Consider the following 72,089-nt stretch of genomic DNA (forward strand, 5'->3'; position numbering starts at 1 on the left):
GCCTAGACTGAGCTGTGCGAAGTCGATCCTGCATAATTTTGACCTTATCCAAGGCATCATGTACCAAATAGGTACCCAACAATCGAGCCTCTCCCGGTTCAAACTAGCCAACTGGCGAACGATATCGCCTTCCGTATAATTCCTCATATGGAGCCATCTGAATGCTCTACTTGTAGCTATTATTATAAGCAAACTTTGCAAGTGGCAAGAAATGATCCCAAGAACCTCCAAAGTCTATAACACAAGCGCGAAGCATATCTTCCAATATCTAAATGGTGCGCTCTGACTGTCCGTCTGTCTGTGGGTGAAATGTTGTACTCAACTCAACCCGTGTGCCTAACTCATGCTGTACAGCCCTCCAGAAGTGTGAGGTAAATTGCGTACCTCGATCTGAAATAATAGACACGGGCACACCGTGAAGGCGGACAATCTCACGAATGTAAATTTCAGCTAACCTCTCTGAAGAATAGGTAACTGCCACTGAAATGAAATGTGCTAACTTGGTCAACCTGTCCACAATGACCCAAACTGCGTCAAATGTTCTCTGAGTCCGTGGGAGTCCAATAACAAAATCCATAGTGATACGCTCCCATTTCCACTCAGGAATTTCTAACTTCTGAAGCAAACCACCAGATCTCTGATGCTCGTACTTAACTTGCTCACAATTCAGACACCGACCTACATATGCAACTATATCCTTTCATTCTCCTCCACCAATAATGTTGCCGCAAATCGTGATACATTTTAGCTGTACATGGATGAATAGAATACCTGGAAATGTGTGCCTCTTCAAGAATTAATTCACGAAGCCCATCCACATTAGGCACACAAATACGACCCTGGATTCGCAGAACTCCATATTCCCCCACAGTAACCTGTTTGGCATCACCGTGTCACATCGTGTCCATAAGAACAAGTAAATGAGGATCATCATACTGCCTCTCTCTGATGCGCCCATATAAATAAGATCGAGCGACTGTGCAAGCTAGAACCCAACTGGGTTCTGAAACATCTAACCTCACGAACTGATTAGCCAAAGTCTGAACATCTGCAGCTAATGGCTTCTCACCAATCGGAATATACACAAGACTGTCCATACTCACAGCCTTTCTATTCAAAGCATCGGCCACCACATTGGCCTTTCCGGGGTGATACAAAATGGTGGTATCATAGTCTTTCAACAATTCCAACCATCTTCTCTGCCTCAAATTAAGATCTTTTTGGTTGAACATATATTGAAGGCTACGAGGTTCAGTAAATACCTCACACGAGACACCGTAGAGATAATGCCTCCAAATCTTCAGCGCATGGACAATGGCTGCCAATTCTAAGTCATGAACATGATAATTCTTCTCATGAGTTTTCAACTGCTGCGACACATATGCAATCACCATGCGATCTTGCATTAATACTACACCAAGCCCAATGTGAGATGCATCACAATATACTGTATACGATCCTGAACCTGTGGGTAATACTAACACTGGCGTCATAGTCAAAGCGGTCTTGAGCTTATAAAAGCTCAACTCACACTCGTCTGACCATCTGAATGGAACACCTTTCTGGGTCAGTCTGGTCAATGGGCTTGCTATAGATGAAAACCCTTCCATGAACCGACGATAATAACCTTCCAAACCCAGGAAACTCTGAATCTCTGTAACTGAAGTAGGTCTAGGCCAGTACTGAACATCCTCAACCTTCTTAGGATCCACTTTTATGCCTTCCGCCGATGCAATATGCCCCAAAAAGGCAACTGAGTCTAACCAAAATTCATATTTTGAAGATTTGGCATATAACTGATTATTCTTCAAAGTCTGAAGCACCCTCCAAAGATGTTGCTCATGCTCCTCTCGACTGTTGGAGTAAATCAAGATATCATCAATGAATATAACCACAAAAGAATCCAAATAAGGCTTGAACACCCGATTCATCAAATCCATAAATGATGCTAGCGCATTTGTCAGCCCAAATGACATCACTAGGAATTCATAATGCCCATACCGAGTCCGAAAAGCTGTCTTAGGGATATCAGATGCCCTAATCTTCAACTTATGATAACCAAACCTCAAATGTATCTTCGAAAATACCTTGGCACCCTGCAGTTGATCAAATAAGTCATCAATTCTTGGCAGCGGATATTGTTTTTTGATAGTGGCTTTGTTCAACTGCCGATAATCTATACACATCCGCATAGAGCCATCTTTCTTCTTTATAAATAGTACTTGTGCACGCACGGCGAGACATTGGGTCTGATGAATCCCTGATCAAGCAAGTCTTGTAACTGCTCCTTCAATTCTATCAACTCTGGCGGGGCCAAACGGTATAGTGGGATATAAATGGGCTGAGTGCCCGGAGCCAAATCAATACATAAGTCAATATCTTTGTCGGGTAGCATCCCCGGCAAATCTGCTGGAAATACTTCTGACAATTCACGAACAACTGGTACTGAGTCCATAGAAGGAACATATGCACTAGGATTGCGAATATAAGCCAAATAGGCTAGACACCCTTTCTCGACCATACGCCGAGCTTTCATATAATAAATATCCATGTTGGCAGAATGACCAGGGGTTCCTTTCCACTCTAACCGAGGTAACCCCGGCATGGATAAGGTCATTTTTTTAGCATGGCAATCCAATATAGCATGATAAGGTGACAACCAATCCATACTCAAGATGACATCAAAATCTACCATATCAAGAAGTAGAAAATCTACACTAGTCTCAAGATTACCAATAGTAACCACACACGAACGATAGACATGATCTACTATAACAGAGTCTCCCACCGGTGTAGATACACACACAGAAGCAATCAGAGAATCACAAGGCACAACCAAATATGAAGCAAAATAGGAGGACACATAGGAATAAGTAGGTCCTGGATAAAATAGAACTTAAGCATCTCTATGGAAAACTGGAATAATACATGTGATCACAGCATCAGATGACTCGGCCTCAGGCCTAGCTTGAAAAACATAAAATTGGGGCTGGGCCCTACCACTCTAAACTGCATCCCTAGGACGGCCTCTAACTGGCTGGCCTCCACCTCTAACAGTTTGACCTCCACCCCTAATGGCCTGACCTCCACCTCTAGCTGTATGACCCCTACCTCTAGCTGGCTGAGAAGGTGATGAAGCAACCGCTGCCGGTATGATGGCACGAGAATCCTGTCAGGATCTGTTACTCACCAACCTAGGACAATACCTCCTGATGTAACCAATGTTCCCATACTCATAACACCCATCCTGATGCCGTGGTTGCTGAAGCTGAAGTTGACCCAAACGGGCTGGATAACCGTTGTAGTAACTCTAGAGTGGTGGTGCACTGATAGGAGTTGAATGTGCACTAAATGCTGGATGCCCAGAGTAAGGCATAATAGGACCGTGACTCCCTGAAGCACTGTGAGATACCTAAAGTGCCAAATGAAATGGTCTGGGAGGATGACCCCTACCAAAATTACCCATGCCTCCATGAGAGGCACCACTAAAATCACCGAACTGACGAGGCCTCTTATCATACCTCTGCCCACTTTCCTGTGCAAGAACCATCTCGACCCTTCTCGCGACATTAGCAGCTGCCTGAAAAGAAATCTCACTTCCGATCTCCTTGGCCATTTTAAGCATGATAGGGTGAGTGAGTCCCTCAAAAAATCTCCTCACTCTCTCTCTCCCTCAGTAAGTAGTATAAGGAGAGCATGACGGGCCAAATCCATAAAACAGGATTCATACTAAGTAACAGTCATACTGCCCTGCTGTAGACGCTCAAATTGCCTGCGAAAATCCTCTCTCAGTGTGATAGGAAGGAATTTCTCCAGGAATAGCTGAGAGAACTGCTCCCAGGTAAGTGCAGGCGATCCAACCGATCTGGTCAATGTATAATATCTCCACCACCTCTTGGAGGAACCCGTCATCTGAAATACAGCAAAATCAACCCCATTGGTTTCAACTATACCCATGTTCCACAGCACCTCAAGGCAGCAGTCAAGATAATTCTGTGGGTCGTCAGAAGTTGTACCACTGAAGTGAATTGGAAAGAGCTTAGTAAACTTATCCAGCCTCAATAAGGCCTCAAAAGATATAGCGGGCCTATCACCGGTCTGAGCCGCAATAACTGCTGAACTACCCCAACTGGTGGGGCTGCTGGAGCCTGATTCTGAGGAGCCATCTGCTCCGGAGCGGGAGTAGTGAAAGTTTGTGCTCCTCCCCAGCCTGTAAGACGGCTGGTGCCACTGGAAATGTACCATTCTGGTCCACGCCCTCCATAAGACTCACCAGACGGACTAGAGCATCTTGTAGTACTAGAGTGGCTATGAATCCTTCCGGAATCTGAACTGGTCCGACTGGTACATTCTGAACTGGAACCTCGTCCTAAAGATCCACCTGAGGCTCTACAACAAGTGCAGCTTCTCGAGCTCTAAACTGAGTTCTACCTCGGCCTCGGCCTCTAGCACGACCTCGGTCTCGACCTCTACCCTTGACCATAGTTGCCACCGGGGGCTCTGGTCCCTATCCATCGGTTCTCACCATCTGCGAGAGAAAATAAGAGTAGAATAGTTCAATCATCGAGGATAGAATAAAATCGCACGACAGAATAAGAAAGAAGTGATATTGTTCCTAAACTGCATAGCCTCTGAGAGATAAGTACATACGTCTCTGTACCGATCCTTCAGACTCTACTAAACTTGCTCATGACTCGTGAGACCTATGTAACCTAGTGCTCTGATACCAACTGTCACGACCCAAAATTTCCACCTTCGGACCGTGATGGCGCCTAACATTTCACTTGCTAGGCAAGCCAATATTAGAATAATATTATCCATTTTAAAACATTGTTTTTAAAATTTATTAATAATAAAGGAATAGATGCAGAAGTAAGGTCTGAAATATAGTGAATAATCCATAAAAATAACGGTGTCTAAATACCATCCTAGTATTGGTGTCACAAGTGCACGAGCTTCTAGAATAATACAAATAAGGGCCTGAATAAAATAAAGTTGTTTGAAAATAAACACACAGCTAAAATACAGTAGACGGGGACTTCAGAACTGCGGACGTCGTGCAGTTATACCTCAAGTCTCCTCTGAGTAGCTGAAATCCGAGCAAGTCTATGGTACGCCGCTGGGACCAACTCCAAAATCTGCACAAGAAGTGCAGAGTGTAGTATCAGTACAACCGATCCCATGTACTGGTAAGTGCTGAGCCTAACCTCGATGAAGTAGTGACGAGGCTAAGGCGGGTCACTTACATTACCTGTACGCAATATTAGTAACAACAACAATAATAGAAATAAATCAGGTAACTCATTTATAATAATTTAAGCCAATTCAGCAGTCATAACCAATTATCATTTCAATTAATCTTGTTGCAGCGTGCAACCTGCTCTCACAATATATTCACATTCAATTTTGTTGCAGCGTGCAACCCGCTCTCACAATATATTCATTTTCAATCCTCTCATATAATTATTTATAATCAAGTATATATATTGACTTTTAATAAGTCTATTGCAGCGTGCAATCCGATCCCCCAATATAGACTTTTTAATAAGTTTGTTGCGGCGTGCAACCCGATCCCCCAATATAGATATATTTACTTTCATTTCCGTTATGGCGTGCAACCCGTTCCCCCAATATATATAACTTTAAGCAGCTCATAATGTAATAAAAATTACTCCAATAAATACCACGTCCAATGAGAAACTATTAAGCATCAAGGCACACAATAATTATAATTTATTTATGAACAAACAATGGCAATAACAATATATTTTGGAAATCGGGGAGAAAATAGACAGTTTAATATTTAATATGCTAAATGTCAAGTAGCAATTAGTACACATAATTCAAATAAGCATGTAGCAATTATTACAGGAATTCAAGAATTAATATTTGGCAAAGAATAGGAGAGAAACAATTATTATAACAATTAATTCATGTATTAAAACAAATTTAGGATTTTCAAATAATTATGCAAACAATTAATTTTACGACGTATAGGCACACGTCACCTCGCCTATACATCGTTCCCATGCATTTCACATAACAAATAATTTAAGGGTTCTATTCCCTCAAGTCAAGGTTAACCGCGATACTTACCTCGCTTTGAAATTTCAATCAATTACTCGACCACGGATTTTTAAATCTGTCTCCAAAAGCTTCAAATCTATTCACAAACAATTCGATATACTCAATATAAATCGTAGAAATTAATTCCATATGAATTTACTAATTTTTCGGATAAAAATTCAAAATTTATTTAAATATTCGATAGTGGGACCCACGTCTCAAATCCCAGAAAGACTTACAAAATCTGAACACATGTTCCCCTACGAGTTCAACCATACAAAAAATATCCAATTCCGATATCAAATGGACTTTCAAATCTTAAATTTTCGTGTTTGGAAGATTTTATAAAAATCTGATTTTTCTTCCATAAATTCACAGATTCATGATATAAACGAGTATGGAATCATGAAATATAATCAATATAGGATAAAGAACACTTATCCCAATATTTTCCTGTGAAAATCGCCCAAGAATCGCCTTACCGGAGCTCAAAAATTGGAAATGATTGAAAATGGGTCGAACCCCATTTCCAAAACTTAAGTTTTGTTTTTCAGATTTTTATTCATCGCGATCGCGTAGAACAACTTTTCCCAGGCTCATTTTACTCTTCGCGATCGTGGGAATGGCTTCGCGATCGCGAAGCACAATTTGGCACAATTTGGCTGGCCATACTTTTAACTCTACGCGATCGCGTAAATGGTCATGCAATCGCGGAGTGCCTTTTTCCAGCTTTACGCAATCGCGTACTTACTTGTGCGATCGCATAGCACAATTGACGTGTCTAGCTTCTGCCTTCCTTCCCTCTACGCGATCGCAGCTTGTCCCTTGCGTTCGCAGTGCACTGGAAGTTTACCTTCCGCGATCGCATGCCTATATTTGCGAACGCGAAGGGTAAAACTCACTACTTACAATTTCCTCTTCGCAATCGCAGGAATGGCTTCGCGATCGGGAAGCACAATGCACCAAATGACAACAGAAGCTCAAAAAACCAGATTTTCTAAGTTCAAAATCATCTCGAAGCCTATCTGAAACTCACCCAAGCCCTCGGGGCTCCAAACCAAACATGCACACAAGTCCTAAAACATCATACGAACTTGTTCGCGTGATCAAATCGCCAAAATAATACCTAGAACTACGAATCAGACACCAAATCAAAGGAAATTTTCAAGAAAACTTTAAAACTTATATTTTCACAACCGGACGTCCGAATCACGTCAAATCAACTCTGATTCTCACTAAATTTGGCAGACAAGTCATAAATATTATAGTGGACCTATACTGGGTTTCGAAACCAAAATATGGAGCCGGTGCCAATAAATATGACATCAGTAAATTCTTAAAAATCATTCAGCTTTCAAACTTTCATGTTTCATCAAAATTTCATATCTCGGGATAGGGACCTCGGAATTTGATTATGGGCATACGCCCAAGTCCCAAATCATGTTACGGACCTACCGAAACTATCAAAACACTGATCTGAGTCCGTTTGATCAAAATATTGACTAAAGTCAACTCAGTTGAGTTTTAAAGCTCTAATTCACATTTTAATCCATTTTCCACATAAAAACTTTCCGAAAAATTTCACAGACTGCGCACGCTAGTCTAAATAGTACTTTTCGAGGACTTAGAACACAAAATTACTTATTAAATTTAAATATGACATTTTTGGTCATCACACATATGCATGATGTTAATAGTAAAGTGATTGTGGAGAATAATAAACTTGATGAGGTAGTTACTGAGAAGGCCAAGTCGTGGACAAACCTATTTTAGAGGAACATAGCGGTTGAGAATGGTATGTCGCTATCTTACATACCTCCACAAATTATTGATGGCCAAATTATTGTGCAATCAAACAAAGCTAAAATAGATCTAGAAATGGAGAAGTGGAAGAGTGATGTGATAGCTTATATCATTGGGGAAGTACCAGGGTATAACACTATGGAGAGATACGCTGGGTTGAATTGGGCAAATATTGTTGAACCAGAATTGTACCTACATGAGGAGGGCTACTACATCATTAAGTTTCAAAATGAAGCAAATATGAATGAAATCTATTATTCTGGACCATGCACGATAAACAATAGACCTATCATCCTAAAGCCTTGGACACCAGATTTTGATTTCAATGAGGAGTTTCCTACAGAAATTCCCTTGTGGGTTCAATTCCCTAAGCTGCCTATGAATTGTTGGGGTCATGATTCTTTAAGTACAATGGCTAGTGCAATTAGGACTCTTATATATGCAGATGAGTGTACTGCAAATAAAACTAGAGTGTCTTTTGCGAGGATGCTAATAGAAGTAAACATCACTAAAGAGTTGCCTCTAGAGTTAATGGTTATGGATTCAAATAGCAGGAAATTCACCCAGCAAGGCGGGTATGACTGCAAACATGAGTACTGTCAGAAATGTCTAGTAGTGAGGCACAAATGTGGCATAGAGCAACGACCAAAAAATCACCAAGAGAAATAACCTACAAAGAGAAGAGAGCCTAAGAAGGCCACAATGGAATGGAGATGTAAAGGTCCAGTGAATGGAGGATATAATCAGATTAACCAACAAGGAATTCAAGCTCAGCAGCAGGCACAAGTCATTCCCCTTTAGCAGAGCAATAAAGGTTCACAGAGCAAAGGAAATGTGCAACAAACTGTTGGCAATATGGAACAAATACAGCGGGACCATTTTCAAACACCTATACAACAGCACAAGGACAATTTGGAGGCAATAGTATATAAGGGCAAAGCTGCAGAAACTATGTTTGAATTGAATCTGGTAAACTTCCTAGCATTATCAGCTGTAGCAGTGAAAAATACCTTTGATCCATTACAAAGGGGAAATTGGAATGCTAACACCTTACCACCTGATAAGGGTAGGGGTCACATGACTTGTTAATGAAGTGGCTCTTCTGGAACATTAGATATACTAGTAGTCAGAAAATAAATCCGGCAGCTATAGTTGAAACTAGAGTCAAAGAACACAATGCAAGCAAGGTAATGCTAAAAGTAATCCCAGGGTGGAACTATTTTACAAACTACCAACATGCTTCAAATGGAAGAGTGTGGCTTACATTGGATCCCCAATGGTACATTGTTACATTGCTAAGAGTTGAAGCTCAACTTATACATTATTTGGTACAAGATAGACTGGGTGTGGTGGATTATGAAGTTATATCTATCTATAGATATAATACTCTAGAACAAAGGAAATAATTGTGGGAAGCTATAAAGGAGCTAGCAGTAAGAATTACCAAACCATGGCTCCTATGTGGTGATTTCAATGTTGTGTTGTACTCAGATGACAGATTTATGGGTAATCCTATCACCTATACAGAAGTTCAGGATTTTGCTGATTGCATGACTTCACTATCCTTGAATGAACTGTCGTGGACAAGGGAATATTACTCATGATCAAACAAACAATATAGTGCAGATAGGGTGTGCAACAGGCTTGACAGAGCACTTGGTAACTTTGAATGGATGATGCAGTGAGGTCATGTGACTATTGAATATGGCCTACCATTTATATCTGATCATAACCCCATGATTCTCACCCTACACTCTGCTCCAAAACATGGCAAAATACAATTTAGATTCTTTAATGTTTGGGCTGAGCATGATAGTTTTATTGATATTGTGGAAAGGATTTGGGGACAATCATATGCTACCTGCAAAATGAAGAATGTTTGGTTGAAGCTGAAGGCTCTAAGACCAATGTTCAGAGCCCTAAATAATGAGCAATTTAGAACTATTAGCCTGAAGATTGAACGGGCTAGAATGGAATTAGAAAACATACAAGGGAGGATCAATACAACATGTAATGACTCACTGCTTGAAGAAGAAAGGATCCTACTACAGAATTTAGAAAAATGGTCTCTCATAGAAAAAAGTGTATTGAAGCAGAAGTAATTAGCAAAATAGATTAGACTTGGTAATTCAAACACCAAATATTTTTGCAGCAATCATGAAGGAAAGAAGTCAAAAGAAACAGCTAAATGAAATTATGACCCTCACAGGTGATAAGCTTACCCACCCTAACAGCATTAAGCAGAAGGTCATTGAATTTTACAAGTCATTAATGGGATCAACATCCCATTCTCTCCCTGCTATAAATAGACTGGTGATGAGTAATGGACCAGTACTGTCACAACAACAAAAGATTGCCTTTTGTGCCGAGGTTACTGACAAAGAAATCTATGCTGGACTATGTGCTATTGATGGTGATAAAGCACCAGGTATAGATGGATACAATGCCTACTTCTTTAAGAAGGCATGGATGATCATTAAGGGTGAAGTTACTCAAGCTGTCAAAGATTTCTTTAATACTGGGAAATTGTATAAAGTTGTTAATTGTACTACTCTCGCGCTGGTGCCTAAAATACCCAGTCCTAATACAATCAAAGATTATCGACCAATTGACTGCTGCACCATGCTATATAAATTGATATCAAAAGTGCTAGCAGCCAAGATACAACAAGTCATTGCCTCTATCATATGTGAGGCACATGCTGGCTTCATTCCTGGCAAGGCGATAGCTAATAACATCATACTAGCACATGAACTAGAAAAGGCATACACAAGGAAAAACATCTCTGACAGATGTATGATCAAAATTGATCTTCAAAAAGTATATGACTCAGTTAAGTGGAGTTTTCTGGAGCAAGTTTTGATAGAGCTGGAATTTCTTATGAGATTTGTAGCATGGATAATGGAGTGTGTTATCACCATTAACTATACTACCATGATAAATGGTGAATCCACCTCACCTTTTGATGCTGCTAAAGGTTTGAGGAAAGGAGATCATATCTCTCCTTTCTTGTTTGCCATAATTATGGAGTATCTCAGTAGAAGCCTCAACAGTCTCAAATAAGTGAAGAGTTTCAGATTTCATCCAAGATGTGCAAAGCTAGGAATCACACACCTAAGCTATGCAAATGACCTACTGTTATTTGCTAGAGGTGACCTTCCCTCAATCTCTGCTATTCATAGATGTTTCAGTCAATTCTCCCAAGTATCTGGACTGCAAGCAAATCTGAGGAAAAGCTCAGTGTACTTTGGCGAGTCCCTCAGAATGTAAGAGTGGAGATCCTACAGCAATTAGGCTTCACAGTAAGAGAACTGCCTTTCAAATACCTTGGTATCCCACTTGCTACCAAGAAGCTCTCGTTGATACAATGGCACCCTTTGGTAGAGAATATAGTTGCAAAGATTTCTTCCTGGACATCAAAGAAATTATCATATGATGGGCGAGTACAGCTTGTTCAAACTATGATTTTTGGTATTCAATCTTATTGGTCGCAACTGTTCACCCTGCCTTCAAAGGTCTGGAAGATGATTGACTCATTCTGCAGAAGCTACATTTGGTCTGGGGGTAAATGTAATCACAAAAAAGGCTTTGGTAGCCTGGGACAGAATGTGTACACCTAAATCAAGTGGGGGACTAAACTTGATTAATTTGCATCTATGAAAAAATTCTGCTCTAGCAAAAATATGTTGGGATGTAGCACACAAGCAAGATCGACTATGGATAATATGGATACATGCTTTCTACATCAAAGACAAACTATTTGAAAAAGTGGCAATTCCCCAACAAGCAAGCTGGATGGTGAGACAAATACTAAATGCTAGAACAACTCTTCAACAGGTGCAACATAGCCAACATCAAAGAAAGAGTATGATCAACAATTTCTACTTGCAGTTACTGGGAGATAGACCAAAAGTTAACTAGAAATGCTTGATGTTACAAAACAATGCCAGGCCAAAAGCTATATTCACCATGTGGTTGCAACTACATGGGAGATTGATGACTACAGATAGGCTGATACAATGGGTTTTAGTTGTTGATCCAAAATGCTCCTTATGCCAAGCTCATGATGAGAACAAGGAACACTTGTTTGTTAATTACCAATTTACAAAGGAATTGTGGCAGAGAATCCTACACAGAGAATCCTACATTGGATACAAAGACAGGATGTTAGGAGAGATAACCGGGAACAACATATGCAATGGGTGATACAATGTGCTAAGGGTAGATCACAACGAGCTCAACTCTACGGAATGGTGTATGCTGAGATAACTCATTTCATTTGGATTGAGAGAAACCTGCGACTATTTGAAAATAGAACCAGAGTAGTTGATAGTATTGCATGCGAGTTAGCCTACATATGTAATGTGAGAGCCACCACTGGGATTAGTAGCATGGTGTAACATTTTATGTTTTAATAGAGACAATTAGTGTAGGTTTTTGAATTTTGTAAAGATTATAGCTGTTGAGGTTTAAGCAGGCTATAGATATGTAAAGTTATTGGTGATTAATAAAATTGTTAGTTACCAAAAAAAACATATACATGCTTAAATACTTTTTTTTATTTATAAATATAATTTATTTATTCTAAGGTAAGTCCATAATATAAATTAAAAAGAGAAAAAAATTATAATATTAAAAAGATAAAAAAATAAAAAGGAAGATAAAACTGACAATTTAAAGGGTAAAATAGGTATATATCGATCAAAATTTAAAAAATCTAGTTGAGTGACCTTCTGAGTGCTATAAGCATAGTTAAATGACTTTTCTGTTACAAACAAAAGAAATATGACTTTGTTAGATAATTTTGTATAGTTAAGTGATCATTTGAGTAATGAACTCCTTTTCTAAGATGTTTATAATTTTTAAATTAACGTAAAATTGTTTATATTAAGTTTTAATTTTGTGAATTGAACTTTTTCCATATTGTCTTTATTCTAACGTTGGCTTGCCTAGCAAGTGAAATGTTAGGCGCCATCACGGTCCGAAGGTGGAAATTTCGGGTCGTGACAGTTGGTATCAGAGCACTAGGTTACATAGGTCTCACGAGTCACGAGCAAGCTTAGTAGAGTCTGAAGAATCGGTACGGAGACGCCTGTACTTATCTCTCAGAGGCTATGAAGTTTAGGAACAATATCACTTCTTTCTTATTCTGTCGTGCGATTTTATTCTATCATTGATGATTGAATAATTCCACTCTTATTTTCTCTCGCAGATGGTGAGAACACGTAATACATCTACCGATAGACAGGGACCAGAGCCCCCGGTGGCAACTATGGCCAGGGGTAGAGGTCGAGGTCGAGGTCGTGCTAGAGGCCGAGGCAGAGGCAGAGGTAGAGCTCAGTCTGGAGCTCGAGCAGTTGCACCTATTGTAGAACCTCAGGTGGATCTTCAGGAGGAGGTTCCAGTTCAGAATGTATCAGACAGACCAATTCATGTCTCGGAAGGATTCATAGCTACTCCAGTGCTACAGGACGCTCTAGTCCGTCTGGTGAGTCTTATGGAGGGCGTGTCACAGAATGGTATATTTCCAGTTGCACCAGCCGTCTCACAGGCTGGGGGAGGAACACAAACTCCCACTACTCCCGCTCCGGAACAGATGGCTCCCTAGAATCAGGCTCCAGCAGCCCCGCCAGTTGGGGTAGTTCAGCCAGGTGTTGTGGCCCAGACCAGTGATAGGCCCGCCATGTCTTTTGAGGCCTTATTGAAGCTAGATAAGTTTACTAAGCTCTTTCCAGTTCACTTCAGTGGTACACCTTCTGAGGACCTACAAGATTATCTAGACCATTGCCATGAAGTGTTGCGGAACATGGGTATAGTTGAGACCAATGGGGTTGATTTTGCTGTATTTCAGATGACGGGTTCCGCCAAGAGGTGGTGGAGAGATTACACATTGACCAGACCAATTGGATCGCATGCACTTACCTGGGAGCAGTTCTCTCAGCTATTTCTGGAGAAGTTCCTTCCTACCACACTGAGAGAGGATTTCCGTAGGCAATTTGAGTGTCTACAGCAGGACAGTATGACTGTTACTCAGTATGAATCTCGTTTTGTGGATTTGGCATGTCATGCTCTCCTTATACAACCTATTGAGGGAGAGAGAGTGAGGAGGTTTATTGAGGGACACACTCACCCTATCAGAATTTAGATGGCCAAGGAGACCGGAAGTGAGATTTCTTTTCAGGCAGCTGCTAATGTCGCGAGAAGGGTCGAGATGGTTCTTGCACAGGAGAGTAGGCAGAGGTCTGATAAGAGGCCTCGTCAGTTCAGTGGTTTTAGTGGTGCCTCGCATGGACGCAGGGGTAATTTTGGTAGGGGCCATCCTCCCAGACCATTTCATTCGACACTTCATGCATCTCACGGTGCTTCAGGGAGTCATGGTCCTATTATGCGTTACTCTAGGCATCCTGCTTTTAGTGCACATTCAGCACCTATTAGTGCACCACCACTCCAGAGTTACTACAGCGGTCATCCGGCCCATTCGGGTTAACTTCAGCTTCAGCAGCCACGACATCAGGATGGGTGTTATAAGTGTGGGAACATTGGCCACATCAGGAGGTATTGCCCTAGGTTGGCGAGTAACAGATCCCGGCAGGATTCTCGTGCCATCATACCGGCACCGATTGCTTCACCACCTTCTCAGCCAGCTAGAGGTGGGGGTCAGGCAGTTAGAGGTGGAGGTCAGACCATTAGAGGTGAAGGTCAGGCCATTAGAGGTGGAGGTCAGGCTCTTAGAGGTGGATGCCATCCAGTTAGAGGTCATCCCAGGGACGCAGTCAGAGTGGTCCCCGATTTTATGCTTTTCCAACTAGGCCTGAGGCCGAGTCATCTGATGTTGTGATCACAGGTATTATTCCAGTTTGCCATAGAGATGCTTCAGTTCTATTTGATCCAGGATCTACTTATTCCTATGTGTCCTCCTATTTTGCTTCATATTTGGTTGTGCCTTGTGATTCTCTGAGTGCTTCTGTGTGTGTATCTACACCGGTGGGAGACTCTGTTGTAGTAGATCATATCTATCATTCATGTGTGGTTACTATTGGTAATCTTGAGACTAGTGTGGATCTTCTACTTCTTGATATGGTAGATTTTGATGTCATCTTGGGTATGGATTGGTTGTCACCCTATCATGCTATATTGGATTGTCATGCCAAGACAGTGACCCTAGCTATGCCGGGGTTACCTCGGTTAGAGTGGAAAGGAACTCTTGTTCATTCTTCCAGCAGGGTTATTTCTTATATGAAAGCTCGACGTATGGTCGAGAAAGGGTGTCTAGCCTATTTGGCTTATATTCGTGATCTCAGTGCGGATGTTCCTTCTATGGACTCAGTACCAGTTGTTCATGAATTTCCAAAAGTATTTTCTGCAGATTTGTTGGGGATGCCACCCGACAGAGATATTGGCTTCTGTATTGATTTGGCTCCGGGCACTCAGCATATTTCTATTCCACCATATCGTATGGCTCCGCCGGAGTTGAAGGAATTGAAGGAGTAGTTACAAAACTTGCTTGATCAGGGATTCATTAGACCCAGTGTCTCGCCCTGGGGTGCACCAGTACTATTTGTAAAGAAGAAAGATGGCTCTATGCGTATGTGTATAGATTATCGACAGTTGAATATGGCCACTATCAAGAACAAATATCCTTTGCCAAGAATTGATGACTTATTCGATCAACTTCAGTGTGCCAAGGTATTTTTGAAGATTGATTTGAGGTCTGGTTACCATCAGTTGAAAATTAGGGTATCTGATATCCCTAAGACAGCTTTTCGGACTCGGTATGGGCATTATGAATTCTTAGTGATGTCATTTGGGTTGACAAATGCCCCAGCAACATTTATGGATTTGATGAATCGGGTTTTCAAGCCTTATTTGGATTCTTTTGTGGTTGTATTCATTGATGATATCTTGATTTACTCTAGCAGTCGAGAGGAGCATGAGCAACATCTTCGGAGGGTGCTTCAGACTTTGAAGAATAATCAGTTATATGCTAAATTTTCAAAATGTGAATTCTGGTTAGGCTCAGTTGCCTTTTTTGGGGCATGTTGTATCGGCGGAAGGCATAAAGGTGGATCCTAGGAAGATTGAGGTTGTTCAGAATTGGCCTAGACCTAATTCAGTTACAGAGATTCAGAGTTTCATGGGTTTCGCAGGTTATTATCGTCGGTTCGTGGAAGGGTTTTCATCTATAGCAAACCTATTGACCAGACTAACCCAGAAAGGTGTTCCATTCAGATGGTCAAACGAGTGTGAGTTGAGCTTTCAGAAGCTTAAGACCGCTTTGACTACGGAGCCCGTGTTGGTATTACCCACAGGTTCAGGATCGTATACAGTATATTATGATGCATCTCACATTGGTCTTGGTGCAGTATTAATGCAAGATAGTAGGGTGATTGCATATGTGTCGCGGCAGTTGAAAGTTCACGAGAAGAATTATCATGTTCATGACTTAGAATTGGCAACCATTGTTCATGCACTGGAGATTTGGAGGCATTACCTCTACAATGTCTCGTGTGAGGTATTTACTGATCATCGTATCCTTCAGTACCTGTTCAAACAAAAAGATCTTAATTTGAGGCAGAGGAAATGGTTGGAATTATTGAAAGACTATTATATCACCATTTTGTATCACCCCGGAAAGGCCAATGTGGTGGCCGATGCTTTGAGTAGAAAGGCTGTGAGTATGGGCAGTCTTGCGTATATTCCGGTTGGTGAGAGGCCGTTAGCTGCAGATGTTCAGACTTTGGCTAATCAGTTTGTGAGGTTAGATATTTCAGAACCCAGTCGGGTTCTAGCTTGCACAGTCACTCGGTCTTCTTTATATGAACGCATCAGAGAGCGGCAGTATGATGATCCTCATTTACTTGTCATTAAGGACATGATGCGACACAGTGATGCCAAACAGGTTATTGTGGGGGAAGATAGAGTTCTGCGAATGCAGGGTCGTATCTGTGTGCCTAATGTGGATGGGCTTCGTGAATTAATTCTTGAAGAGGCACACAGTTCCAGGTATTCTATTCATCCATGTACCGCTAAAATGTATCAAGATTTGCGGCAACATTATTGGTGGAGGAGAATGAAAAAGGATATAGGTGCATATGTAGCTCAGTGTCTGAATTGTCAGCAAGTTAAGTACAAGCATCAGAGACCTGGTGGTTTGCTTCAGAATTTAGAAATTCCTGAATGGAAATGGGAGAGTATCACTATGGATTTTGTTATTGGACTCCCACAGACTCAGAGAAAATTTGATGCAGTTTGGGTCATTGTGGACAGGTTGACCAAGTCAACACATTTCATTCCAGTGGCAGTTACCTATTCTTTAGAGGGGTTAGCTGAAATTTACTTTCGTGAGATTGTCCGCCTTCACGCAGTGCCCGTGTCCATTATTTCAGATCAAGGTACGCAGTTTACCTCACACTTCTGGAGGGCTATACAGCGTGAGTTAGGCACGCGGGTTGAGTTGAGTACAATATTTCAGCCAAAGACATACGGACAGTCAGAGCGCACCATTCAGGTATTGGAAGATATGCTTCGTGCTTGTGTTATAGACTTTGGAGGTTCTTGGGATAAGTTCTTTCCACTTGGGGAGTTTGCTTATAATAATTGCTACCAGTCGAGAATTCAGATGGATCCATATGAGGCATTACACGGAAGGCGATGTCATTCGCCAGTTGGCTGGTTTGAACCGGGAGAGGCTCGGTTATTGGGTACCGATTTGGTACAGGATGCCTTGGATAAGGTCAAGATTATTCAGGATTGACTTCGCACAGCTCAGTCTAGGCAAAAGAGTTATGCCAACCGTAAAGTTTATGATATTGCATTCATGGTTGGAGAAAGAATATTACTCCAGGTTTCACCTATGAAATGTGTAATGAGGTTCGGAATGAAGGGCAAGTTGAGCCCTAGGTATATTGGATCCTTTGAAATTCTTGAAAGGGTGGGTGAAGTAGCCTACAGACTTGCATTACCACCTAGTTTATCAGAGGTTCATCCGGTGTTCCATGTGTCTATGCTCCGAAAATATCATGGTGATCCGTCCCATGTGTTAGATTTCAGCTCAGTCCAATTGGACAAAGATTTGACTTATGAGGAGGAGCCGGTGGCTATTCTAGTCCGGCAGGTCCGACAGTTGAGGTCTAAGAGTTATCCATCAGTTCGAGTACAATGGAGAGGTCAGCCGGTAAAGGCATCTACCTGTGAGTCTGAGTCGGACATGCTGAGTAAATATCCACACCTTTTCTCCAGCTCACGTACTTTTTCTAACTCCGTTCGAGAACGAACGTTTGTTTTAAAGGTGAAGAATGTGATGACCCAAAATGTCATCTTTACATTTAATAAGTAATTCTATGTTCTAAGACCTCGAAAAGTACTATTTATCATTCCTCGAATTACGTGCGCAGTTCGTAAAATTTTTCGGAAAGTTTTTATGTGAAAAATGGATTAAAATATGAAATAGAGCCTTAAAACTCAATTGAGTTGACTTTGGTCAACATTTTGAGAAAACGGACTCGGATAAGTGTTTTGACAGTTTCGGTAGCTCCGTATCGTAATTTGGGACTTGGGCGTATGCCCAGAATTTAATTTAGAGGTCCCTAACTCAAGTTATGACCATTTAACAAAAACTAGTAATTTAAAGGCTAAAGATTTTCAAGTTTGACCACGGGGTTGACTTTTTGATATCGGAGCCAGAATTCAATTCTGGAAATTTGAATAGCTCTGTTATGTCATTTATGACTTGTGTGCCAAATTTGAAGTCATTCTGGATTCATTTAATATGTTTTGGCACGAGTTTTGCAAATTGAAAAGTTTAAAACTTAAAAGTTTGAATAGAGGTGTGAATTATAGTTTCATTGTTATTTGACGTGATTTTAGACCCCGAGTAAGTCCAGATTATGTTACGGGAATATTGGTATATTCGGACTGGGTCCCAAGTACCCCGAGTGTGATTCGAATCGAAATCGGAACAAGAATTGGACTTAAGCAAAATCTGAAATTTGGCCTTCTCTTGTAATCACACCTGCGGATTTTTGACCGCAAAAACGAGCCTTCCATCGCAGAAGCGGCCTGGGCAGGCTGGGCAAAGGTCCGCAGTTGCGGAAACTTGTACGCACCCGCGCGTCTGTAGAAGCGGACTCAACAATCGCAGAAGCGGAAGGCAACGCAGGTGCGAAAATACCTGGGCAGTGTATAAATCGAAGAGTCCGAGATTTTTACTCATTTTGGTCATTTTGAGTTCGGTTAAGGCGAATTTTTGGGCGATTTTCACGGGAAAAAATTGGGATAAGTATTTCTTATCCTATGTTGATTATATTTCATGATTTCATACTCATTTACATCACGAACCCATGAATTTATGGAAGAAAAATTATATTTTTATAAAATCTTTTAAAAACAAAAATTTAAGATTTGAAGATCCATTTGACATCGGAATTGAATAATATTTATATGGTTGAACTCGTAGCGGAACGAGTATTCGAATTTCGTAAGTTTTCTGAGATTTGAGACGTGGATCCCACTGGCAAATATTGAAATGAATTTCGGATTTTTATTCAAAAAATTAGTAATGAAATTAATTCCTATAATTCGTATTGAGTATATCGAATTGTTTGTGAATAGATTTGAAGCTTTTGGAGACAAATTTAAAAGGAAAAGCTTTGGTCGAGTAATTGATTGGAATTTGCAAAGCGAGGTAAGTGTCGTGGTTAACCTTGACTTGAGGGAATAGAACCCTTAAATTATTTGTTATGTGAAATGCATGTGAACGACGTATAGGCAAGGTGACGATTGTCTATACGTCGTCAAATTAATTGTTTGCATAATTATTTGAAAATTCTAAATTTGTTTTAATACATGAATTAATTGTTATAATAATTGTTTCTCTCATATTCCTTGCCAAATATTAATTCTTGAATTACTGTAATAATTGTTACATGCTTATTTAATTTATGTGCATTAATTGCTACTTGACATTTAGCATATTAAATATTATAATGCCTATTTTCTTGTTGATTTTCACAATTATTTGCTACTTGTCATTGCTTGTTTCATAAATAAATTATAATTATTGTTTGCATTGATGCTTAATAGTTTCTCATTGAACGTGGTATTTATTGGAGTATTTTTATTACATTTAAGAGTTGGTAAAATATATTTGAGGAACGGGTTGCACGCCGCAACAGAATTAATTGAAATGAATATATTGGAGGAACGGATTGCACGCCGCGACAAAATTAATTGAAATGAATATATTGGAGAAACGTGTTGCACGCCGCAACATAATTGATTGAATTGAATATATTGGAGGAACGAGTTGCACGCCGCAACAGACTTATTAAAAGTCAATATTTGGGGGATCGGATTGCACGCCGCAATAGACTTATTTAAAAGTCAATATATACTTAATTAAAAATAACTATATTAGAGGGTTGAAAATGAATATATTGTGGAAGCGGTTTACACGCTATAACGGAAATTGGTTGAAATAATAATGGATTATGACTGCTGATTTGACTTCAATTATTATAAATGAGTTACCTGATGTATTTCTATTATTTGTTGTTGTTACTAATATTGCGTATAGGTTAATGTAAGTGAATCGCCTTAGCCTCATCACTACTTCGTCGAGGTTAGACTCAGCATTTACCAGTACATGGGGTCGGTTGTACTGATACTACACTCTGCACTTCCTGTACAGATTTTGGAGTTGGTCCCAGCGGTGTACCGTAGATTTGCTCGGATTTCAGCTACTCAGAGGAGACTTGAGGTATAACTGCACGGCGTTTGCAGTTTTGAAGTCCCGTTTACTTTACTTTAGATGTGTGTTTGTTTCCAGACAGTTTTATGTTATTCAGACCCTTATTTGTATTATTCTAGAAGCTTGTGCACTTGTGACACCAATTCTGGGATGGTATTAGACACCGCTATTTTATGAATTATTCACTACATTTCAGACTTTACTTCCGCATTTATTTCTTTGTTATTAATAAATTTTAAAAAATTGTTTAAAATGGCTAATATTATTCTAACGTTGGCTTGTCTAGCAAGTAAAATGTTAGGCGCCATCACGGTCCGAAGGTGAAAATTTCGGGTCGTGACAATTCCAAAGCTAGAAATAAAAATGATAATGTAATAAAAGTTAAAAATTTAAAAACTAAATAGTCAGAATATGTTTTGGTTGTAACTCTATGGATACCAGTTTTACCAAGGTGTTTGGTTGACATGAATTGATTTGATATTTGAAAAAACAATAATAATGCATTTAAAATGTATGCATTGGTAACTTCCGCACAATATTAGATATCAACATATAATTGAATTTTAAATTGAAGAATTAACCTAAATAGATGTTCACTCAATCTTAAATTAAATTAGTTGTGGATGTATTACATATATATAATTTATGTATAATATTGTGTGTAATCATGTATAATCAGTATATAATTTATGTGCACCGATTAAGAAAAGTAAATAATAAATTCTATCAGCTACTTGAATTCCCGAAATTGAAATTAACGTAGTACATATATAATACATCACTTATCACATAAGTCTTTCTTATCACTTTTTTCTTCTTTCATATAAGTAACTAATTAAACAGTATAGTGATACTAAAACATACATGAACATTACATGGAATCAACGTACTTTTATGGATTCATATCAGTCAAATCACGCTAAATAATGTACGTAGTATTTTTCTATTTCTCTTCCCTTTCTTTTTGGGATTTTTACACAAATAGCCGGTCATATTAATAGTTTACTTTTTCTAACCATATACATAGGTTATACACAATTATACACATATAATACGTAAATTATGCGTATATTATATATTCACCAGCCATTTTTAGTTTAAGTAGTAGGGTGGGCGGCTATTTTTTGCTCTTTTCTTTTGCTCTTAATGGTAACCCAAAAATGAGTATATACGAAAATGCCCCTTGCCATATGGATGTGCCCTGGCCCATTTCATTGGACGGTCTTTCTTCCATTGTAAAAATTACACGGGACGCCCTATTTGATCGCCCCCATTTAACTATTACCCACTTTTAAAAAAGTTTTAACTTGTACCCACTTTTTAAACAACTTCAGGCTTCTTTCTCCTCCTTCTTCTCCTCCTTTGTTTTCTTCTTCTTCTCCTCCTTCTTCTTCTTCTTCTTCGGGTGATATTATTCTTTCCTCTGGATGATATTATTATTCATATGGTACAAGGTGAGTCCCAAAATGGTTACGTGGGTTGCCAACAGAGGCTACCCAATTCCTTTTTATCAACTGAACTTTTCGTTATCGCTATTGATGATGGTAATCTCAAAGTGTTGGACTCGACAAGTAGGCGCAAATGCATCTTCTTTACATAAAGCGAAACTCTTGGATTCAAGAAACTTGGTTTAATTGATGATTTGTCAGGAAAGCCACTATGGCAAAGTTTTGATGAACCCAATTGATGAATTGTCGGGGAAGCCACTATGGCAAAGTTTTGATGAACCTACTGATACCTTCCTTCCTGGTATGAGGATGGACGACGGGAAGTTCAAGTTGACTGCTTGGAATATTACCCAAAAGGACCCAAGTACTGAAGTGCATCCTTCAGGAGCTGAAGTTCAACAAATATTAAGCAAACTTCGGCTCCTGAAATGTTGAAATTCAGCAAATACTAAACACACTTCAACTCCTTGAATGTTGAAGTTCAGCAATTACAAAACAAAAATTTAAGCCAAAATTGCTGAAGTTCGGCAATTATTGAACTGAAGTGCATCCTCTAGGAGTTGAAGTTCAGCAAATACTAAACAAACTTCAGCTCCTAAAATGCTGAAGTTCAGCAGATACTAAACAAATTTCAGCTCCTAGAATGCTGAAGTTCAGCAATTAAAAAACAAAAAGTTCAGCCAAAATTGCTGAAGTTCAACAATTATTGAACTGAAGTGCATCCTCTAGGAGCTGAAGTTCAGTAAATACTAAACAAACTTCAGCTCCTAAAATGCTGAAATTCAACAGATACTAAACAAATTTCAGCTCCTAGAATGTTGAAGTTCAGCAATTACAAAACAAAAATTTCAGCCAAAATTGCTGAAGTTCAGCAATTATTGAACTGAAGTTTTTCATTGCACTATGAATTGAAATTATTGCCTTTGCAAATCAGGCCAAACTTCAGAAGTTTTGCTTTGATAAGGCTACACTTCAGGCAAAACATTCTGAAGTTCAAACTTCAGACATAAATCTTTGCTTAGGTTAAAAAGTAACCCAAAAATCGGGTATAGATGCAAATCCCTCAAGAAATTCACATCTCACACAAAAACTGGGTATAGATGCAAATCCCCCTCTTCCATTTCAGTAAGCAAGTCAGAAAATATTATCTTTGGGCTTTGGCCCACTTTATATGATGACCAAGTCTTGAGCAAGGCAGAGCTTATTCGCAAAATGACATTATATAACCGTTTTTAAAATAATAGTTAAAAAATATATTTTATATTATATATATATATATATATATATATTATGTATGTTATATACAAAAATTATACAAATTTTTATATAAATTTTATATATTTTTTTGATTACTAAATATTAATAGTTTCTGCCGTAGATTAAAAGTGAAACAAAACCGGAGCTTATTATCTTTGGGCTCTGGCCAACATTTTTCGGGTGATTTGACAAATATGTCAGCTTTGCGCAGGTATTTAAATGTTGTCCCCCATTTTGACAAACATGCAAAATTTATCCTTTTTCGTTTAATAAAATAAATATGAACGAGAATATGAATATTATTGATCATATTGACTATTGTAGGGGGAGGTAAAAGGATATATTCTCAAGACTCCGGGTGCTACTCTCTATTGTATTTTGGACTTTTATGTCACTTTCATGGAGTTTAAAGGGGCCTAGAATAAGATTCCGAATATATTATTAGGTGCGTGTCTAAGGAAAATGTACGGTTGATGGCACTTCCATAATTAATTTTCCACTGGAGTCACCACCTTAACTTTTCGTGTGGCTATCTTGTTGGATAACTTACAAACTCAAACTGATTGTCACGAGTTTGTGTTAGTTCAATTGTCCACAAGTTCAACCGGTTTGACATTACTTAATTTGTGCTATATTCCACATAACTATCTTGTTAGATAACTCACAAATTCTACATGATTGATAGACTTTATGCTTGTTTAATTATTCACCAAACTCTACAATATTGATATGACTTTATGTTAATTGCATTCGTTCTCTCTATTAAATTATGCACAAATTACATCCGATTGACAAATCCTATTTGTGCTGTTCAACAAATTATTCTTTCGAATCTGCAATTTTATTTTCGATAAAACAACCCAACTCTGCTCCAAATGATTTTAAATATGAAATAAAGCCTCCAAACTCCAATATAAAGAATTCTTAATTACCAATTTAGTCAAATAACACCAAATCAAAAAAGATCACTTTGTCTTTTCAACACTTTCTAAAGACCAAAAATAATTTTTTTAAGATTCTCAAAGCAAATCACTAAATTGGTGTTTGGACTAAAAATTTAAACATAAATATTCACCACTCAAACGATTTTAATTTTAGACAACGGTTAATTTCGAATTTCAATCACTAAACAAGAATTTAAAGCCTCCAAAATTGAAGAACTTTCATTTTCTTGGTGAAAAAAATGAGTTGGAAAATGAAACATAAGAAGAATGAAAGGGTAAAAATATCAACTGCAATGTACAGAAAATCAAATAAGTTTATTTTCGTAACAAAGGAAAAAAATGGGCACAAAAAATATATACCACTCTGTTATGGGGATAATCTGCACGGTATTATGATTTTTAGCTCGCGTCAGAAACTATTTATATTCGGTAGCCGAAAAAGTATATAAAATTTGTATAATTTTTGTATATAACATACAGAATATATATATATCCGGTAGCCAAAAAAGTATATAAAATTTGTATAATTTTTATATATAACATACAGAATATATATATACAAAATATATATCTTTTCGACTATTATGTTGAGAGCGGCTATACAATGTCATTTTCCCAATTTTAATCACCGGGTTTGAATACATAGTGCTCCACATAGTATTTAATAAATGTCCAAACATAAGGGACTAATGTCGGACCATTTTCTCCAAAATTTTACAAAGCTGTATATATATATATATATTTATTTTTTATTTTTTATTTTTAGCTAAGCAGATGAAAGCTACGGCTCAGATATCTCCTTTGAGATCTACGGCTACCATTCTATTCTACGTAATGTAAAAACTAAAAAGAACCCTTTCGCTTCAGAAATATTTGCTGCAAAAAATGGCTCCAAAAGTTCTCATGGTAAGTTTATTTGTACCCTTAAATTCATCATTACTATTAAATTTTTTAATTCCATTTATTTAAGATTCTTGACTGAGTATTTGGGGAATTTTACATTTACAGGTAGCAGAGAAGCCTAGTATTGCTTTATCGATTGCCTCAGTTTTATCTGGTGCTCAAGTATATGTTCCTGTCTCTTTTTCTGGGTCTGATTTTTATTTTTGTTCTTTTTTTTCTTTTTGAAATCTTATGTTAGTCTTGGATCAATTTTCTGCTTCTCAGAAGTAGCAAATTCCGTTCTTTTTTTTTCCCCTTGAAAAACTGATGTGATTTTTTTTTTTCCATAAAGAAATGTTTTTTACACTTCTCCTATTGCTTGCTTGTTAGTTGTTGGATAGTCATAGTTGTTTTTATGCTGAATGTGGTATGGTTAGTTATTGTTTTGTTTTCAATCCAAGATTGAATGCAAAATTATAAAATATTTTGGTTGATTGAAGTGAAAGAAAACATTTTAAAGAAGAAGTTACTGCTATATTATTGCCATTCTTTTCCTCAGGCATTTTGACCCTTTACTCTATAAGCAACGCTTTAATATATCAACTGGTAGGAATGTGATTATCTCAAATTTCAGACTGCAAAAAAAGGTTTTTTTTTGGGGGGGGGGGGGGGGATTTGTTGCAAGTGGAATAGTCACTATTCTTGTTTTCTAAGGGACGAAGAAGACTAAGGGAAAGTGCTTGTAAGGAAAAGAAAAAAGAACAAGGAAAGAGGACGTTTGCAACATTGGGTTAAAAGTATCAAATGAATGATTTGAAAATGGATTTTAACGGTTTTCTCAGGCATCAACTACAATGTTTTTATTAGAGAAAAGAATTGGTAATGGTACTCGGCTCACGGTCTACTTTAACAACAAGAACTACTGCATTGGTGGAGTTGTGGCATCTTTCATGTTGTTTACAAGTCCGAAGTGCATGCTACCTTTTTCAGGAACTGACCCCCTCACTTTTATCAATCTTAAAAGAATTTGCAAGAGTCATGCTGAGTTTCTAATAATATATTATAGTTTTCTAACATGTTTTATTCTCTTATGAAAGCACCAATTTGGTGGATATGCTGCTTCAGATTCTTGTACTTCATGTAAATGTGTTGAGATAGAAGTATGCTTTTACCCTGCTGGTTGGTTTTCCTCATTGCCTTTGGTTGGCTGCTAACATTCTTGAAATAGAAGTATGCTCTTACCAAATTAAGTCTGGTTCCTTTCACTGTTTCTTCTCTGAAAATCTGTTATATTTACACCAGCGACTAATTTGTCTTCTTTCATTAATTCATGAACTTCGGGTGTTCGTGCGATTCTGTTATACATTTTGTCGCAGATATCAACACGAAGGGCAAGTACAGAAGTCCATGAGTTTGATGGGATGTTTCTTGGATCACGTGCACATTATAGAGTAACTTCAGTAATTGGTCATGTTTTCAGGTTTCCTGTTATCCCAAAACATAAGGATCATTCGTTTTGATGTGTTATTTGGTTCAATTAGTTGCTGCTTATAAATATGTTTGTTCAATCGATGCCCCCATATTGTTATGTTCCCCGTTGATATTTGGTGACTTTGTTTCAATTTTTCCAGTTTGATGTTTGCTCACTTCATTTCCCTTGAGCTCCTGCCCCAACTAAAAAAGGTGTCTGAGCCTGCTTTTTGGTGAGGCAAAATTGGTCAAGTTAGTCGCAACGAGAGCCTCTTCTGGAAATACCCTCTTTTGGGGTAGTTGAGAGCCTCTTGAGGTAGTTGAATGTAAAATTGATGAATCATTTGCAAATAGAATTCATTAGGATGTGCTATCCTATGCATGAGCTACACGACAGATGAAATGGGCCCAAATAGAGCAAAATGGATATAGAGGATTCATATAGATAGTTTGGAATTGAGGCATAGTTTATTGATTGATTCAAAATGAATATTTAAAGTTCAAATCTGCCTCTGTCTACGACTGACTGCTACTCATTGGTCTCTGTGAAGCATTACCTTTTGAAAAATGAGACACTCTGTCAAATATAAAATACTAGTATGCATTGACGAAGGGGCACCTTCTGTTTCAGTGAATGGTAATATAGATAGAAGCAATTCAAGTCAATGTTGAGGTAACCACAAAAATGATACTCTTGGAAATTTCTGATGTTCAAGGAAAGAAAATGCTTAGTTATTCCTTTTCGTGATGCCACCCCTTTTGGCTCCTCAATTAGGAGTCAGATGTAGATGTAGAACCATGGAGAATAGAGTGCTAACAATGTGTCCTTGTGGCTTTGTATTGCCTAACCTCGTAGATATTATGTAGCCTGTTCGCTTGCCCTCTTAGTTGCTTTATAGATTTAGCCTTTAATTTACTCTAATGAATAACCAGAATAACTGTCTACTAAGTAAAATACACGGTTATAAAAAAGTAATAATATTCCATGTGTAACATGTTCATCTTTCTTCTTGTCGATAAGACCTCTATGAAGCATTCGGAATTACAGCAAAAGAGGAAGTCCACTTCCGGACAAACTTCCCAAAAATTCAACTTTCGCCATTTCAACCCTAATTCAGCTACAGACCTCCAAAACACAATCTGAACACGCTCCTTAATCTAAAATCACCCAACGGAGCTAACCGAACCGACGAAACTCCATTCCGGAGTCGTCTTGACACAGTTCCAACTACGGTCAAAATCCTAGAACTTAAGCTTCCATTTTAGGTATTAAGTGTCCCAAACCACTTCGAAACCACAAACAAAACCACTCGGCAAGTCACATAAGTAGTAAACGATACGGTGGAAGCAGTAAACAGGGTATCCGGGCTATTACTCTCAAAACGACTGGCTCGGCCGTTACATCCTCCCCCTCTTAAAATAATCGTTCGTCCTCGAACAGGTATACAGACATACCTGAAGTGATGAAAGGATGAGGATAACGGCTGTGCATATCGCTCGGTCTCCCAAGTCATCTCCTCGACCGGCTGACCCCTCCACTGAACCTTCAAGGATGCAATGTTCTTCGACCTTAGCTTTCGAACCTGCCTGTCCAAAATAGCCACCGGCTCCTCAACATAAGATAAATCCTTATCCAACTGGACTGAGCTGAAATCCAACACATGAGATGGATCGCCATGATACTTTCGAAGCATAGAAACATGGAATACTGGATGAACCCCTCCAAGACTGGGAGGCAAGGCAAGCTCATAAGCAACATCTCCAACATGCCGCAACACCTCGAATGGGCCGATAAACCTCGGGCTCATCTTGCCCTTCTTTTCGAACCTCATAACACCTTTCATGGGTGACACCCGGAGCAGGACCCGCTCTCCAACCATGAATGCGGCATCACGAACCTTCCGATCAGCATAACTCTTCTATCTGGACTGGGCTGTGCGAAGTCGATCCTGAATCACATTAACCTTCTCCTGAGAATCCTGAACCAAGTTTGTACCCAATAACCTAGCCTCGCTCGGCTCGAACCAACCCACTGGAGACCAACACCGCCTACCATGTAGAGCCTCATACGGTGCCATCTGGATGCTCGACGGATAACTGTTGTTGTAGGCAAACTCCGCAAGTAAAAAGAATTGATCCTATGAACCTCCAAACTCCATCACACACACGCGTAGCATATCCTCTAATATCTGAGTAGTGCACTCGGACTGTCCGTCCGTCTGAGGGTGAAATGCTGCGCTCAACTCTACTCGAGTACCCAATTCATGATGTGCGGCCCTCCAGAACCGTGATGTAAACTGCGTACTCCACCAAAGAAAAGGGATCATTTAGAGCGTTATCCTAGGATTTTCAAGTGGGATATTTTTGTCATTTGGCTTTATCTTAGCAGGGAGCAAAAGTACTTCATTATCTCTGCATACTGTAAGATTTTCATAAATCAGTAAGATTTTCTTCGTGGTATATGTTTGAAAACTTTTCTTTGTCCTGTATGTTATGTTATAGTTTCAAACAAGTGGTATAGTGAGTCCGTTGCTTGATCTGCCAGCAATTCTTTACTTTATATTTAAAGCCACAATTACTTGATTAGTTCAGTATTCAATCTGAATGTTCTGTTTCTGATAATCTAGTGTAGATTTTCCAGCCGCTTTTCAAGATTGGGCAAATACAAATCCTTCAGATCTTTTCCAGGCACCGATACTTAAGAAGGAATCAAACCCAAAGGTGGTACTAATCCTTGTTCCTATATATTAAAGTTACAGAGATTTTTCCTTTTGAATGGCTTTTATCATATTTCTGGCTATCTCTATACAACCTCACTACCTTCGTTTCAAGTATTATAAATCGCTCCGTGTTAGGGAAAATTTGTCTTTCTTTTTCACTTCCAGAATTGCTGGGATCATAAAAATAAAAGTGGATACAAAAGTATCTTTTTCCCCCAATTATCCTGTAACAAAATTGGGTCATTGATACGTCTTGACATATTTGTATGAACTTAAAACTTGTGCTAATTTCTCAACTAAAAATTCCCTTACAACTTTTATGAGGATTATGTGGTGTTCTTACTCATGGCTTTTTCTTAATTGGGGCAATAGAACTGGGAAGAAATTTGATACCTTAACAAAATCATTGTCAAACTACTTACGCAGAATGAAGAGGTTGATCAACGTGCCCGTGACTGAAACTCAGATCGCTTTCATTAGAAGTAGACAATCGTTAATGTAGTCTTAATAGCCGCTGAAATTCTTGACACAAGGGAGAGACAATGTAGGATTCGTCTCTTTATCGACCAGAAGTTTATCTGGTTCGAGAAATACTGTATGTAGTATCTGTCAAACATAAAGTCAGTTAATTTTATTATGTAAGTTTCTCTTGCATCTTGTTTTGTTGATCTGGATTTTTATTTGTTTTCATGTTTAAATAGCAAGTGCTGACTGACCCTCCGGATACAAGGCTCATATTTGTAGGCATCTAAGCCAGGAAGCTCGTGGTTGTTCACATCTGGTACTATGGTTGGATTGTGATCGTGAAGGAGAAAATATATGCTTTGAAGGTAATGTTTGATCGTGACATTATTATTAACTGCAGCTAGGGATAAACGTACTACAATGGAGATAGATTGACTGGGCTAGGGATAAACGTGTCAAGCTCATGGCCATTCCTCAGAGGAATGAGAATATAGAGACTTAAACATAGTTTGCTTAACTGATATGGTAGATATTTAGTGGGAAAGAGTGGGAAGAGGGGAGAAGTAGAAAAATGTGAGAGAAAAAAGTACAGATAGAGAGACTAGGTGGAATGTGCTGCTGGAACAGAGTTGAATTGTAGCAGTTAATAAGTGGTATTTAGAGATAGTGAGAGGAAGCGGAATAGGCAATCACACTCTACTTTGAATCATTCTTATTCAAAATGCCAAATAAAACCGCCAAATATTCTACGATATGAGTATATATGTCTATTTGTACAAAAACTGATGAACTTCACTCTGCACCAATATCACTTGATAGAACTTCCAATAATCCACCTTTTGAATCTTTGTGAGGTTGCTTTAGTTCTTTAAGTTTTAAATTTTCTTTATCATAATCTTTCTTCTTGCTTTTATACTTATTGGTTTAGTCATAGAGTGCACTGGATTTCACACAAATGATGGTAGAAGAATATACCGGGCTCGATTCTCATCTGTTACTGAAAAAGATATTCTGAAGGCAATGAGCAGCCTTGTTGAACCCAACAGAGATGAGGCATTGGCAGTAGATGCACGTCAAGAGATTGATTTGAAAGTTGGAGTTGCATTTACACGTTTCCAGACTAGCTATTTCAATGGGAAATATGGAAATCTTGATGCAAGGGTTATCTCGTTGGTTCTCTCGCCACCTTCTTCCTACTGTTTGCCTATCACATTGTACCTTTATTCTTTTAACTGAACTTTTCATGTATGATTTAGAGAAATTGCTTAGCATAATCGTAAATGCTTTGCCTATCGTCATAGCTATTGATTTGCTTATCGTCATGTCTGTTGAAAATTCTTTGCTTGTTGTCATAGCTGCTGTAGCTTCTGCTCTATGCTGATTGTGGGGTCTTGAACATGTTATGTCCTTTCAAATGACAAGCTTTCTGCCATGTGTCACAGAAGAGCTCCCACATTGTATTCTTCAGGTTTATGTGTTGATTGTTTAGATAGCATGATAATCTGGCTTTAACCTTTTTCCCCTTTTCGTTTGGGTTAATAACACGGATGGTCATTTTTGGCTAATTACATGGATGGTCATTTTGGGTTAATTACAGGGATGGTCATTCAACTTCACTTTATTGCACCAAAATCACTAAATTATTTTTTGTAATGAAAAAATTACTCAACTTTACCTAAGTATCACTGAAGTCATTAAACTATTTTCTCGTAACATTCTCTCAATTTTGCTTAATATCAGTCACTAGTGGTTGCACCTCCTTGTGTGATTATAATTAGTGACCATATATGATACTTTGGCAAAGTAAAATAATTTTTTATTACAAAAATTAGGCTACTGACTTCCTACGTGATGCTAGGCAAAGTTGAATGACTTTTTCCTTACAAAAAATAGTTTAGTAACTTTAGTGTGATAAAATGAAAGTTGAGTGATCATTTATGAAATTAATCCCTTATCTTTCCTATGGTTATTAGCACTATCTGTCTAGTCTTCAATTGTACTTAAATCATACATACTGGTGGATAACTTCTATTAAACACAACCTTGTTCTTTACGAGTTATGACTTGCTATTATATACCCATTCTTCAACTTTCTTATGCTGCTCCACAAGTCTCTGTCAGTTTCATAGTTCGTACTAATGTGAACCATCATGAGGAATTGCTTTTACAAGTCAATTTTCTTTTCTTGCTCCTTTCCTCTTTTTTACTACAAATTACTCTTTAGCAGTATATTATCAAAATTATCTCCTTTCAAATGGAACACACATCTTCTTTATAATTTCAGCTATGGTCCATGTCAAACTCCTACTCTTGGATTTTGTGTGGATCGTTACCTGCAAATTGCTATGTTCAAGCCCGAAAAGTTTTGGATGCTGCATCCATACATAATGTACAAGGGGTATGAACTCAAATTAGAATGGGAACGTGGCAGGTTGTTTGATGCTGATGTAAGTTCCTCATGTTTGGCCTTTTGAGAGGTTTTGTCCCAAGATGTCAAGTCCATGCCTCTGTTGCTAATACCTTTTCAATTGATAGGTTGCTGCAATGTTTCGGAATAGACTAATGGAGGACGGGACTATGAGAGTTGTTCGTGTATCAGAAAAGCTGGAATCTAAAGGTCGTCCTTCGGGTCTAAACACAGTAAATCTTCTAAAGGTTGGTAATTTAGGCTTTCTACCAATTTTATACTTGGGCTTCCAATTTATTGAGAGATACTTAGATTTCTGGCTTTGTTTTTGGTATACCAAAAGAAAACAAATTGTCTTGGATAGATTTCCTCATTGATGTATTTTATTCATTAAAGCACGCTACATGCTTAAAAATTGTCAGGAGAGAATTCAACCAAGATTTTTTCGGACTTCTGAACCAAATATATGAAACTAAGTTTGCCAAAATAGTCTTTGGTGCTCAAAAAATTCACCAGTTACACACCTTCAGATGTGGTGCTAGCAATCTTGGCTGTTCTGAAAGTGAAATGCATAACTTTTATTTGTTGCTCCTTCCACGCTCCTTCCACTTTTGGCACCAACAACTTGTTATCTTGCCCACTATCATTAGCTACAAGGTAGCCTAAGATTCAGACCTCATTTGTTAAAATACTGTGGCCTCCATTCCTCATTTGTTAATCTGAATCCATTAAGATTCAGACCTCCATTACTGTGGCCTAAGAGATTCTTTTATAGAGTTTTGGGGTTTCATATTTGTTAAAATACTGGATAATTTGCACAAAGAAGCCAACTTGTCAAGGGTGTGGATTGCAAGCAAGCCTTTTTAAATGTGTGCCTATGCATGTTTTTATGAGTGTTGACCTGTCAAAATTCGTATCTTAAGTAGCATCCCAATCACTTCATGCTAATTAATCTTCTATGCGTTTGAAGTGGTCTACAATCTACATCTGCACCTTATTAACATTGTAACTCCCAGGTGAATGTAGAAATGTTTCCTTTTATTGCAATTATGGAGAATGTGTAATCTAAAACTGTTTCTACCTGGAGTCATTGTTCGTGATGTTGCCTATGTTGCCATCTTCTCTGCTCTAGACTTTCAAGTAATTAGATGCCCTTTATGTGTTCAAGCAACGAAGTTCCATCTTTTGGATTTTCATGTATAGGGGTCAATATTTTGTAATCTGTCTAGAACATCGTACTTAAGTCAATAAAACTATGAACCCTTGAGACTTATGATTTACATGATTCTTTTTATGATTTAAATGTATTTTCCTTACACTTACTTTGGATTTAAATCTTCTGGTTCTGATTTTTACCAATTCCAGGTAGCTTCAAGTGCACTGGGCTTTGGTCCCCAGCTAACTATGCAATTGGCTGAGCGCCTGTACACTCAAGGTTTTGTCAGGTTTTACTGTCTGTTCTCTGACTGTTGTGTTCTCTCACATCTCTGAACTTTTGTGTTTAATATTTTCACTCAATTTTCTTGGTTGAGGATGTCTTAATAAACTGTCCTTTCTCTTCTGAATACAAGAACATGTACGTATGGGATTACTTGCTCATTGAACTTCGCTTATGTTGTATTAATACTGAGTGATTGAGTTCCGTAATGCACTAATGTTAGTTTAAAGTTTAATACTGCACTAGAAGTATCTAATAACTTTGCTGTAGCACAAGTGTACCTATGGAACTGATGAAAGTGGCTAAGTTCTAATTTTACTTTTCATAAAATGGTGGGTTTTGGTGTATTTCAGAACATCGATATGGTTCATTTGTCTGCATTCTTGTCTTGCTCTCTTGCAATCTTGCAGTCTTCACATATTATACTTTCCTAATTGGACTAATGAAGAGAGCGTGCTTAAGTCTATGTTTTTGTCTTCTTTTTGCTGTATTTTGCACTAGCTTGGTGCATGTTTCCTTCTGTTCTTTTCATTAGCAAAACCTCAGCTTTGACTGATAAAAGAAAATTTTGATGATGTTAAAATGATTTTTAATTGGTAAGAGAAAATTCAGAAGAACTTACTGAGGGGTGCAATCCTTTATAGAGAGAATTAAAAATTAACAATCAGAGAAGGTACAAAGAAGTGCTCATTTACCCTTTGTTGATGAATTAAATAGTGCGCATTTACAGTTCGTTTTATTTTTATACCAAACCTGTTCAATTCCTCAATTGGAAATTCAAATTTCCAGTTTCCTTTCAGTGAACTCTTGTCTGACTTTGCATGTAATACTAAGCTCATATATGAGTTTGGCATTAAAAAACATTGTACTTCTTGAACTTCCAGTGCAGTTTACAAAATCATCCTTTTTCTTTTTGGCTTATTTCTTCTTTTCATTACTTCAGCTATCCACGTACAGAGAGCACAGCATATCCTTCTTCCTTTGACTTCAAAGGAACACTGGTAGCATTGGTGCATAATCCTGCATTTGGGGGTTATGCGCAAAAGCTTTTAACTGAAAGTTATAATAAGCCGCGGGCAGGAACTGATGCAGGTGATCATCCTCCAATAACTCCAATGCGTTCAGCTAGTGAGGATAGTTTGGGGAATGATGCATGGAAACTGTACCAGTACATCTGCCAGCATTTTCTGGGAACTCTCTCTCCCGATTGCAAATATAGAAGGTTGAATTTTTATTTCTTGATGGACGTCTTCGTAACTCCTCTTGCTTTGGGCTTATCTTACATATCCTTTAACTAATCCACGACTTTGGGTAACTCTAATCCTGGTTTCTTCCTAGATCATGTCAAGCAGCTCTTTTATGTCTTCATATTATAGATTTCAGATTCAAATATAGCTTTTAGGCGATTTTCTCTTGTTACTAGCACAATACGTGCAAAGGGCAGAGGACTGTTACTGACAATTCGAATCTTGGCACTATTAATCTAGTTGTCTTTCAAGATACTTAATTTCTGGCTGAGAAGTTAAGTCATATGTACAATTTGATATCTTCTCAGGATAAACGTTGAATTTGAAAGTGGCGGAGAGCAATTTCAGTGCATAGGGCAGCTTGTCACAGTCAAAGGATTCACCTCTATTATGCCATGGCTGGCTGTTAGTGAGAAGAATCTTCCTGATTTTGCTGAAGGAGAGAAAATAGAGATTTCTAAAGTTGATCTAGATGAGGTATCACATAATCTGTCAAATTGAACTTCTCATTTGTTGTTCAGTTCTGGAGTAAAGTGACAGTCTTTGTACTTCAGTAGTACACTAGTACTAATTGTCCCATTATTGATTGTTTTGGTTCAAGACAACAAAGGCAACAACTATGCCTCAATCCCAGGCTAGTTGGTGTTTGTTATCTGAATTCTCAGTATCCATTCTGCTCCATTTTACCGGCCACTTTATTTTTTCTTCTGCTAGAATTTGACTGAACATGCTGTATTAACTAATAGAAATAATTGACTAAACACGTTGTATTAGCAAACAGAAATAGTCTTAAGTGTTTTTTGCCGAAAGCTTATTTGCGAAGCTTGTCGTCCATAATGAATGCGCCTGTAGGTTCAGTATTTAAATTCAGAATGTACAGTGTGCTATATTTTAAGACGATTACGTGCATATGGCGAGGGGTTTCCCATTTTAGCTTCGTTTTACTTTGGTTGTTTTTGCTTTGAAACTTTTAGGGGAATACTTCACCTCCAGATTACCTCAACGAAAGTGAGCTGATCTCTTTGATGGAGAAACATGGTATTGGAACAGACGCGTCAATCTCTGTGCATATTAACAACATATGCGAACGCAACTATGTCCAGGTTTTGCTATATGCATTGTTTTCCGTTTCTGCCTGCTGTAGAAATTAGGCGTCTGAGTTTGGCCAGTTCAAATTGCAGGTACAAGCTGGGCGAAGATTGGTTCCAACTCCTCTGGGCATCAGCTTGATAAGAGGGTACCAATGCATAGATTCTGATCTCTGTTTGCCTGACATACGAAGTTTCATTGAGCATCAGATCACTTTGGTAGCTAAAGGTCAAGCAGATCATTCCATGGTTGTGCAGCATGTACTAGATCAATTCCGAAGGAAGTTCAGTTATTTTGTTAAGCAGGTATAAGATATTAAGCTATATTCCCTCTGCTGCCATGGAAAATGGTTTTACATGATCTCTCTTAAATGATGGCTGATGCTGCTTTCTTTATTCCCAAACTCGTAACAAGCTGATGTTCACAAATAGCTAATGATGCTTTCTTTCTTCCCTGACTTTGTAACAAGCTGATGTTCACTGATAAACAACTTAATCATACTTACAAGAAAGAAAAAAACTTAATCATGAGCTCCCAAGTACCTCTTTTAAAAACTAGTGATGCAAATATCACCTCACAGTTGTGGATATTCCCTGCTGGTTCCTGATGCTGCTTATCCTGAAAGTTACTGGACATGAAGTAATATCACATAGATGCGTAGAAATGAGTGCTTTGGGTATAAGGGAAAAAAAAAAAAGGGCAGCCTGGTCCACTAAGCTCCCGCTATGTGCGGGGTCCGGGGAAGGGCTGAACCACAAGGGTCTATTGTATGCACCCTTACCCTGCATTTCTGCAAGAGGCTGTTTCCACGGGTTGAACCCGTGACCTCCTGATCACACGGCAGCACCCTTACCAGTTACACCAAGGTTCCCCTTCACTTTGGGTATAAGAAAGTTCTTCAAAAATTAAGTTAAAGTAACACTTAACAGTCTAAATCAAAATTCTGGATAAATTACTGCTACTGGCACTAGAATCTAGCTTAGAAGAGGGTAAAAAAGTTCTGAAGCATGTTCTGCACTTTATCCCATTTTTCACTCATGTTCAGCCCATAAATTCTTTAATTGCTATTTATCCACTGAGCCTCGAGTCTGGCTATGTGTAGATTGAAAATATGGATGCATTATTTGAAGCACAATTTTCTCCACTCTCTGACTCTGGACGCCTCCTTAGCAAATGTGGCAAATGCTTGCGGTATATGAAATACATATCTACTCAGCCACCTCGACTGTACTGTGGTACATGTGAGGAAGTTTATTACGTACCTCAGAAGGGAACAGTCAAGGTAAATATTTATTGTTATAAAGTTACTTCTGACCCTAGTAAAATTAGAAAGGAGAAACTAAGTATTAATTATGCCCTTTTATGGTGAAATTCGAGAAGTTGGCAGTATCTCAATCAGTGAATTTATATCGTATGGTTATCACGCTTATTCATCTCAATAATAGAACTTAACGATTTTACGGTTTTTCTTTTTAGTTTTGGTAAGTCGATGAATTAGTTTTCTTGTGTGCATGCATATATATATAGAGAGAGATATTCTTGCGATAATAGACTGTCTTGGCCCCAACGCTTATTGCGGAAAGAAAATGCATTGAGTAAATAACTTCAGCTTATTTGACGTGTCGTGCCAAACCCCAGTGAGCTATAACTTTTGTCTGTGTTTCCCTTTGTTCTCGAGAATTACCCTTGTAGCATTCTTTTACAGAAAGAGTTTTCTTTCAATTAGCGCTTATTGTATGGCTTAAAATCAAATTTTACGACTAAATATAAAACTTCTTTTACTTTGTTTCAGCTGTACAAGGAGCTTACTTGCCCTCTGGATAATTTCGAGCTGTTATTATGTATCATGCCAGGTCCAGAAGGCAAGTCATTCCCTCTGTGTCCTTATTGCTACAACTGTCCCCCATTTGAAGGCATCGATACATTTTTTGGTGCTCCTAAAACTGGTGATTCTTCCAAGTTGGGGAAGGGAGTTGGAATGCCTTGCTTCCTCTGTCCACATCCCACATGTCCGCATTCTGTGATTGCGCAAGGCGTTTGTGCTTGCCCAGAATGCAGCGGTACACTTGTTCTTGATCCCGTCAGTGCACCAAAATGGAGGCTTTACTGCAACATGTGCAATTGCCTTGTGTCCTTGCCTGAAGGTGCTCATCGGATTTCTACAACTCAAGATAAGTGTCCTGAATGCGACTCAACTATCATAGAAGTCGATTTCAACAAGAAAACAACTCCCTTAAAAGATGGAGCGACGCTCCACAAGGGATGTATTCTCTGCGACGAGCTGCTGCATTCACTCGTGGAAATGAAACACGGAAGATCATTTTCTAGGCATGGAAGGAGAGGACGAGGTAGAGGAAAAGGAAGGGGAGGTTATCGAGGAAGAGGACGGGGCAACAACAAACAACAAGATCCTAAAATGAGTTTCCGAGATTTCTAAAGCGATGTTCTATAATCCTAGTAGAATTCTTGTATTATGATTTTGATTTTCCTCATATATTTGTTTTCATTTTGTAGAAGTAGGAACATATGCTGTTTTTCAAAGCATTGTACCAACTCGAATGATGCTTGATTTTGGTCCGGTTTTATTGTTTCTGTGTCAGCTTGAGTGAGCCTTAAATTAATATCAAGCCTCCTTTCTGTTTGTTCAAAATTCTTTAGTGTAACGCGACTGAATTAGAACCATCCATTTCAAGTTTAGGAGATGAGTATACAGGAAATGATAGGCTAAAAATGTCAGAATACATAGTTTACCCATCAAACTTGCATCAAATCCTTGCTACACACTTTTTTTCACGGGTAATCTTTTACACACCCGATTTTTTAAAAGTGCGTCGAAAACACACCTTTTTGATTACGTGTCACTCACTCACATATTTTTCACTCATAAGAGGCGAGCGGACAATTAAAATTCTGTGTCTAAGGCACATTTTGACGGCACTTGTCCACCCTTTTCATATTTTCATTTTTCTAAATCCTTTTCTTCATTTTTTAGAAAGAAAAAAAATCCACCATTCTTTTCCATCTTTTTCCATTACTGCACCATCGCCTTCTTCTACCACCATACAACTAAATATTTTTGCCAAGATTTAAAGGAGGATAAAAAAAAAATCAGAGTTTCATATTCAACGTAGGAATCGCTGAATGATGGTGTCACAGTTGAGCTACCTGGTGGCCAAATGCTAAAGGGAAAGTTCGTGAAGTTCTTCATATGTGTTTCATGAGAATTTGTGGGTTCTAATTGGGTCTGTGGAGTTTCTTCTATTTCAGCCATTGATGGGTTGGGAATTTTGGGTTCTTGGTTCTTTTTTGTTCTTACTGTTGTTATTTTGGTAACCAAACTATATAATCAGTTGGTCAATTTAAAAGAGGGAAGATACAAATACAAGGAATTTTAGGGAAAATATTTAACTTGTAGTGTTGGCAGAAATTCAATGTTATCCTAATAATTCGAAAATTAAAATTAAAAATAAAGGTTCATGGTTGCCGGTACAAAATTACTCACTTTGTGTGGTGGGGGAGGGGGCAGCCTTGGTGGTACAGCTTGGGGAAGATGAAGAAGATGGATATAATTGTAAATTCAAGTTTTTTGAAGTCAATAACACATGTCACGTTATTATTGGTGCGTGAATACACTTGAGAGAAAAAAATGGTCTAAGTAATGAAGAGGTGTATTTTATACACTCTTAAAAGGTTGAGTATATAAGAAGTTTCCCGGGTAAGCGCTCCTCCCTATTAGAATTTTTTCCATACTTTTGGTAAAGGACGGAATGATATTATCCATCCTGCCACAACTCTTCTTCTCGGTCAATATCCTACATATGTAGTAAGAATGAAACAATAGATTAAAGTTTATGTTGCTTTTATAGAAAATAGATTTACCCAAAATTTCTTCTAAATAATTAATTACTCAAAGGGGAAAAAAGATATGTAGGAGCATATTAATTTGTTTGTTACCCTGTAACTTACGTGCATCACAATTGCACTTTCAAATTTCCATAGTAATCTAAATAATAATCTTTTTTCAGCTTATTAATAAGCTATTCAAGGTTAACATTACTATTTGAGTCGTAAAGTTTCCTAATATTTTATTTGAAAAGGAATCAACAGATGAATACAGGGTTAAACTTCATATTAATTTTTAGTAATTTTTATATTTTGCGTGTAAAAACTTTAGAATTGGAAATTAAAATGAAAGACCTTGTATTTCATTGCCTTTTATATAGTCAACACCTTTCTCCACTCAAAACACAGCCTAAAACTTCATTTTTCTTTCATCTTTTATTTTGAAAATATGCAAAAGGATTAGAGAGTTTGTCATTTCTTTTGGAAATAGACAAAAAAAAAATATTGTTACATATAATGGAACAGAGCGAGTATTACTTAATTATATTCTTCAAAGTTCTCCAATTTTAGTATGCCAAAACTTAGTCATTTGATCCAACAAAACTGGCTTTATTAACATAGGCGGAGCTAATATTTGAAACTTATGAGTTCCGAATTTTAGGACTTTTAAGTTACTGAGTTCTAAATTAATAATTTGTACATATTAAATAAATTTTTTAAAATAAATACAGAGTTTATACCAAAGTTACTGGGTTCGACCGAACCCGCACCTCGTTCTCTAGTTCCGCCCTGTTTATTAATCATATATATTATCATAATCATCATTTGATGCCCTTTGTAATTATAATAATCTATTTGACAAGAAGATGAAAAGATGTGCAATTTAATAAAAAACAATTGCGTAGATCGTTTGCATGGGCCTTAGAATTTGTCAAGAGCATTAATAGAGAGAATCCAAAGTAGCGAAGTGCCCAAAATATATAAAAAATAACTTTATCTTTTTGAATGTAGTAAAAAAAATAAGAACTTGTGACAGATTTTCTCTTTACACTTTTTTTTCTTTATGAACTCAATGATTAGTCGAATTTAATTATGTTTTATTTATTCAGAATTAGTCAAATTTAATTATGTAACTAGTCGAGTTGGTATTGGACTAAATAAAAGTTTTCTCTTATTTTACAAGTCAACATGTATTTATCAGCCATCAAAAAAAATTTACTCAACCAGACGACATGGCATGTATTCATTTGTTTGATATATATAAATGTCGGAGAATGAATAAAATTACGACCGTTAACAATCTTGCCATGTGATAACCAGTACTTAACACTATTTTAATGAAATGTTTAATTCAATCAACAATGGGATAAATGTTACGCTAAAAATTCCAAAAAACTAAATTTGCATATCTTATTTCAAACTCTATTTATGCCACAACAAGCAACTTGACTCTTTTATTTCTTTTTTTCAGCTCCATTTTATTTGGATGGATGTTGAGGAGTCTTGTGGTCCAATTTTGAGACAAGAAATGATGGTAACATTACATAGCATGGGAATCTTATAATTATGTCAACAATTTGGAAAAAGAAAGTATTGGGTGAAGAGAAATTATAATATTAAATACTTAAATAGATTAAAAAATCAAAAGAAAGGATAATGTGCTTCACAATATCTGCAAACTCCTTTCCTTTTTATGGAAACTTGAGAGAGAAAAAGGAGAAACAAAAATAAGAATATGATCCCCAACCAATAATCACAACTTTCGAGTTCGAATTCTCTAAAATGAAAAAAAAAATCTTAATGGGAAGCATTTCCTTTTTAGTGGGTCTTATACTGTGCGAATCCGAATTAATAGAAACTCTAATACAATATCGGATACCAGATGAAAAAAAAATTGAAAAAATTTCCCTCTCTGTTTGGTTATGTTCAGAAAAAGTAAAGGAAATGAAAGATGAATTCTCTGTATCTTGGCCTACATGTCTAGTTGAATGAAGAAAAAATTAAATTCCTTTTATCTTAAATCGAATGCTCTTATTAAGAGTCAATTTGAAAAATTTATATACAAGTTAAGAGGTTAACTTATATACATTGATTTTATATTATACTGTAAATTTGCCTAGTGTAATAGATTATATACCTTATGTTTCAGGTTATTAATTTCACAAATTATGAACAATTATTTGTAATTATTTTTATGTCCAATTTTAAAACCACTACACTTCCTTTCATATATAAAGCAGGAAAAAAGACAAAAAGGAAAAAGAATCCAATCATGTCACCTTATACAAAAGGACCCTACTCTGCCTTAGGAATAAATTGGAAAAATGATACTGTATCGCCGCTGTAAAAATAATAGCCGAAAAATGTATAAAATTTATATATTTTTTGTATATATATACATTATGTATGTTATATACAAATTTTATACTCTTTTCGGCTACTAAATGTAATAGTTTCTGGCACGGGTTAAAAGTGATAATACCCCAAAATTTCTCCAAGACAATATTTAAAGTATGAGATTTCTCAAGGGATTGAAGTCATCTCTCGTTGCAAATTAGGAATCCACTCTGCACATGTAATTGAAAATTGAAATTCACCAACTATACTATTAACCTCCACCCCCCCCCTACTCCACCCCCCCTACCCAAACAAAAAAGAAGAAAAAGAGAAGATTGTTATTCCCAGAATTTCAAGAACATTAGACATGGGATTGTATCAATCATGTTGTATTGTTATCCTATATTTTATGTTCTTGATTTTGAAACCTGAATTGTCATATTCCATGTCATGTACATCACAAAAGTTTACAAAGAACAGATTATATGAACATTGCAACGACTTACCACATTTGAATAGTTACATCCATTGGAATTACAATTCCAAGGATTTTACCTTAAATTTAGCCTTTGTAGCTACTCCTACTAAACCTGATGGTTGGATTGCTTGGGGAATTAATCCAAATGCAACAGGAATGGTTGGTACACAAGCGTTAATCGCGTTTAAACAATCCAATGGTTCTATAGTCGCGAAAACGGTCAAGTTGAATTCGTATAAATCAATCGTGCCAGGGGAGCTAGTGTATCGCGTTACTAATATGGAGGCTATGTATAGTAATGGAATGATGGTAATTTTTGCTAGTGTAAAATTACCAGAAGGAATGACAGAATTGAATCAGGTTTGGCAAGTAGGAAGTTCAGTCTTGAATGGGACATTCCCTGGAATTCATGATTTTCAGACTGAGAATTTGAATTCCAAGGGAAAACTTGATTTGATGAAAGGGAAGAGTATTAGCAATGGTTCTGAGGATTCTAGACTCAAGAATAGAAATGTAAGTTCTTCAACAAGTACAAATTTCATTTCATTTTTTTTCTAACGACAGTGTCCAGATCAGTTTTTCTACAACTCCATTGTTTTATCGAATATGTGTTATCTCCCACCAGCACAAGTATCAGTGATTTCCTCGTCAAAGTTCAATCTACTGGGATTTGAACTTTGGTCGCCTGTAACTTTTATCCCACTTAACAACCACTAGAGTGCCAAGAAATACCAATTTCATTTGGTTTGTTAGTTCAATCTTTTTTCTTTTTTCTTTTTTTTATATTTTTTTACATCACATCTCCGTTGAAGCATAGGAGGACCCAGAATTTTAACGCGACGTAGGAACAATATTTTGTTCAATCAATGGCCTCTAAAGGCTTTTAGCATTCAGGCTGCCAAATGATTTAATGTAAAAATAAGTCCGGTGACGCAACTTTTTCCCTGACCCTTTATGAATGCGGGACGTTTCGTGCACCGGGCTACTCTTTTTATTTTATTTTATATATTTTTGTTTCTGACATTTGAATTTATGTTGAACAGATTCATGGAATTCTGAATGTTGTGAGTTGGGGAATACTATTTCCAATTGGAATTATGATTGCAAGGTACCTAAGAACATTTGCAGATCCATTGTGGTTTTATGTTCATGTGGCTTGCCAATTATCATCTTATACTATTGGAGTTGCTGGTTGGGCAACTGGTCTGAAACTTGGAAGCCAATCTAAAGGAATTGAATATACTTCCCATAGAGATTTTGGTATTGCCTTATTCTCTCTTGCAACTCTTCAGGTATACTTTCACATTAAAATTCTTTAACTTCTTTATCTTTAGTTTCTTTAATTTAAAGGAGACTATCAACTTTTGGACTTAAAAAAAAAGGGGGCAAGTGCACGTATAGCCATTTTCAGGTATGCTATTTAGAGATTAGTCGGTACTTATTTTGTCCGAAAATTTTAAACTAAAAATCTTAACTTCAGAACAATTTAGGATACTTTTGTACCGAAAAATTGAACTGAAAAACTTTAATTTAGGACGCACTGACTAATTCCTAAATAGTAGTCATTTAAAGTGGCTACATGGTGTCATTTCGACAAAAAAATATGGCAAACCCCTACTTATAAATTGAATCATGAAGATCAATTTAGATTAAAGGGAGTATTTTTATTTACTTATAATGGTAGTATTCGAGTCAGATTATGCACATTTCAACTATTCCACCAGGTATCTGCTTCCTTCCATTAGCATAGATAGGTAATGCGTAACTCTACTAGCTAAGAGTTACGCAGATAAGAATAAATTACTTAGCATTTTTTGTTTATATTGAAATTTGAATCCTGATCGCATAATTTCGACATAAAATTGTAGGTGTTCGCGCTATTTCTAAGGCCAAAGAAGGATCATAAGTACAGATTTTACTGGAATATGTATCACCATGGAGTTGGATATGGTGTACTTGTTCTAGGAATCATCAATGTGTTTAAAGGTCTTGAGATTTTGCAGCCACAAAGCAAATGGAAATTGGCTTATATTGTTTTCCTTTCAATTCTTGGAGGAATTGCTCTTATTTTAGAAGCCATTACTTGGACAATTGTACTTAAAAAGAAGCCTGGAAAATCAAATAACAAGCTTTATGATGGCCAAAATGGTTCAAATATAGGAAGACAACAACCTCTCACTTCTTGAACTAGTTCTCCTCGCACGAATCCGGATTTAATCAGATTCCAATGCGGATATCGGATATCGGATGGAAAATCAAAAAACAAAGAAGTAGCTCTCTCCTCCACAAATCTATATATAGTACAAGTCTGAAATTAATTTTCTGGATGCGGTCCTTCTTCACACGCTGTGTGAACGTGAGTTGTTTCGTGCATCGAACTGCCTTTTCCTTATATACTGTATTTGTTTTCATGTGGTTAGCTGAATACTAATTTATTTATTTAATTTGGTTGGGACTGTAATTTATTTTTATATTTCCTTATTGTGTAGAAGCCATGTATGAGAGTATCTTTTGTTGTTTTTTGCTTCTTTTTAATATTTATTAATATGAAATGATTGGTGTTTAGTTGCAAATATAGCAATCTTTAATTTCCCAAAATATAATAGTCACTTTTCTCAGCGATCTTTGGTACAAAATCAAAAGCACAGTAAAATTTTTACTAATACGTTCCAAATTTTAACATCAGACAACATTGTACATACAATTTTTAAACTTCACACATCCTTAAAGGGAAGCTGCAAAATGTTTATGTAATGCAAAAATTGTAGGAAAAATAATATTCCAATCTTGTAAAAATCTCTTTGAAAATTTTATATTGTTTGAGATTTTATAGGGAAAAAAAGGAAGGTAAAACAATGAGAATTATCTTGCAAATGTAAAATGCTAAGATAGGAATTTTACCAACGAATAACTATTAAAGTTCTAGTATTTTCAGTTAAAAGTCTTATGCCCCAAATTTTCTTTTCGAGACTAATTCAGTTCCTTTGATTTTCTAGTTTTTCCTTAAATTTTCTTTTTCAATCTTGTTTTTTTTCTTGGAAATAACTAATAATCTATCTGTTTCAGTTTATTGTGAACCTATTGTCATTTTAATATGTTAAAAATAATTCTTTTCTAAATTCAAAAATAATTTAACTTAAATTTTTTATTATACTCTTAATAGCAAACTTTTATAATCATAAAAATATTACTATGATATATGTAAAATATTCCAAAAGTGTCTTTTTATTTTCTTAAATCCCGTCAGCTAAACAAATTCACCAACCAAAAATTCACATGCAAACTTCTTTGCTTTTCTTTTTTCCTTTCGTGATCATAGTTCATAATTCGTGCCTTCTGTCCTAACTTAAAAAGTTTGTACATCAAAAATAGAAGAATTAATTACCACGCTAATAGGTTTTAGGGGCTAGGTGAAAGTGTAATTACAACTATGAAACCTCAGTTGTAGCTTCTGTAGTTGGTAATACTGAAGCTAATAAATAACGTAAAACATAATTATATATATTTCTGCAATTGACTTTTTTGAGGCCAAATGTAATTTTTTTTTTATCATTAAGTAATCTATACACATAGATTAAGATTTTATATGATGTTAAGTTTCAACTCTTGTCAAAGTTTATTGTGAACTTCTGTCGGTAGATATATCAAATTGACTTCGGTGTTACTTTTCAAAATAAATCTACTTTGATACAAAAATAAATAAAAATAAAGCTTTGGCACAACAATTAAATTATCTGCGTCACATGTTCGAGCCTTGAAATCATCTAATGATGCTTGCATCATGGTAGATTACCTATTATCATACTTTTTAGAATGCGACTTAAACATCATATACTTGTGTGGATAGCTGCTCAAAGGGTGTATGGCACGGCGAAGTTTTGCGACTATGCCATTCTTGGCGACGGTGATCGTCGATGAGAAGCCGAGGGCCACTTAGCATAATATATAATTTTAGTGTACTACAACTATATCTAAAGAAAGGTGTGACCTCTCTCTGAACTCCTGTATGAACGTGGAATGCTTTGTATACCGGACTAAATAAATAAATAAAATATGTTAAAACGTGCTGATGTTTAAGACATTGGATAAGGATCAGATTTGCCCCTCTACTATTATAAATAGGCCTTATTTACCCTCCGTTTAATTTTTCTATCAAAAATATCCTTACCGTTATACATTAGGTTCATATTTACCCCTTAAACGTTTAAAAGAGTTACATTTGCCCTTCGTTATACTTTAGGATCATATTTACCCCTTTACTCTACGAAAAGGATTACATTTGTCAAATGTTATACTTTCTTGACATATTTATCCTTATAATTATACGTGTCAGCTCGTCACCCCACCCCCCACTCCCACTCGTCCATCTCTCTTATCCGTGTCAGCTCCATATTTTTCGGAGAGCGGAAAAATTTTGGACAGTGAATGAATGAAACTCTAGTGTTATCTCTAATTGATTTATTTAATTATTTCACCTTTGTCTATGTTAATTTGTTTCCCTTTAATACTTAGGAGTTAGGAGACATGAATTACTCAATGATATTTTGAAGTGTTTGTAGAGATACAATTCTGTAAAATCTAAACTGGGTCAATTGACCATGATTGATTCACGAAAAGCAATTTTCTGATATGACATTTATGAAGATTGTGCGAAATACAATAGTTATAGCAGCGACAACATATTGACAAACAATAACTTTGAACTCAAAATCACTAATCTAATACAACTCACAATTATTGCAGTAACCAAAGTAAATTACAAGAAGTTGCACAACAATGGAGTTAATAAAGTCTTATTTAAATTGGGTGAACGGGTTAAATTATCTTAAATAGGTGACCATATTTAAATTGAAAGAAAAAGAAATTCACATAGGCCTCATGTAGGAAAACAAAGGTGGGACATGACGATCTACCGAATGAGGGTAAATGTGGGTATAATTGTAAGGATCAATATATCGAGAAAGTATAACGAAGGGCAAATGTAACCCTTTTTGAAAAGTAGAGGGGTAAATATGATCCTAAAGTATAACGAATGACAAATGTAACTCATTTTAACGTGTAAGGGTAAATATGAACATAATGTATAACTGTAGGGATATTTTTGATTAAAAAAACGTAAACGAAGGATAAATAAGGCTTATTTATGATAGTAGAGTGGCAAATCAGACCCTTATCCGTTAAGACATTAGTCACCAAAGTGGTAGGTAATTAAGTCTCTTTTTGACCTAACAAGAAAGTTGATTGTCTTGTATGAGGTTAACACAAGACATAATTTGCTCTGATGTAGCTGTCCATGAGAAAACGGTCTTCCTTTTCACTTCCTTGATAGTAGGAGAAAATGCTTACTTGTCAAACACTCAGTTAATAGCTTGATTTGATTACTCTAGAAGCTTTAATTAAATAAAATAAAAATAAGTAATCCAGAATAAATAAAAAAATAGAATAAGTATAGATAAAGTGAAGAAATGATGATTTTCACTATAGCTAATTAATGTGTATCCTCTCTTTAGTTTTTTAACTGATAAAGTTAAATTAATTAGTTTGATATAAACACCTGAAGAATTATGAAAGTATTAAAATTTAACTAACTTGTGTGTGTGTGTGTGTGTGTGTGTGTGTGTGTATATATATATATATATATATATATATATATATATATATATATATATATATATATATATATATATATACACACACATTTGAAACTAAATTACATATTTGAATTTGAAGACTAATTTTTTAATTTGTATGTTAGAAAAAGATATTTAGTTCTTCGATATGTTACCGTGCGAAGGCTGACAAATTCACTAGTTAGTAATAATAGTAGTAGGCAATCAATGCTATTATCCAGCACTATTTCCCTGGACTCGGAACAAGTTTAATCTTATAATTATCAAAATTTTGAAACAAAAGCAGAATTGATAGTTAAATTTACCATAATTAAATAATACAAGAGATGAAAATGAACATTAATTAATCATAGTTAGGTGATAAATGAGTATGCAGAAGACACATGTCATGCAATTATTGAATGGTGTAAACATTTAACATGGATAAATTTAGCGGATTTCACATGCTAATTAACAGGGGCGAAGCCGCGTGGTGTAAAGCGGTGTCACCCGACATCGATAAGTTGAAAAAATTTACTACATATTTACATCTATAAATAATATAAAATCCAAGTATTTAAATATAACAGGAATGACATCACTTAATATAAAAAATAACTTTGACTCTTTGGTTCAGCACTTCAAATTTATTGCAAATGATATGGGATTGAGTCCTGGAGGATATTTTATAAATTTGGTCTATCTTCTTGAAAAATATTGTAGCAAACAAGGGTTGAACCTTCGACCCCTTATCCGAAATGACAAACTTAAATCACTTAAGCTAAATGGCGAAGCCAGAATTTTCATCAAGTGATGTCAAAATATAAATAATTAGATACATCGAAAAATCAAGGGGAGTCAATGTATAGTAAATATACATAAAATAAAAAAGTTTATCTAACAATATAGTGTAATTTTCCGAGTGTCGCTTGATATCCCTTAGTTCAATGTAGCTCCGTCACTGCTTATGCTGACACATAATTATTGACAACAAGTAATTTAAAACCATTATGGTGATTTAATAATTTGTTAACTTCTTTTAGGAAAAATCATGCTTATGCTCCTGCTAACTAAAAGCCTTAAAACATGAGTATCATTATGACCTTTGTTTTGGTCATAATTATACTTAACATCTGTCTAAAACAAATTGAATGGGACCCAAATTGCTTAATGATTAATGAATCCACATAATTATGTGTAGGAAAAGGACCCCAATTGCTTAATGCTTAATTATTAATCAACCCGTGATTAATCTTGTTTTATTCTCCTTTTTTCTTCTGTAATTATATGATTTTTGAAGCATTAGAACTAGAAAAAAGATGGCTTTGGTTATATGTATTTTTTTGTGTCTGCATTTATATTTTATTAGGAAACTACCAGTTATATCAATTTATACGTAGCTTATTATAAAAATTGGTCAATTCAATAAATATTACTAATATTAGTTTAGCAATATTAGTTAGCTATTTATAGCTAAAGTAAAGTCAATTTTTTTGCTTTCTTTTGAGTGGGTATTATTAGAATTGATTGAGTACATCTTAAGGAGATTGAATCTCAGTTTTGGGATAATTTGACAGAGTTTTGAGATGGGTTAAATTGAAAATTTGAAGTAGAAGATGAAACATGAAAAAAATAATCTGTGTATTACACTGTGTATCATTTGCGTATCACATATGTATCATATTTATATCAAATGTGTATTATATGTATCTCTATGTATACCGTGTGTGTGATACATGCGTTGTAGAAGAATTTTTTGAACTAGATTTTAACTATGAATTTTGATACCAAATCAGTCCAAATCACCTCCAATCTTTCTCAAAATTTGTATATTGACTCATCTATACGTTTTCAATGAATTTCAACCATACCCATTGAAAAATATCCTTTTTTGCTTAGATTTTAAAATCTTGTATGTATATTTTTTGTATTTCAACACCTTGTTTGTTACCTCATCCATGAAATTTTCTTTCTCTCTTGCATCTAATGTTGCCTATCACGCTTAAACATATGGTAGGAGATTTTTACATGTGATTCTTGGAGAGAAAGAACCTTATTTATTTGAATTTTTAGTTTTATATGTGTTTGGCTAGTTTTGGTAAGTCTATGATTAATGGCTAGACGTTGGTAAGTTGGAACTTATTTGGGACATTTATGTAAGATTCCCATATTTTGGATAAAATTGAGGTAATTGGGCCTCTTTTGATAGCCCACAAGCAATTATTGGAATTGGGTTTAGCCGAAGCCCAAATGTAGAAAACGGCGTCTCTCAAATACTAGAAAGTAGTTATAGGGAATTTAAATAAGTCTTAAAAAATTGTATTCTATGTAAATTCCTCTTTTTTCTATTATAAATTTTCAGATGAATATAACTTGGACTAAGCCATTAATGTATAGGGTGCTTAGGAAGTCAAACACTGGTCAATAAAATGGAGTATACGTAGTCCGCTAGCACTCAATATGTATACGCCAAATCGAACAATTTATCCTAAAAAATTATAAAGTGAAAATGCATTTCACTTAATCATATGATTAAAAGACAAGTTCATATGAAAAATGCTTATCTTATATTCATTGATATGATGTAAACGCCAAGTGGGAAAGAGTTTTTTTTCCATGCCTCCAAAATATTAAGAGCAAAAACACAAAAAGATAGGATACACATTCCACTATGCACATCAATTGGTTAGCATATGGAAAGGAAAAAAATCAATACTATATTTAATTTTCTTTTTAGAAAAAGCACAACTATAACTGTTATCCAATTCTTTACTCTTCCCCTACTACTACAAAACCAATAAAACCTTAATTCAGAGTTGAAACTAAACCAGACAATGAAATTCTTAGTAGAAGTACAACAACCAGAGGAAGAAAGAAGCCTTTTTTTTTGTTCTCAGCTCTCTTAAAAATGTAAAAGGGCAACTCGGTGCAAGAGGCTGTTTTCACGACTCGAACTCGTAACCTCCTGGTCACATGACAACAACTTTACCAGTTACGCCAAGTGTATCTTAAAAATGTCTCTAAAGGAATTGGTAAATGCTATGGCTGCTGGAGCCTTGTACTTTTCAGCAATATTGAATAAATACTGAAAAATCTCTTAATCTTGAGTAACAAACTATATATAATCAGTTAAAAGCAGGGCTCATCTTGAGCAACAACTGCTCCAAGATCGTTTCGATCCTTCTCCGTCATCTTTTACGAGGCTTACCCTGTTAATAGATAACTCTGCCTTGTAGGAATCCGAATTCAAGACCTTTCGGCTGACATTGCTATAGATTTCACGGATAACAATCTCGAAAGCCTTATTAACGTTTGTAGAATCTAATGCGGATGTCTCCATGAAGAATAATCCTTCGGCTTCTGCAAGCTTCGCGCCTTCTTCAATACTAACGTCCCTAATGTTGTCCAAATCGCATTTGTTTCCTACCAGCATCTTCGCGACTGTTGTATCACAATGAGCTGCATGGTTGATCAGATTTCAAAAGTTTATTTATTCCTCTGCCTCAGAAACATAAATATTATGTAAAACGAAAATGACAAAAATGACACTAGGTAGTAGGTCCTATCAAAGTAGAGAGTGCTAGTCGATGAAATTCAACAGCAGAACAAATGTACATATACACACTACAGATTTTGATCCTACAGTTTCATTTTCTCCTATATGGGAGTACTGGTCATATTTTGTTAATTATGCTGCTATTATGTAAGAGTTGTTTCCACGGCTTGAACCCGTGACCTCCTGGTCACATGATGTCACGGGCTCAAGCAGTGGGGAAACAGCCTCTTGCATAAATGCAGGGTAAGGCTGCGTACAATAGACCCTTGTGGTCCGGCCCTTCCCTGGACCCTGCGCATAGCTGGAGCTTTAATGCACCGGGCTGCCCTGTATGCTGCTATTATGTAATTAAGGATGTCTACTACTTTGGCTAAACAAGGTGGACAAAATTCACTGTTAGCAAAAGTTCACACGCTGATGTCTTATGATTGTGCATCTGCTTTTACGGTATCAAAACTAATCAGGAAGTAAAAACAGGAGTGAACATAAAGACAATCTGATAGCAAATAAGTTCTTTTTCTGTTTGTGGATGTCTCCTTATGGATTAGATTGAATTCATAACAAAGAATTTGATATTTCATACATCTTCTTTTACCTACACAGCAGCACGCTACTAATATGTTGGTAGTGCTGTCTTACCAGAGTTGAGCTTTAACATGTCATATATACGTCCACGTTAAATTGACAATATGTAACAATGTAGAGACAATTTCCTTAATGACTGCAGTTCAGCGTGAACCAATCTCAAGTCAATCTAAACTACCAGAAGTATTCCCATCTTTCTGTAACTTAGACTTTTGGACTGTTCATACTTTGGGGAAAAAATATGTCCGTCTTTAGTTAGGTGGACAGTGCACTCGAGTTTATTATTCACATCGGTATTAGTTTTACTTATTCTTCTACAAAGTTCAAAGAACTTTGCCATACATGCCCAAGTAAAGATGTAGATCTAATATTTAACTAACAATGCTGCAGAATGTATATTATAACATGAAGCATCAGTCCAAAGCATAATCACCAAATATGAAAGCACTTAGAGATTTCCAATCAGGCAAAGAAAGAAAATGTTCCTTTTAATGCAAAAGTCAATACAACAACAAACCCAATGAGTTCCAACAAGTGGGGTCTGGGGAAGGTAATGTGTACACAGACCTTACCCCTACCCTGGGAGGGCAGAGAGGCTGTTTCCGATAGACCCTCGGCTAGAGATAAGGCAAAAGTCAATAAAAAACGAAAAATGAACATCTCCAAGGTATTGAGGGAACATAAATTGAAAGTAATGGACAAGTAGAACATATTAGCAAATCATCAAATTCATGTCCCTATTAGGAGAACATATGGATTCACGACAACAACAACAACTACGCCTCAGTCCCAAACAAGTTAGGGTCGGCGATAGTTGATATGAATCCTCATTCATTTCATTTAGCTCAACTAATATATGACTTGTATGGATCCACGACAATTGTGACAAAAAGAGTTGTATTGAAGTTCTTAAATTAGGCGAGCAACAACTCTAGCCCTCATCTAACACAATGAAACTGACACCAAAATATGCTGGAAAACCAGATCCTAGTTAACTCAGAAACGAAGAGCCTGCTAACAATCCGATATTCACCAACAATATTAGCAAATAACAGAAAACCGCAATCTTTCTCTGAAATCCCTTATTAAAGAACATCCAAAACTAGCAGACTCAAACCAAAATTTATATTTTCACCGCAATCTCATTTCTAGTCTTAACTCTTAAGAGGTACACCTGAATCCCACATTCTCCAATAGATGCCGATACCAATCAACATTACCAGCAATAAGCAAATCAATTTATCATAATCTCTTAACAAAAGATAACTACAATTTTCACCAATCTGCTACATTTCCAAGTCTCTTATTTCCACATGTATAGCAAATGTAAAACTTTAGAAAGAAAAATAAAAGCTGTTATTTACCATTGGATGCTGCTAATTTCTGTTATTCTATTTTTACATTCTTGATCTAAGGACTCAGAAATGCCAGTCAGTCGATATCTTACCACAAAGAAATTTCCAACACTCACATGCCCAACTACTTTTACATTTTCCCTTTATAAACACAAAGATCCAATCCAACTGAAGACAACCAAAAAAGAACATTCAATTCAACAAAGTACAACTGATTTACTTAGGTATGAAAATTAACCACTAAAAACAGACCAAAGTAACACACACCCAAAGTAATACCTTTCTATATTTAGAAGCTCTTAAAATTTTAACTATCTTTACTTTACCCTTAACAACATATTTTATAAGAATAACATAAAAAAAAAAAAAAAAGGAATTGTGTCAAAAAGTTCCTTTCTTTCATACCTCTCCGTCCCAATTTATGTGATGCACTTCGAGTGGACATGATTTAACAAAGTCTAAAAAACTTTTGAATATTATGGTGTTAAACTAAAAAATATATAATGTACCAAAGTACCCTTTGAATCTTGTAGTCTCAAACATGCGTGTGGGATGTTAGAACTAATCAGTTACCACAATATAGAAAGTGACATTTTCTTTAAACGGATTAAAATACGAAGTCCTTGGCGTAACTTGTAAAGTTGTTGTTGTTGCCGTGTGACTAGGACGTCACGGTTCGAGCAGCCGTGAAAACAGTTTTTGCAGAAATACAGTTAATTAACGCTGCATACAATAGACCCTTGTGACCTTGATTTCTCCGACCCAACACATAGCAGCAGCTTAGTGTAGCGGATTAAATTAGGAAGTACGACACAAAATTGAAACAGAACGGTACGAGATAACTTACTATTGAGCTCATCAAGCCACCTAGTAACACTTTCAAAAGTACTTCTTCGACTAATATCATAAACAAGTAATGCACCAAAAGCACCACGATAATAAGCAGAAGTAACAGCTCTAAACCTTTCTTGACCAGCAGTATCCCAAATCTGAGCTTTCACTTCTTTACCATTAATTTCAAGAACTTGGGTCTGAAACTCAACTCCAATTGTTGCTTTTGAATGCAAGTTGAACTCATCTCTAGCATATCTTGATAATAAATTTGATTTTCCAACTGCTGAATCACCTATTATTACAATCTTGAAAAGGTACTCTTCAATATCATCATCTGATGAATCCATAACTGTTTGATTAGTAGAGTATACTGTAGAAATAGATCTTGTTATTTGGGCTAATTTTTTTTTTTTTTGGGGGGAGTTGATATTTTGAGATGTTCGAGAAAATGGAAGGTGGGTAAACTGAGAGAGAATTTAAGAAAGGTTTTTAATGATATGATGAGTGGACCTTATGTTATGTCATGTTGTGTGTAATAAATTGCTACTTTTTGCCAGGTTACGCGCCAGTTTTTTCTCTTTTTATTTTTTCTTTTACATTAAAAAAGTGCATTAATCGGGGTTTGATTCACCGACAAAATTATGGGTTAGTCTTTGCTCAATTTTATAATCTCATTTTATATATGATTAATTTTATTGAACACAAAATTTTTAAGAACTTTTTTTAAAAGTTGAGATTTTAATAGGCTATAAATAGTTATATGGTTAAAAATTATCTTATTAAAGTAAATAAAAAAATTAGAGTTATATTTTTCAAAATAAAAAAATATATTATTTTCTTGAGATAAATTAAAGAAGAAAATGCATCACATAAATTGGCTGGGAGTACATAATTGAGGTTGCTATTTGCTCTATGTGTCTTATTTTCATTTTTAATTTATTTCAATAAGAATATTAACTTTTTAAGTTTAACACTATTATGTTATTCTTTATGACAATCACTTTCATATGGGAATAACATGACATGTGTAAAATAACAAAGTTCGACATTCACTCTCTTATGGGAATAAACACATTTAGTTTACGATAATTAGATTAGTTTTTCTACTTCACGCAAGTTACAAGCCTTGTATCATATTAGGTATCTTATTACTGTTGTATCTAATCATTTACCTTTACATGAAAAAACAGAGAGTATTAAATTTCGTGTCCAATGAATTAAAACACATAAAATGGACGAAATAATGGACTATAATTGTAAGCGTGCCGTTTCAGACACGCGCGCAAAACAAAGACATCATCAATAACTTAAAAGGCGAACCACACCACCATAGTAGATTTATGATATCCAAATTCACCTTTTTGTACTTTCTTTTGAACTTACTTTGAGGGTATGGTTAATTTGGTATTTTAAATATAACCATGAATATATTTAGTCTCTTAAGTATGTTAAAATGGAGCATATTTAGTCTCACTGACACAATATGTTCAAAAACTAACGGTGTTACCCAACTCTGATTTATGAAGCAAATCTTCTGCTCTGAAGCAAAATATTTCCTCTCCTTTTATTGGATAACGCAAATTATCACTTTAATTCTTCATTTTTAAATAATATCTTCTAAAATTTTGATCTTGAAAATATCCCCTTCTGTGCCCGTTTTCAATGAGAAAATGACACTGTATAGCCGCTGTAAAAATAATAGCCGAAAAAATATATAAAATTTGTATTTTTATTTTTATTTTATTTTTGTATATTAATATACTAAAATTATACAAATTTTATATACTTTTTCCGCTACCAGATAAAAACAGTTTATGGCACAGGCTAAAAGTGATAATACAACCTGGTTATTCGTTTGGTTCAACCGAAAAGTGATAATATGCCTAGAAGTGATCCTGGGCAGAAACTATTTACATCTGGTAGTGAAAAAAGTATACAAATTTTTCCATCTCAAAAAAATATACAAATTTTATATATTTTTCGGCTATTATTTTTACAGTGGCTATACAATGTCATTTTCTCATTGAAAACTGGCACAGAAGGGGATATTTTCAAGGTCAAAATTTTAGAAAACATTATCTAAAAATGAGGAATTAAAGTGATAATTTGCGTTATCCAATAAAAGGAGAGTAAACATTTTGCTTCAGAGCATAAGATTTGCTTCATGAATCAGAGTTGGGTAACACCATTAGTTTTTGAACACATTGTGTGAGTGAGACTAAAGGTGCTCCACTTTAGCATACTTAAGGGACTAAATATTCTCAAGACTATATTTGAGGGACCCAAATAGACCTACCCTCAAAGATAAGGGATAATATTGGCCAAAAACTCGTTGCATAGCCATCTTTTACCCTGCCAACACGAAGAAGAGGAGCCAGAATTTCAAGTTTATGGGCTCGGAATTTTAATAGTTTGACATTTTTATTGGGTTCTAAACTAATAATTTGTACATATTCAATGAAACTTTTAAGATAATACACGGTTCGAACCAAATATGGGTTCGGCCGAACCCTCTCCACGCACTCTAGATCCCACCCCTGCCAACAAGGGTTATGGTATTGTAATGATCCGATCGATCGTTTTGAGCATTTACGCTCCTTTCAACTATTTGAAGTCTTGCATAACTTCCTACGAGGTATTATGACTTGTGTGAATTATCGGTTTTGGTTTTAAGGTATTTCGGAGTTAGCTTGGAAGAATGAATTTCATGTTGAAAGCTTAAGTTAATATAGTTGACCGGATATTGACGTATGTGTAAACGACCCGAAATAGAGTTTTGATGATTCCAATAGCCCCGTATGGTTATTTTGGACTTCAAGCGTGTCCGAAAAATTATTTGGAGGTCGGTAGAGGAATTAAGCTTGAAATTGCGAAAGTTGAATTTTAGGGAAGTTTGACCCGGAAGTTGACTTTTTGATATCGGAATCGGAATTCAGTTCTGAAAATTTTCATAGATCCGTTATATAGAAGTTAGAAGATTTGAAAACTCATAATTCGATTCGATGCGCAATTTCGGCGTTGTTTGGCATGGTTCGAAGCCTCAATTAAGTTCGTATTGTGTTTTAGGACATGTTGGTATATTTGGTTAAGGTTCCGAGGGCCTCGGGTGGATTTCGGAAGGTTAACGAAATGGATTTCGGACAAAAGGAGCTGTTGGAATTTTTCTGCTGCAGAGCTATTTTTGGACAACAACTGGTGCAATCGCAAAGCTGACTTTGGAAGTTTATATCTCGAAATATATAAGGAATCTGAAAATTATCAAAACATGAAAGTTAAATCATTCATCATTTGGACAATTGATCAGAAAGTTATGGTCAGCTGAATGAATTCCACATGCGAGTTATCTCTTATGAGCAGTTAGCGGTGGTGTGATGTTGATGAAGCTTCTGCGCGGAATATTACTTGCTACCCGGTAAGAGGTCGAGTGTGTGACTGTGGCTGGTGATTCAGAATGTTCATGAAAAGCTTAACAAAAGACTTCGAGAAGTCTAGCGGGTTAACGGTGCGAGTTCATGGTAATTGAGAAGGAGAAATCCTTGCGGGTTCTAAGTTTATATAATTGTAGCTTAAAGCTAAATTGGGGAGCTTGCTATTGACAATTTGATTTCAGGGTTATGTGTTAAATTTTAGTTTTGGTCGGAGACATACTTGTGGATCAGTTATGACTTGCACAGATGGAAATCGAGGATGACTCGGGTAAGGAAATTTCTGAATACGGGTTATATGGAACTTTATAGAAATACGAAAATCATGGAATGATTAAATTGTTATTTTAAAAAACGTAGTGCGCACGAAGTATGAATTTGATTGGTGGTGTTAAGGCAGGGTTACTTATTTGGGGGTTGTTGTGCTAATGGGGTTTGTGCCCTTCGGCTCGTTTGGATGGTGCAATTTGGATTTGAGCAAAGTGGGTGATTCCCAAAAAAATTCTAATGGGTTTGAGAATTATATATAGCAATTGAGAATGTTTCTGGACTTGTGTATGGATAAAATCTGAGATTTGCATTTGAAAGTGTCGGGACTTGCGGTAATTTTGTATGACTATGAATTCTACATTTCAGTATAAGAAAGGAATGAGGAATAATTTTAAATTCACATAAGGTATTTTCAGAGTGAGTGTTACGGTTGTGGTATTTATGGGGTAATTATGATTTTGTGAGACTTTACAGAAATTTTGGTGGCAATATTCTTGGGTTTGGTGACCTACGTGGCTTGGTCGAGTTAGAGGGATTCAGTTCTGATAGCTTGGTTATGTGCAAATGGATTTCAAAGTGTTCTTAATGGTTTCTACCATGGGTTGAACCAGATATATTCTACCGGTGTAGGGAACGTATTATATATTATGAATTCCTCCTGGAAGGAAGCAAGATGAAGGTTACTGAATGACAGGGTATGTAATTTGCTGGTTACCCAAAGTTGATAATGAGATTCTCGTGCTTGTCACATGATGGCATGATATATGTGGTGTGTGGCGTGGGACTAAGATTTACATATACAAGGTGGTAGTTCATTCTTGAAAGGAAGATCACGAATTTCGAACAGAATGGTCAATTTTAGATAATTAGATGAATGTTATAACTGCTCGGTAATCCCTGAGAAGGGTGCGCATTTCAAAAGGCGCATTGTGTTTTGACTTACGGATGTTCATTGATATTGCAGTACTCACCTCATTGATAGACTGCTGATATTCAAATTATTGTTTTGTGGCACGGAAGAATTATGAAAGTATTCCTTATGGGAAGATCGTGAATGGAAGATGTGTTAGTCATTCTAGTGTTGGAGTTGGGATCAGTTACGGTGATTCATGTGTTTGATAAATTTGGAGATTGGGAGTTCTCAAAAGTATATTGTTTCGGGTTACGGCCTGTTTGAGGTGAGTATTTTATTTTAACTTAGTGGATCCACTAGTTGCGTTAATTATTTGTGATAGCCACGCGCTATAAGTGTGCATATATGTGAGGTTTGAGCCAATGTGCGGGCATCGGGGCAAGTATTCATACTCGAAAGAATGCTTAGGCTATGATGTGCCTAGAGTTGACTGTTAAGCGTAAAGTTATAATGTTTCTTGTGTTCGTACCTTTGTTGAGAATTATCTGGGCTACATTTGAGGTTACAAAGAGGCTAATTCCCCTGAATAAACGGGGTAGTTACTATTTTTGCGTTAACTTGCTGATTTGAACTGTGATAACAGACTTTGCACATGCTTACGCTATGGCGTATTATTTATACTAGTCCAGTAGCATGAGAATCTTATTTCATTATCATATACATGTGTACTTGTTTAATTGCTCCTGTATGATATGCTGGGACAGGAGGCCTGTGACCATGCCATGCGATTTATATTATTGGCACTTGAGTTGTCCGTGCCGTGTGTGGGAATTCTATTTCTATGATAATTTATCTGATTTATTAAATTCCTTATCTGAGGAATTGTGTACATGCACCTACGATTATCCTCTTCACGAAATTTGAGGAGTTGGTTGTAACATTGCAGTTGTGGTGGTGCTTGTTGAACTTGCAATACGGTTCTCTTCCTTAAGACATCTCCTATATTTGGGTACACGAATTACGCAATTATGGCTTGAGTTATATTGATGTGGTGTGTCTATGGGATAGTTGTATTTAATAATATAAGGTCATTGGACCTAGAATGAGTACTATCAGGTTTGATTACGGTATATTCGGGAGGATAATATTGAAAGTCGACTTAGAAAGTGATCATGGATCTGGTTGGGGCAAGAGAGCTCCATGACTTGTTGCTCTGATAAGGGGTTATGAGATTTTTTCATGTTTCTTTTATTATCAGCAGTGTACGAAGGTTTTGGAACGCGATTTGGCTCGATATGAGGTTTAATACTTATACTTGCTTGGTTTGGAGTAATTACTGTGATCGGGACTGATGTTGCGAGCATGTGAGTTGTGTAGTATGTAATGTGATTATATCTGGGGTTATGGCTATTGCTTGATACAACTTGTTCATACTTATACGGTGTGTGAGATTTAGATCTTGGAAAGAATTCTGGGTGTTAGAAATTGGGCTCCAAGTTTTGGGCTAAGGTTAAATTAATAATTTTCAGTTGTATTATGTTGTCAGGCCTATATAGAATAGGGTGACGTGTGATCACCCCCTGGTATGTGCATGGTAAGGAGAAACAGTGATTTAAAGGCATATGAACAACTCTTGGCACGTTCGAGGACGAACATATGTTTAAGTGGGGGAGATTGTAACGACCCGACCGATCGTTTTGAGCACTTACGCTCCTTTCAACTATTTGAAGTCTTGAATTCCTTCATACGAGGTATTATGACTTGTGTGAATTATCGGTTTTGGTTTTAAGGTATTTCGGAGTTAGCTTTGAAGAATGAATTTCATGTTGGAAGCTTAAGTTAAAATAGTTGACCGAATGTTGACTTATGTTTAAACGACCCCGAAATATAGTTTTGATGATTCCAATAGCTCCGTATGGTGATTTTGGACTTAGGAGCGTGTCCGAAAAATTATTTGGAGGTTGGTAGAAGAATTAAGCTTGAAATGGCGAAAGTTGAATTTTTGAGAAGTTTGACCGGGGAGTTGACTTTTTGATATCGAAGTCGGCATTCAGTTCTGAAAATTTTCATAGATCCGTTATATCATTTATGACCCGTGTAAAACACTTGAGGTCAATCGGAATTGATTTGGTACGTTTCGACGCAAAATATAGAAGTTGGAATATTTAAAAACTCATAATTTGATTCGATACGCGATTCGTAATTTCGACGTTGTTTGGCATAGTTTGAAGCCTCAACTAAGTTCGTATTATGTTTTGGGACATGTTGGTATATTTGGTTAAGGTCCCGAGGGCCTCAGGTGGATTTCAGAAGGTTAACAGAATGAATTTCGGACAAAAGGAGCTGCTAGAATGTTTCTGCTGCAAAAGCTGTTTTTGGACAACAACTGGTGCAATCGCCTAGCTGACTTTGGAAGCTTATATCTCGAAATCTATAAGGAATCTGAAAATTATCAAAACATGAAAGTTGTAGCCCTTTGATTCAGTTTCTAGAAAGTTAAACCATTCATCATTTGGACAATTGTACAGAAAGTTATGGTCGACTTAATGAAGGCTGGTAGCAGTTTATATTTGCCCGAAAATCAGGCAAAGTCGCATTTCACACATGCGACTTGCCTGGGCAGAATGCTTAAAAACGGGAGTTAGTCAGTTTTACTCATTTTTGAGTTTTGAGTCTCGGATTTGGGCGATTCCAAAGGGATTTTTCACGACTTCAACTTGGGTAAGTATCCTATATCCAAAAGTGATTACATTTCATAAATCCATGGTTATATTCATCATTTATTTCGGATTTAAATGGAAGAAATCAAGGTGTTTGCAAAACTTTTCAAGAACAAAAATTTTAGATTTGGAGGTCGAATTGTTATTGAAATTTGATAAAATTGGTATGAGTAGACTCGTTATTGAATGAGTTGTCAGATTTTGTGAGTTTCATCAGATTCCGAGACGTGGGCCCCACGGGTGATTTTTGAGTTAAATTTTGGAATTTTATGGAAAATTTGCATTTTCTTATGGAATTAATTCCAATAAATTTTATTGACTGAATCGAATTATTGTGGCTAGATTCGAGGCATTTGGAGGCCAATTCACGAGGCAAAGGCTTAGCGGAATAAGAATTTCACGGTTTGAGGTAAGTAACAGTTTTAAATCTGGTCCTGAGGGTATGAAACCCAGGATTTTTGTGTCATGTGATTATTTTGGAGGTGACACACATGCTAGGTGACGGGCGTGTGGGCGTGCACCGAGGGGATTGTGACTTGGTCTGTCCCGTAAAACTGTAAAGTTGAATAACTTGTTGTTAGTTATATGCTCTCTATGTGTTGCAGAAATTTGATTGTAAATCATGTTAAAAATCATGATTAGATTATGTGTTGGCATTGTAAGGACCCACAAAGGTCGTGTACACGTTTAATTATCTGCTAAATTGTTATTTTGTACTCAGTCAGAATTTACTTGTTATTTTATCTCAATCTCTATTGTTCATTATTGATGCATCATATCATTGTTGTTTGGACTAATTTTATGATTATTGAGAGCCCGAGAGACGGGGGGGATTTATGACTGAGTGAAGCCGAGAGCATGATTGTGAGATATTATACTATAGCACGTGAGTTGTCCGTGCGAATCCTTATATTATACTATAGCACGTGAGTTGTCCGTGCAACACGTGAGTTGTCAGTGCGGATCCAGATATTATATTATAGCACGTGAGTTGTCCGTGCGGATCCATATATTATACTATAGCACATGAGTTGTCCGTGCGGATCCAGATATTTATGCTATGGCATGTAAGTTGTCCGTGTAGATTATAGCGCTTGGGCTGTAGGAGCCCCCGGAGTGTGTACACCCCCAGTGAGCGCGAGTACCCATTGAGTGTGAGTGCTGAGGGCTGAGAGCCGAGTGGTTGAGCCGTTATGACGAGTTGAGCAACTGTTGTCCTGAGAGACTGTACTTAATTTTCATTTGTTGTGAAATTCTCTGAAAGATTTTATATCCGAATTACATTAACTTGAACTGTATAAAATTGATTTGACTTAAATTGCTGGAATTGAAAGTATGTCTACTCCCTGCTGGAATTACTGAAAATGAATTATAACTGTGTAGCTCGTCACTATATTCAGTTCCTTATTTATTATTGTTACTTGCTGAGTTGGTTGTACTCATACTACACCCTGCACTTCGTGTGCAGATCCAGGTGTTCCCGGACATAGCGGGTGTTGATTCTTTCGCACAGTTGATTTTTCGGAGATTCAGAGGTAGCTGTCGTGTTTCACAAACCTTGCCTCTCCTTCTCTATCTCCTTGTTTACTGTATTTGGTCTCATACTATTATAGACCGTATTTTCCAGACTTGTAGTCATATTAAATGCTCATTGATCACGCCCAACTATGCCTTATAAAAATGACTAAGCGGTCGCTGCAAATATAACCCGGATCAAGTCCGGAGTCGAATCTCACAGGGAACTAACCTATTTACTACAACTTTAAATAATGCCAATGATAAGCTCACACAACTTCCGGATGCAAGAGTTTTATGAATAATAAGTGAAATTTATTTAGCTAAGGAAAAATGACAATAAATTTAGCAATAATCAAGACTAAAATTGAATTCAAGGGTAAAAGAATCTAGGGCTATTGATTTCTCCAATTGCCGGATTAATTCTTAACTCTTTAGCTATAATCTCGTCGTAGTACTCTATGAGGATTATGAGTTCCGGGTTACCGTAATTATCTCTCGATCAATTACAATAATTTACTATAAGCATTCTCTCGAACTACTCTAGTTAACAATTTATGCAACTCAAAATTATCCCACCAAAGTTTCGTTATTTCTAACCCCACTTTTAAATTCAAGTAATTAATCTCTTAACGTACCCAAAAGTGGTGTTGTTCAATAACAATCTGACCAAATGTTCTTTCTCAAGCAACACAAGGTAACTAGATACGATTAATCAAGGGCCATTTCAATTAACCACAATACAATACGTAGTTGAACAATCATAGAACAAACACGACTTAATTATAACAAAATAGAGTCAAGGCTTCATCCAACAATTGGTTCTATCAACCCTAGATAATAGATTTAGCTACTCATACTAATGGAAAACAAATTACTAAAATAATTCATAATCAACAAATAGAAATATGAGGAAGAAGATGATAACTCTTAGGAAATTATCTGTCTTCTCTCCCTTATTCTTGCCTCTAAAATCTTCTAAAACCAGCTATATCTAACTTCTGGGCGAGTTTAGGCTTCATATAGGTTTAGGTTAGTCGCCTAGGAAATTACATAATTAACCCTGTATGTTTGGCTTTCGTCCCTCCGTCCGTGGCCGCGGATCCGACTGTGGATTTCCACTGCCTCACTGCCTTGAGTTCGCGGGCCAATTCGTGGCCCACTTCACGGCTGCACACCTGGAGGGGTCGTCTCATTTGCTTTTCTCGCTCCTTTTCGACCGGGCTAACCTTCGATTGGCCTTCCATACTCCATGTTGACTCCAAACCACTAGTTAGCTCTCTCCTAGCTCGGAATAGCTTCTGCAAAGCATCAAATTCTTAATTAGAGCATTTTGTTATCTTTTAGAATTCAAATATCAATAAAGTGCGGCTAAATTAGAGTGTAAATAATGTCTAAATTGCATAAATATAGCCTACTATCAATACCCCACACTTAAACCATTGCTTGTCCCTGAGCAATCAAACCACACTCTAAGAGGCCTAACTTCACTGCTCGTCACACCAAGAATATTTCACATAAATTGAGGACATTAGTGCAACATCTACACCTCAAGAGTTGACTCCCTCTAGCCACGCAATGTTCCTAACCGGCTTACTTACTCTAATTCATAGGTCCAGACTTACCTCTCCTTCATGAATCAAGTACCTGCTCACAAAAAAGAGACTCATTTCACAATCAGTAAAATTCACACAAACTGAGGAACTTTAAAAGGAACATAATTCGCTCACCCTCAGAAATGACATTCTTGTGCCACAGAAAACGCACCATAGGCTTGCCCGTAGTGTACGACTCTACTAATTGAGCTCACTCAGTTTAGGATCAAGTAGAACTTTATTTGGATGTAATATAGGCTGCATGTTGGGTAGGATATATTTGGATATATAATAGTGACTACACCTCCCTAAGCACTTTAATACATTTATTTTACAATCAAGTCCACACCTAAGTTAAATCAATATTTGCATCTTTAACACCACATATACCACCCCCACACTTCATTTTTTGAGCACAATCACCTTAAAAGCCACCAAAGAATTATTACCAATCAACACGATACACTATTAACAATATTTTTTTTTTCACAAGTGGCTTTTCCAACAAGATATACTTTTCTCCTTATTTCCCTAGTTCCACTCAAAAGCTCCACCAACTACCCCACAATTTATCCTTTGTAAATTCATAGTATTTCAAGTGCTTACGAGAGGTAAAAGGTTCAAAAAAATGGTCAACTCAAACAAGGGATAAGGCTTGTAATGTGGTTGCCAATGAAACAGGATTACAGGCTCAACGGGGTTAACTATGGTACATAGAAAATAGGTGGGTGGAGTATGTATATATATGGTTCAACAAAGAAATGCCGATATCAGTTCCCAGATTAAACAAGACTACCATTTCGCTTTGCAGACACACGGGGCAAGTTCTAGGCATTAAATGTCGTGCACAGAATATAACAAGCCTCACACATACATGGCACATGACTCATTCCAGATTAGATCATCAAACACTCAGATCAAGATATTTAAGCCAAATTAAGAACATACATTTTAAGGCTTTCTTACAAGAGTCAACAAATGAGCCTAAGCGTCACACTAAAGTAACTGTTATATTCAAGGCATTACGAAATTAAGGGATCCTATTCTAATTCTTCCTATAGCACATAAGTTTCTAACTAAAAATAAAAAACTAACTACACCCGGTTCAAACAAAACCCTTGGAAAAGAACCATGGTGTAAAGAAAAACCAAGGGGGAATTGATACACTACTACAAAAGAATTTTTTATTTTTTTCTGGTTTTTTTTCTTTCGACTTTAGTCCCTCAAGAAACCCGTCGAATGATATCCATCGTCGGGCCAAGTCAAAATTGATTTATACAAATAAACTATGAAACTATCTACATACAACATACAACAAAGCATCCCCCACCCCATACTTAAAAAGATGGCATGTCCCCATGTCATACAAAGTAAAGTAATGCGAGGTAAAGGAACTTCCCTGGTGGATCAGTCTTGATCGGAGACAGTGCCAGGGTCGAGATGACATGCTCTCCTCAGTGCACACCGCCAGCCCATGATTTTCTTTTCTGACTTCGCATTTTGGGTGGCCAAAGCATCAACTCTATCCCCCAACTCCGTGACGGAAGTGTGCAGTCCTGCCATGTCTTGTTCTAGGGATGTCATTCGCATTCTCCGCCTGCCCTGGGATAGTCCCTCAGTTACGGCAACTTATTCCTGTGGGGGTGAGGAAGGCCCAATCTCCTCCTGCTCTTCATCGCCCTCTTCCGACGCATTAGAATCGTCACTATGAGTTGCCCCTAGTGCCACCGGGTCTTTCCCGATGGTCACTTTGTCTGCTCGAAACTTTGCTTCTTTCTTTACCATGCCATCCGTATTTGGGTTCTCAGGCACCCTTGCTTCCCGGCACAATCTAGTGATCAGAGTGGGGAAAAAGAACCCATACCTCTTCTGTGGTGAATGGACGAACATCTCAGACTGAATAACCTTGGCCACATCAAAGTCGTGGTCATTCATAAAGCACCAGATCAAGGCAACTCTCAGACCATTTACCTCAGTGGTGTTGTGGGACGGCATCAAGCGATTGTTGATGATGTATAACCAGCACTTTCCTTCAAAAGTGAGTGATGCAGAGTGTATCTTCGATCCTGGCACAACCCACACTACCTCTTTGTCTGGTGCACAGATAGTTCTGAAAAACCTATTCCATGTGATGGGTTCTCTCATGTAAGTATCATAGAAATCCTCCTCCCCATTGAATTAAGGCAAACGATACACTCTTCTGATGGCCTCTATCGAGGCATCCACCCTCGTGTGTCGCACAATGCATATTCTTTCCTCATGTTTGGGGCAGTTGGCATAGAACTCCCAAACAAGCATCAAGTTACCCTCCTCCGGCTCTTCGAAAAAGCTGTCCAACATGCGCCTGATCAACTCCCGATATATATTAGGGCACTCATCCTGTAGGGATGCCCTATCAATATCCCTTTTGCGGTACAGGTTTTTTAGTGGCCTTCAAACTGAAACGGTCTTGGGCAGCTCTGGAGACAAACCTGGTACGATCAAACTGAGCTGCACTGGCTGGTTCCCATCCCCGAGATGAGCCTCCATGACCACTTGATGAGGCTTCAGTAGCGCGTCTCTTCCTTGAAGGTTGCATGTTACCTACACAATAAATACTACTATCAGTGGATAGCGGAATATGTGACCCAATGGCGGTTACTCAGACTTCACTCGCACAATTGGTCACAATTTATATTCAACACTCATTAAGGCAAATCAACAAACAGATAGTGTGCATATGTCCCCCTCAAGTCACCCAAAGACCCAACTAGACTACCATTCCTCACAAACTCAACAATGGCTTCCCCCAAATCAACCAATTCAAATAGCCTCCATATACCATATTTAAACCACAATCCAAATCCCAGATAAAAGCACCTATGATTTTACTACCCTATACATACAATAGCAAGGGAAAAGATTAAAAACAAATTACAAAAAAGAAAAAAAATTGAAAAGAAAAAAAGAAAAATACTAAGAAAGAGGAATAAAATCATGTACTTACTTGGAGATCTTGAGAAGAACGGAGGTTGGAGATTGGTTGAGTAGAGAAGAGAAGGAAGGAGAAGAGTCTTGTATTCAAAGGAAAATATGGGGGAAGGGAGGGGTTTGGGGACTTGAAGTTAGGAAGGAAAGAAGAGAAGAGGGGGTGGTGGGCATTTAAGTTAGGGAAAATAAGGAAAATTTTGACTAAAAATAAAATAATAAAAAAAAAACTTACCTGGACACGCCCCATATCCGCGGTCGCAGATTCTGGGCAGAGGGAGACAAAAAATCCACGCCCCAATCCGCGGCCGCGGCCGGGGGACAGAACAGAGGCCAAAATTCACGGTCGCGGATCTCCGTCTCCAGCCAATTTTTGTCTTTGCCGAATCATTCCGATGCGCATAATTCTTGCCCTACACACTAGTATATCGGTCAAAGTCATTCAAAATCAATTACAACAACCAAAGTAAGAAAAATAATGGGTTTCCTCCCAAAAAGCGCCTTAGTTAACGTCGCGACACGACGATTTACAACAAACCATGGGTTGCCTCCCAGGAAGCGCCTAATTTAACGTCGCGGCATGACGCATGCTTTTATTATCACTCCTCGTTCGCGTACTGGGGCTCTTCCAAAGTTATCACCACTCTATCCCCTTTCTCTTTGACCATTCCAAGGTAATGTTTCAACATTTGCCTATTTACCATAAACTTGTTTGTCCCATCTTCGGTTTCAATCTCAACAGCTCCACTTGAGAACACTTGTACCACTCTGAAGGGTCCTGACCATCGGGACTTCAACTTACCTGGAAATAATCTCAATCTCGAGTTGTATAACAACACTAGATCTCCGGGCTTGAAGTTCTGATCTAAGATGTGCTTATCATGGATCATTTTCATCTTTTCTTTGTATAATCTAGCACTCTCAAATTCATAGAACTTGAATTCCTCGAGCTCATGTAACTCAATGACTCTGTCGGTGCCTGCGGTCTCTATATCCATATTCAACTGCCGCAGTGCCCAAAGTGCTTTATGTTCGAGCTCTACCATAAGGTGACATGCCTTTCCAAACACAACTTGTACGGTGACATACCAATTGGAGTTTTGAATGTTGTGCGGTACGCCCATAATGCATTATCCAGCTTCTTCGCCACTCAGTCCTTGTTGCATTCACTGTCTTTGTCAGGACACTTTTAATTTCTCTATTGGACACTTCAGCTTGCCCACTCGTCTGTGAGTGGTACGGTGTGGCTATTTTGTGGCGAACTCCATACTTTTCCAACAGACGTGTGAACGCTCTATTGCAAAAATGGGTTCAACCACCACTGATTATAGCCTCGGGGTGCCAAAACGTGTAAAGATGTTTTTCTTTAGGAAACTTGTTACCCCTTTTGAATCATTGGTTGGGAGAGCCATCACTTCTACCCACTTGGAGACATAGTCAACCATAGTCAACCACTACCAATATATATTTGTTACCATACGAGCTGACGAATGGCCCCATAAAGTCGATCCCCCATATGTCAAAAACCTCCACCTCTTGAATTGTGGTCATCGGCATCTCGTGACGGCGATATATGTTGCATGTTCTTTGGCATTCATCGCAACTTTTGACCCAAGCATGGGCATCCTTGAACAGGGTAGTCCAATACAATCCCGATTCCAACACTTTTGCTGTTGTCTGGATTCCTCCAAAGTGTCCACCATGTGGTGAAGCATGGCAAGCCTGCAAAATAGAAGGTTGATCTTTCTCGGGGATACACCTCTAGATCATGTTATCTACACATATTTTAAACAATAGAGGTTCGTCCCAATAATAGGCTCGACAATTGCGGAAGAATTTTTTCTTTTGAATTGAGGAGAGTTTATAAGGTATAATACCGCTTGCTAAATAGTTAGCAATATCAGCATACCATGGCTCTCCTCCATTGTCACAACAAGTAACTGTTCATCCAGGAATGTCTCTGTTATGTCTTCAACCTCCATTCTCTTTTCAAATCCTTCCAATCTTGAGATGTGGTCTGCCACTTGATTGTCCGTCCCCTTTCTGTCACGGATTTCCAGATCGAATTCTTGTAGCAAAAGAACCCAGCGAATCAAGCGTGGCTTTGACTCCTTCTTTGCTATCAAGTACCTAATTTCTGCATGGTCAGTATAAACAATAACTTTTGAACCAATTAAGTACGACCTGAATTTGTCGAAGGTAAACACTACAACCAACATTTCCTTTTCCGTTACGGTGTAATTGAGTTGTGCACCGCTGAGCGTCCTCCTTGCATAGTAAATTGGGTGCATTATCTTGTCTTTTCGCTGCCCCAAGACTGCTCCTATAGTCTAATCACTGGCGTCACACATGAGCTCGAACGGTTTCTCCCAGTTGGGTGCAACTATGATGGGTGTAGTCACCAATCTCTTCTTCATCTCCTCAAAAACCAACCTGCAATCATTAGAAAACACAAAGGGCCGATCTTTTTCCACCAGCTTACATAAGGGGTTAGCAATTTTGAAAAAATCTTTAATGAATCGCCTATAGAACCCGGCGTGCCAAAGGAAAATTCTCACTGCCTTTACCGAAGTGGGTGGTGGCATCTTATCAATCATATCAACCTTGGCATGGTCGACTTCAATGCCCTTGCTGGACACTCGATGCCCCAACACTATTCCTTCTTGTATCATAAAATGGCACTTTTCCCAATTCAGCACCAGATTTATCTCCACACATCTTTTGAGCACTCTTCTTAAGTTATGAAGACAATCTTCAAATTAATCCCCCACCACGGAGAAATCATCCATAAACACCTCCATAATATCCTCCACCATGTTAGTGAAAATGGCTATCATGCACCGCTGGAATGTAGCCGGTGCATTGCAAAGTCCAAAGGGCATTCTCTGAAAGGCAAAGATGCCATATGGACAAGTGAATGATGTTTTCTCTCTATCTTATGCGGCTATTGAGATCTGGTTATACCCCGAGTATCCATCCAAGAAACAGAAGTGGGACCACCCAGCTAACTTATCCAACATTTGGTCAATGAAAGGCAATGGGAAATGGTCCTTTCGAGTGGCTATGTTCAGTTTCCGATAGTCCATGCAAATCCGCCACCCCGTGACTGTACAAGTCGAGATCAACTCGTTATTCTCATTTTGTACGACTATAATTCCTCTTTTTTCGGCACACATTGGACATGACTGACCAGTTGCTGTCAGAGATGGGGAAGATGATACCCGCATCCAGCCACTTGATCACTTCCTTCTTTACTACTTCCTTCATATTCGGGTTCAGCCATTGTTGATGTTCCCTAGAAGGTTTGTGCCCCTCTTCTAGAAGAATCTTGTGCATGCAAAAGGCTGGGCTGATACCCTTTATGTCTGCCATGGTCCAACCAATGACAGTCTTACATTCTTGCAATACCTGCAATAGTTTCTCTACCTTCACAGCTAGCTAACCAAATGATATAATAACAGGCAAAGTAGAATTAGGCCCCAAGAAAGCGTACCTGAGGTGGGCTGAAAGCGGTAAGTCCAGCTGTGGTGGCTCCTCTATTGATGGTTTTGCAGGTGGTGTTGCTCTCTCTTCTAAGTGTAGGGGATCGAACTGAGGTTCCCTTTTCCAGAATCCTTGACCTTCGAGAGCCATGACCCACTCTGCCAACCCTTCACTGTCCATCTCTTCCAAATTAATCAAGCAGGCTTCTAGTGGATCCTTGACATTAAGGGTCTCATCTTCTTCTTGCAGTATCACATCCACGGCCTCCACTAGTGAGCAGTTTGCAAATTCACTGGGTCTCCTCATGGATTGTTGAACGTTGAATATTATTTCTTCATTGTTCAACCTCATTTTCAACTCTCTAGTCTCACAATCAATTAATGCTCTCCGAGTGGCTAAGAATGGCCTTCCCAGAATGATGGGTATCTCTTCATCCACATGACAGTCAAGAATAACAAAGTCTGCAGGAAATACAAATTTCCCCACTTGCACAAGCACATCATCAAGAATTCCTATCGGTCTTTTGACTGTGCGATCAGCCAGTTGCAACAACATTGAGATCTGTCTAGCCCTGCCAATGCCCAATTTTGTATAGATTGCCTAGGGCATTAAATTTATGTTGGCTCCCAAGTCACAATGCTTTAGCAAAAGCATAACTTCCAATAGTGCCTTGGGATAGT

At 37.2% G+C, this 72,089-nt stretch overlaps 4 protein-coding genes across 18 annotated transcripts; 3 read left to right on the forward strand and 1 right to left on the reverse strand.

Moving 5' to 3' along the window:
• Positions 1-7,944: 7,944 nt before the first annotated feature.
• LOC142169194 (uncharacterized) lies at positions 7,945-8,538 on the forward strand. The gene has a single exon (XM_075230429.1). It carries the CDS (start codon positions 7,945-7,947, stop codon positions 8,536-8,538), a length of 594 nt encoding a protein of 197 aa, XP_075086530.1.
• Positions 8,539-25,076: 16,538 nt separating this feature from the next.
• On the forward strand, positions 25,077-38,634 carry LOC107818748 (DNA topoisomerase 3-beta). Of its 15 annotated transcripts, none has more exons than XM_075229237.1 (16): positions 25,108-25,172; positions 25,275-25,357; positions 26,525-26,628; positions 26,780-26,934; positions 29,246-29,339; positions 30,040-30,168; positions 30,732-30,972; positions 32,088-32,250; positions 32,339-32,458; positions 33,576-33,655; positions 34,592-34,870; positions 35,204-35,372; positions 35,870-35,998; positions 36,077-36,289; positions 37,087-37,266; positions 37,777-38,634. In XM_075229237.1, the coding sequence occupies exons 7-16, from the start codon at positions 30,824-30,826 to the stop codon at positions 38,419-38,421; spliced, it is 2,127 nt and encodes a 708-aa protein (XP_075085338.1). In that variant the 5' UTR covers positions 25,108-25,172; positions 25,275-25,357; positions 26,525-26,628; positions 26,780-26,934; positions 29,246-29,339; positions 30,040-30,168; positions 30,732-30,823; the 3' UTR covers positions 38,422-38,634. The 15 variants fall into 15 exon arrangements, with proteins under 15 accessions (XP_075085325.1, XP_075085332.1, XP_075085333.1 ...); XM_075229226.1 differs by lacking the exon at positions 26,780-26,934 and adding an exon at positions 26,246-26,378 and having other exon boundaries at positions 25,142-25,172; positions 25,275-25,331; positions 30,069-30,168; XM_075229234.1 differs by having other exon boundaries at positions 25,145-25,172; positions 25,275-25,331; positions 30,069-30,168.
• Positions 38,635-42,422: 3,788 nt separating this feature from the next.
• Positions 42,423-45,215, forward strand: LOC142168667 (cytochrome b561 and DOMON domain-containing protein At3g25290-like). Its single transcript, XM_075229241.1, has 3 exons — positions 42,423-43,155; positions 43,686-43,934; positions 44,511-45,215. Exons 1-3 carry the CDS (start codon positions 42,532-42,534, stop codon positions 44,826-44,828), a joined length of 1,191 nt encoding a protein of 396 aa, XP_075085342.1. The 5' UTR covers positions 42,423-42,531; the 3' UTR covers positions 44,829-45,215.
• A 5,852-nt stretch (positions 45,216-51,067) lies between these two features.
• Positions 51,068-55,066, reverse strand: LOC107806531 (ras-related protein RABA5c-like). The gene is made up of 2 exons (XM_075229240.1): positions 54,595-55,066; positions 51,068-51,710 (listed from the first exon to the last, which is right to left on the reverse strand). Exons 1-2 carry the CDS (start codon positions 54,926-54,928, stop codon positions 51,394-51,396), a joined length of 651 nt encoding a protein of 216 aa, XP_075085341.1. The 5' UTR covers positions 54,929-55,066; the 3' UTR covers positions 51,068-51,393.
• Between the last annotated feature and the right edge of the window lie 17,023 nt (positions 55,067-72,089).

This window comes from Nicotiana tabacum, chromosome 14 (genome assembly GCF_000715075.1).
Source record: "Nicotiana tabacum cultivar K326 chromosome 14, ASM71507v2, whole genome shotgun sequence".
Classification (NCBI taxonomy): domain Eukaryota; kingdom Viridiplantae; phylum Streptophyta; class Magnoliopsida; order Solanales; family Solanaceae; genus Nicotiana; species Nicotiana tabacum.

Excerpts from the sequence above, each read along its gene's own strand:
- LOC142169194 (XM_075230429.1), top strand. The coding sequence starts at position 7,945 with ATGGAGAAGTGGAAGAGTGATGTGATAGCTTATATCATTGGGGAAGTA.
- LOC107818748 (XM_075229224.1), top strand. The coding sequence starts at position 25,152 with ATGGCTCCAAAAGTTCTCATG. Across the intron at positions 33,656-34,591 it reads TACACTCAAGGTTTTGTCAG|CTATCCACGTACAGAGAGCA; the intron begins GTTTTACTGTCT and ends TCATTACTTCAG. Across the intron at positions 37,267-37,776 it reads CTCAGAAGGGAACAGTCAAG|CTGTACAAGGAGCTTACTTG; the intron begins GTAAATATTTAT and ends ACTTTGTTTCAG.
- LOC142168667 (XM_075229241.1), top strand. The coding sequence starts at position 42,532 with ATGGGATTGTATCAATCATGTTGTATTGTTATCCTATATTTTATGTTC. Across the intron at positions 43,156-43,685 it reads CTAGACTCAAGAATAGAAAT|ATTCATGGAATTCTGAATGT; the intron begins GTAAGTTCTTCA and ends TATGTTGAACAG. Across the intron at positions 43,935-44,510 it reads TCTCTCTTGCAACTCTTCAG|GTGTTCGCGCTATTTCTAAG; the intron begins GTATACTTTCAC and ends ATAAAATTGTAG.
- LOC107806531 (XM_075229240.1), bottom strand. The coding sequence starts at position 54,928 with ATGGATTCATCAGATGATGATATTGAAGAGTACCTTTTCAAGATTGTA. Across the intron at positions 51,711-54,594 it reads GTGGCTTGATGAGCTCAATA|CTCATTGTGATACAACAGTC; the intron begins GTAAGTTATCTC and ends TCAACCATGCAG.